Source organism: Elephas maximus, chromosome 1 (genome assembly GCF_024166365.1).
Source record: "Elephas maximus indicus isolate mEleMax1 chromosome 1, mEleMax1 primary haplotype, whole genome shotgun sequence".
NCBI lineage: Eukaryota > Metazoa > Chordata > Mammalia > Proboscidea > Elephantidae > Elephas > Elephas maximus.
In genome coordinates this window covers 150,255,530-150,327,618 of record NC_064819.1, presented here as the reverse complement: position 1 = coordinate 150,327,618, position 72,089 = coordinate 150,255,530, and the positions used below count along the sequence as shown (strand labels likewise).

The window sequence follows — 72,089 nt, the reverse complement described above, 5'->3', positions numbered from 1 at the left end:
GGGTTATTTGTTTCCTTTCCTGTATTTCTTTAGTCAGTCTAGCCAATGGTTTATCAATTTTGTTAATTTTTTCGAAGAACCAGCTTTTGGCTTTGTTAATTCTTTCAATTGTTTTTCTGTTCTCTAATTCATTTAGTTCAGCTCTAATTTTTATTATTTGTTTTCTTCTGGTGCCTGATGGGTTCTTTTGTTGCTCACTTTCTATTTGTTCAAGTTGTAGGGACAGTTCTCTGCTTTTGGCTCTTTCTTCTTTTTGTATGTGTGCATTTATCGATATAAATTGGCCTCTGAGCACTGCTTTTGCTGTGCCCCAGAGGTTTTGATAGGAAGTATTTTCATTCTCGTTGCATTCTATGAATTTCCTTACTCCCTCCTTGATGTCTTCTATAACCCAGTCTTTTTTCAGGAGGGTATTGTTCATTTTCCAAGTATTTGATTTCTTTTCCCTAGTTTTTCTGTTATTGATCTCTAGTTTTATCACCTTGTGGGCTGAGAAGATGCTTTGTAATATTTCGATGTTTTGGACTCTGCAAAGGTTTGTTTTATGACCTAATACGTGGTCTATTCTAGAGAATGTTCCATGTGCACTAGAAAAAAAAGTATACTTTGCAGCAGTTGGGTGGAGAGTTCTGTATAAGTCTATGAGGTCAAGTTGGTTGATTGTTGTAATTAGGTCTTCCGTGTCTCTATTGAGCTTCTTACTTGATGTCCTGTCCTTCTCCGAAAGTGGTGTGTTGAAGTCTCCTACTATAATTGTGGAGGTGTCTATCTCACTTTTCAATTCTGTTAAAATTTGATTTATGTATCTTGCAGCCCTGTCATTGGGTGCATAAATATTTAATATGGTTATGTCTTCCTGATCAATTGTCCCTTTTTTCATTATATAGTGTCCTTCTTTATCCTTTGTGGTGGATTTAAGTCTAAAGTCTATTTTGTCAGAAATTAATTTTTTTTTTTACTCCTCTTCTTTTTTGCTTGATGCATTTTTTTCCATCCTTTGAGTTTTAGTTTGTTTGAGTCTCTAAGTCTAAGGTGTGTCTCTTGTAGGCAGCATATAGATGGATCGTGTTTCTTTATCCAGTCCGTGACGCTCTATCTCTTTATTGGTGCATTTAGTCCATTTACATTCAGTGTAATTATAGATAAATAAGTTTTTAATGTTGTCATTTTGATGCCTTTTCATGTGTGTTGTTGGCAATTTCATTTTTCCACATCCTTTTTGTGCTGAGGTGTTTTTCTTAGTAAATTGTGAGATCCTCATTTTCATAGTGTTTGACTTTATGTTAGTTGAGTCTTTACGTTTTTCTTGAGTTATGGAGTTGTTATACCTTTTTGTGGTTACCTTATTATTTACCCCTATTTTTCTAAGTAAAAACCTAACTTATATCGTTCTATATCGCCTTGTATCACTCTCCATCTGGCAGTTCAATGCCTCCTGTATTTAGTCCCTCTTTTTGATTATTGTGATCTTTTACCTGTTGACTTCCATGATTCCCTGTTATGTGTATTGTTATTTTTTTTTTAATTAATCTTAATTTGTTTGTTTTTGTGATTTCCCTACTTGAGTTGATATCAGGATATTCTGTTTTGTGACATTGTATTGTGCTGGTATCTGGTATTATTGGTTTTCTGACCAAACAATATCCTTTAGTATTTCTTGTAGCTTTGGTTTGGTTTTTGCAAATTCTCTAAACTTGTGTTTATCTGTAAATATCTTAATTTCGCCTTCATATTTCAGAGAGAGTTTTGCTGGATATATGATCCTTGGCTGGCAGTTTTTCTCCTTCAGCGCTCTGTATATGTTGTCCCATTCCCTTCTTGCCTGCATGGTTTCTGCTGAGTAGTCTGAACTTATTCTTATTGATTCTCCCTTGAAGGAAACCTTTCTTTTCTCCCTGGCTGCTTTTAAAATTTTCTGTTTATCTTTGGTTTTGGCGAGTTTGATGATAGTATGTCTTGGTGTTTTTCTTTTTGGATCAGTCTTAAATGGGGTTCGATATGCATCTTGGATAGATATCCTTTCGTCTTTCATGATGTCAGGGAATTTTTCTGTCAGGAGTTCTTCAACTATTTTCTCTGTGTTTCTGTCCCCCCTCCCTGTTCTGGGACTCCAATCACCCGCAAGTTATCCTTCTTGATAGAGTCCCACATGATTCTTAGGGTTTCTTCATTTTTTAAAATTCTTTTATCTGGTTTTTTTTCAGCTATGTTGGTGTTGATTCCCTGGTCCTCCAGATGTCCCAGTCTGCATTCTAATTGCTCGAGTCTGCTCCTCTGACTTCCTATTGCATTATCTAATTCTGTAATTTTATTGTTAATCTTTTGGATTTCTACATGCTGTCTCTATGGATTCTTGCAACTTATTAATTTTTCCAGTATGTTTTTGAATAATCTTTTTGAGTTCTTCAACATTTTTATCAGTGTGTTCCTTGGCTTTTTCTGCAGTTTGCCTTATTTCGTTTGTGATGTCTTGAAGCATTCTGTAACTTAGTGTTTTATATTCTGTATCTGAGAATTCCAGGATTGTATCTTCATTTGGGAAAGATTTTGATTCTTTTGTTTGGGGGGTTGTAGAAGCTGTCATGGTCTGCTTCTTTATGTGGTTTGATATGGACTGCTGTCTCCGAGCCATCACTGGGAAACTAGTTTTTCCAGAAAATCTGCTAAAAAAAAAATGCAGTCAGATCCCTATCAGAGTTCTCCCTCTGGCTCAGGCTATTCGGATGTTAATGAAGCCGCCTGGGGAGGGTGGGGGAGGGATTAGAGAGATAGGAGAGTAGCACCTCAGAATATAGCCCGAGTTGCTTGTCTTGCTTGGAATGACTATTATATCTGAGATTTCCGTGGGGCGCGTTGCCTATGTGTGCTGGCTGTGTGGAGATTGCCCCCGGAGAGTCTGGCCCACTGGAGTCACGGTCAGATCCTCTGCTGCCAGCCTGGGACGGTGCACTCCCAACTCCAAAATCAGTTGCTGCCTCCCGGGGACTCCCCATCCCGCCTACCGTGTCACCTCGCCGCCGGCGCGAACCGGCTGGGCCCCCTCCCGGGGTTAGTTCAGGGGGTGGAGCAGCTCCCCGTGCCCGCGCCCTGCCAAAATCCCGGTGGGATGGCTCCCCGGCTGGGACGCTGCTCTCCCCGCTCCAAGACCAGTCACTGCCTCCTGGGGACTTCTCCCACCGACTGCGCCACCCCGCCGCCTGCGTGAACCGGCTGGGCCCCCTACCGGAATGAGTTCGGGGGCCAGGGCTAGGCCCCTTGTTTGTGCTGTCTGCCCCCCTGGGCTTTGCCCCAAATCGGGCGCTGAAGGTCACCTGACTGGTACTCTGGCTCCAGGCTCTGAAAACAATCGCTGCCTCCCCGTATTTGTTCGTTCTCCGTCTCTAAATCTGTGTTTGTTGTTCAGGTTTCGTAGATTGTTATGTATGTGATCGATTCACTTGTTTTTCCGAGTCTTTGTTGCAAGAGGGATCTGCGGTAGCATCCACCTAGTCCGCCATCTTGGGCCCGCCTCCTTCCCTCTTCTTTTGATGCTTCCTGTGTGGTTTAATATTTTGCCCATAGAATCCTTCAGTATTGCAACTCAGTATTGCTTGGATTTTTTCTTCAGTTCTTACAACTTGAGATATGCTCTACCCTTTTAGTTTTCTAACTCCAGGTCTTTGCACATTTCTTTGTAATATTTTACTTTGTCTTCTTGAGCTACCCTTTGAAATCTTTTGTTCAGCTCTTTTCCTTCATCCTTTCTTCCTTTCAGTTTAGCTACTCTATCTTCAAGAACAAATTTCAGAGTCTTCCGATGTCCATTTTGGCCTTTTCTTTCTTCCCTATCATTTTAATGACCTTTTGCTTTCTTCATGTATAATGCCCTTGATGTTATTCCACAACTCATGTGGTCATTTGTCATTAGTGTTCAGTGAGTCCAATCTATTCTTGAGATGGTCTCTAACTTCAGGTTGGATATACTCAGGGTTGTACTTTGGATCTCCTGGAGTTGTTTTGATTTTCTTCAGCTTCAACTTCAACTTGCATGACCACCATACCATAGCATCTATGAAAGTACGCTTAGTCACAGTGGTTTTTCTCTTGCCTGGTGTTTTAGGGAGAATCTAGGTTGAGAGATGTTTATTGCATGAGAGGAATGAATGTAGGTGTGAAATAAGTTCAATTATATTCTTAATTAGTATTACCCAAACCCAGTGCCATCGAGTTGATTCCGACTCATAGTGACCCTATAATATTAAGAACCAAAATTAATTCTTGATTTATCATCAGATAAATAATGCTAAGAAGCCCACTGTGTATGGATATTTACATAGAAAAGGATTTGCTTAAGAACACTGATCAAGCATAACATAAACAGTGATTGTAGGAATGTAAATGCTCAGTGAATTTCTTAGGCAAAAACAGAGCAAATAACTGCATTTTACCTTTCTTTAATAAGAAAAATCATTATTCCTCAATCAGATTTTTTTTCCACTTAATTATTAAGAGCTCCTGAGATGTTCCTTCATTCTGTTTTCCCAATGCAACCAAGTGTTCATTTCCATTTTCCTCTTTGAAGTCCTCTTTTTTTTTTTTTTTTAAGCTGGCTTTATGGTCTTTCTTTATCCTCCTGACAGTCCCTGGTATATTCAATTCAAGGGCATCAGTTCCTCTTCAGTCTTCCTATTCATTGTCCAGCTTTCCCATGCTATCTTATACTGGGTTCTCTAGGGAAGCAAAACCAGTAAAGCTTATAAATATCTAGATAAAGAGATTTATATCAAGGAAATTGCTCATGCTGTTGTAGAGGCTGAAACTTCCCAAATCCACAGGTCGGGCTGGAGGTTTCTTCTGATTCACGTAGCCGCAAGAGCTGGTGAACCCAAGATTGGCTGGTCAGACAGCAAGGCTCTTGCTCACAGGCTGTGAAGACCAACGAATCCCCAAGATCAGGAGGCAAGACTTCAGGTAAGCTGCTAGCTTGAGTCCCAAGAACTGGAGATCGGATGAACAGGAGCCCGCTGCAGGATTCAGAGGGAGCAAAAGCCTGCAAGCCTTGCTAGACAGCCCACTTATATTCAGTACAGGCCACACCCCAAGAAAACGCCCTTTCAACTGATTGGCTACTCACAGCAGATCCTATCATCGAGATGAGCACAATATATATCAAATCTCATCATGGTAGCGATCACATCATCATGCAACTGTGAAACTACATCATAACTGCCAAACATTGAGAATCATGTCCCAGCCAAGTTGACACACAACCTTAACAATCATACTTGCATATGAAAAAAAAAAAAAAAATGAAAATACCATGGTTTCAGTCAGCCACACCTTAATTTTCAAAATGATAGCACTTTAAAAATATGTTTTGCAGCAGATTTGACCAATGCAATAAGTTGTTTGATTTCTTGACTGCTGCTTCCATGGGTGTTGATTGCAGATCCAAGTAAAATGAACTCCTTGATAACTTCAATATTTTCTCCATTTATCATGATGTTGCTTATGGATCCAGTTGTGGCGGTTTTTGTTTATTTTGTGTTGATATAGCATACATCTCTTCCCCAGGTTGATACAATCTCTGATATTTTATCCTTCTCTCCTAGAAACTGCTGTAGTTTCTCACTTCCTTATTTCTGTCAAAATTGCTTTTGCTTCCCTGTTCTATTTATTTATTTTTTTACCATTGATTTTTTTTTTCAATTAGGGTTCTTCTGGTAACAATTTAAGAAAAACATTTTTTGAATATTTTATCTTTTTATTACTTTTTTCTTTTTTTATTTTACGTTAGATGAAGGTTTACAGAACAAACTAGTTTCTCATTAAACGGTACACATACTGTTTTATGACATTGGTTAACAACCCCAAGATATGTCAATGCTTTCCTTCTCAACCTTGGGCTCCCTATTACTAGTTTCCTGTCCCCTCCTGCCTTCTAGTCCTTGCCCCTGGGCTGGTGGGCCCCTTTAGTCTTGTTTTGTTTTATGAGGCCTGTCCAATCTTTGGCTGAAGGGTGAACCTCAGGAGTGGTTTATTACTGAGCTGAAAGAGTGCCCGGAAGGCATACTCTCAGGGTTTCTCCAGTCTCTGTCAGGCTAGCAAGTCTGGTCTTTCTTTTTGAGTTAGAATTTTGTTCTACATTTTCCTCAAGCTCTGTCCAGTACCCTCTACTGTGATCCCTGTCAGAGAAGTCAGGGGTGGTAGCCAGACACCATCTAGATTTACTGGACTCAGTCTGGTGGAGGCTGTGGTAGATGTGGTCCATTAGTCCTCTGGACTAACTTTTCCCTTGTATCTTTAGTTTTCTTCATTCTCCCTTGCTTCTGAAGGGGCGAGACCAGTGGAGTATCCTAGACGGGCCACTCACAGGCTTTTAAGACCCTAGATGCTACTCACCAAAGTAGAATGTGGGACATTTTCTTTAAAAACTGTATTATACCAATTGAGCTAGATGTTCCCCGAGACCATGGTCCTAACAGCCCTCAGCCTAGCAATTCAGTCCCTCAGGGAGTTTGGATGTCTCTATGGTGCTTCCATGACCTTGTCTTGTACAAGTTGTGCTGGCTTCACCAGTATTGTGTACTGTCTTACCCTTCACCAAAGTTTCCACTTATCTATTGTCTATTTAGTGTTTTTCCATCCCCAGCCCTCCCCTCCCTCTTAACCATCAAAGATTGTTTCTTTTTGTGTGTAAACATTTCCATGAGTTTTTATAGTAGTGATCTCGTACAATGTATGTCCTTTTGTGATTGACTTATTTCACTTAGCATAATGCCCACTAGATTCATCCATGTTATGAGATGCTTGACAGATTCATCATTGTTCTTTATCATTGCCTGATACTCCATTATGTGTATGTACCACAGTTGATCCATTCATCTGTTGGTGGGCATCTAGGTTGTTTATCTTTTCGTGGTTGTGAACAATGCTGCAATGAACATGGGTGTGCATATGTCTATTTGTGTGATGACATTTATTTCTCTAGGATATATTCCTAGGGGTGGGATTGCTGGATCATGGTATTTCTATCTCTAGCTTTCTAAGGAAGCACCATATTGTTTTCCAAAATAGTTGTATCCCATCTCCCCCCAGCCTCTCCAACATTTGTTAGTTCCTGTTTTTTAGATTCGTGCCAGTAATGCTGGGTAAGATGGTATCTCATTGTGGTTTTGATTTGCATTTCTCTAATAGCTAGTGATCGTGAGCACTTACTCATGTGTCTGTTGGAAGCTTGGATGTCTTCTTTGGTGAAGTGTCTGTTCATTTCCTTTGCCCATTTTTAATTGGATTATTTGTCTTTTTGTTGTAGAAGTGTTTGGTTTTCCTGTAGATTTTAGAGATTAGACCTCTCTCTGATTTGTAATAGCCAAATCTTTTTTCCCATTCTGTAGTTTCTCTTTTTACTCTTCTGGTTAAGTCTTTTTATGAGCATAAGTGTTTAATTTTTAGAAAATCCCAGTTATCTAGCTTCCCTTCTGGAGTTTGTGTGTTGTTGTTGATTGTAGTTTGTATCCTGTTAATGCCTTTTAGGGCCTCTAGTGTTGATCCTATTCTTTCTTTTATGAACTTCACAATTTTTGGCTTCATATTTGGATCTTTCATCCATTTTGAATTATTTTGTATATGGTGTGAGGTACGGGTCCTGTTCACTTTTTTTGCCGATGGACATCCAGTTTTGCCAGCACCGTTTGTTAAAAAGACTGTCTTTTCCCTATTTGGTGGACTTTGGGCCCTTGTCAAAGATCAGGTGACCAAAGGTGGATGGATTTACATTCAGGTTCTCAATTCTGTTCCATTGGTCAATGCATCTGTCATTGTACCAGTACCAGGCTGTTTTGGCTACCATAGCTGTATAGTAGGTTCAAAAGTCAGGTAGTGAGACACTTTCTACTTTCTTCTTCTTCTTCAGTAGTGCTTTACTTATCCAGAGCTCCTTTCCTTCCCATATAAAGTTAATGATAAGTTTTTCCATCTCTTTAAAGAATGTTGTTGGCATTTGGATCGAGATTGCATTGTATTTTTGAGTAGAATTGTCATTTTCACCCATGTTGAGCCTACCTATCCGTGAGCACGGTATGTTTTTCCATTTATGCAGCTCTGTTTTGGTTTCTTGCAGTAGTAGTGTTGTAGTTTTCTTTGTATAGGTCCTTTACATCCCTGGTTAGATTTATTCATAAGTATTTTATTTTTGTAGGGGCTATTATAAATGCTAATGTTTTCATGATTTCCTTTTCATGGTTCTCTTTATTGGTGTATAGGAATCCAGCTGATTTTTCTATGTTTAGCTTGTATTCTGCTAGTCTGCTGAATCTTCCTATTAGTTCCAGTAGTTTTCTAATGGAGTCTTTTGGGTTTTCTATGTATGGAATCATATCATCTGCAAATAAGGACCATTTAACTTCTTCATTACCAATTTGGATGCCGTTTATTTTGTTTTCTCTCCTTAGTGCTCTAGCCAGGACTTCCATCACAATGTTAAATAAGAGTGGTGATAAAGGTTGCCTCCCCATTTTAAATGACATCCTGTATCCATCCACTTTGATAAGTGTCCAGTCTCAAGTCCACAGTAATCAAGCATCCCATATCCTAGCCCTTCAAAGACCTCACAGGATATAACTGTATAAAATGAGACAAGCTTATATATATATATAATATATAACATATATATATATATGCCAGAAAACTACCCTGCATGATCTTTGTTCATGTAACAAATAACCTAGTATTTATTTGAAGGTAGTGATGTGTTTAAAAAATGGCTCTCCAAGGGTAGTGGGGGACAGGGCAGAGGCTAGGGGAAGCACTTACATGACCTGATAGTGGGTTCTTTCTACATTTTGTGCTCTAGATGCCTTGTTTGACTAACCCCCTCCAGGCCCTGATGAACATATTTGCATATATAAGCTTATTATAGATTTAATCCTGGTGGCATAGTGGTTAAATGCTACAGCTGCTAACCTAAAGGCTGGCAGTTCTAATTCACCAGATGCTCCTTGGAAATTCTATGGGGCAGTTCTACTCTGTCCTATGAGGTCGCTATGAGTCAGAATCAACTGTGTTTAGCACACAGTTTACAAACAATATATCACTTTTTTTAAATAAATTTTTTATAAATTCCAGATAGACAATTGATTCTCACATGATGTTTTTGCTGATTTTTTTAAATAAACATATTATATTAAACTCACAAGAAGTTGCAAAAGTAGTACAACAAGTTTCCATGCACTCTTCACCCAGCTTCCCCCAATGATCTTTTACTGCTTTTTGCCACTCTTATATTTATAACCAATCTATGGCTGGTATTGATAAATGGTATTTTTTGTTTATGTTAAGGAACAAGATAAAAGTGAAATAACAGATATATGTTGGAACATCACTAATTTGACAATGATTCGAATGACATCTTTGCTGAACTGAATAATAGTTTGTACTATTCCTAATGCAATGGCTACAAACATGACAGACTTTTAAGCTTAATGTCCACCATTAATATTTTCTCCATCACTTTCTTAAGTCTAGACAATCAACGAAACAACAAATCAAGACTTGATTTGTAGTGTTTGCCAATTTCCATTGTGTAAATTTTCAAGCTCACAAGGTTACATTAATGAATGTGGAGTTGGGAAGAGATGCTTAGTAGCACACCATTATAAAGTATTTCTACCATACAGATTCGATAGACATAAAAAAAAAAAACCTCAAGATCATAGATAATACCTCCAGATGTGATGCAATAATAAGTTCACAACAGCTGCTACAATTTTTTTTTTTTTTTTTTTTTACATTTTCTTCAACTCTTGGACAGCTCTGAATATTAGAGATTTGAATTCCCTATCAGGAAATTCTAGTGCCTTTTCTTCTACTGGAAAGTCCTCTGAACTTTTTTTTTTGGATGCCTGCTGGAACCATACTGTCCTGTTTTTTTTATATGTTTCGATATTGTCTGCTGTCTTTGGGACATTTAGTAGTTATTTTCTTCATTTATTAATTGTAGATCTGTTTGTTTGTCCTGTTTTATTTGGATATGTCTGAGCAGGTGGGCTGTGCGTTCTTTGTTGTTTACTTGTCTGTGGCCATGATACTTTTCACCTCTTTGTCCAATGGGCAGGGCCAGTCACTCAGCTATGGGGCAGCAGGGCAGGTCCAGCTGAAAGGAAGGGGCTAGGATGGGTTGTTTGTTGTACATACTATGGCTGACAGGGTGGGCCAGGAATCAGTGCTGGGCAGGTTCTAGTAGGCTGTGCCTGTGCTGCTCGGGGGTGTGATGTTTAGAGCAGGGTGTGGGTAGGCAGGAAGGAGGGTGAAGGTTGTGACGTGTGAAGCTAATATGTGTATGAGGAAGAGGTGAGAGAGCAGAGAGACACAGTAGCCAAAAACAAAGAAACAGCAACAACAACAAAAAAAAGAGTGCTAAGGGACCTTGCCACTGGAGTGGAGAGATAAGAAACCAAGAAAAGGGGAAAAACAAAATGGAAAAAACAAGGGCGGGGGGAACAACTAGATAAAAATTTGGAAGAAAGAAAGAAAAGAAAAGCCCCCAGGAGTCCCATCTGTGCGGCTGCAAATACCGGGTAAGTGGCTCCCAGGCTGTGCATTATAGCTGGCTAGAGGGGGTGTAGGTGTCACACAGCACCAGGTGCTCAGGAGATAGGAAAAGAAGGTAAGTATAGAGAGATGAGAATGGAGAAATGAAGAAAGACCGAAAGGGAAAAAAGAGAAATGCTCCCAGGGATTCCACCTACATGGCTGCACAGACTGGGGAAGAGGTTCCTAAGCTGTGCAATGCAGCTTGGCTAGAAGGGGCTCCCAAGTGGTAAAAAGAAACCTAACAAATAAACAAAACAAAGCAAAGCAAAACAAATAAAAAAAAAAGCCTTGGGGATCCTGTGAGCATGGTATCATGGACCAGGGGAGTGGTTCCCCAGGCGAGCATTGCTTCAAAGTCTTTCAAGAGGAAGCAGAGATGGTACACAGAGCCAGGTGTTCAAGAGAGAGGAGGCAAAGCAGGTGGGAGGCACGGAGGAAACCAAAAGAAATAGAAAAAAAGAAATGCTGGCAACAGACAAATGGCACTCAGTATGCGTGGGGTGAATCCAAGCGGCCCAGGGCCAAAGCAGTTGCCTTGTAGCCAAGAGACTGTGGCCAGTGGGAAGCAGAAGAGGCTGGGATGGGGGGAAGTTGGGGTTAGGAAAGTGTTTATCACTGGCTACTGGGTGCTCTTTCTCCCACTAGGAACTTCGTGAAGCTGCTTTCCCGTACTCCCTGTCTGCAGATCTCCAATGTGGATGGGGCGAATCCAAATGGCATGAACTGCACTTCCCAGCTGGCTGAGCCACTGCAGCCAGCAAGGAAACTTGGAGGTAGAGCAGCAGGGAGATGATGGGGGGGTGGGAAAGTGTGTATTGCTGGTTACTGAGTGCTCTGTCTCCTTCTGGGAGATCCATGAAGCTGCTTTCCTGTGCTCACTGTCTGCGGATCTCCGACAGGAGTCTAAGATGGTGACTCCGTGCTGTGTTAGCTGATAGGGGACCTCCGCACGTAGCTCTCCTCTCCCTGTTCTCTGTCAGTTTCTTATGCTTGGCTGAGTTCTTTATCTCTTCATTTGACACTTTGGGCTCCAGGACTGATGTTTGTCTCTGTTTTCCTTAGTTTTTCAGGTCTTTGCTATGGAGGGACAGCATGGTAATTCTGTTTATGGAGCATGTTGGACAGAATTCCTTTTTTGATGTTTTCTATGGGTTTTTTTTGCTATGAAGTTTTGATGACATAAAATATTTACCCTGAATCTAATCACAAAGAAACAATCAGCCAAATACAGAATATAGAACACTCTGCAGCAGAGACCAGATAATGAGCCAAACCCAGATGCCACCTGTTTTTATAATAAAGTATCATTTAGAACACAGCCGCACCCACTGGTTTACCTATTATCTATGACTGCTTTCACACTACATCGGCAATTGAGTATTGTGTCAGAGACATATGGCCTGCAAAGCCTAAAATATTTACTTTCTGGCCCTGCCTTTAATTTGATCCTCTGCAGCAAAACTAAGAAGTAATCTAACTTTCAGGTTTAAAGGTCTTCTTACTTTTACTATTTTTCTTAACCAGTGGCTGATGCAAAACAAATAATATTCCTTTTGTAAGCCTTCAAGGCTCCATGTTTTATAATCCTCCACTTTGCTATCAATTCTGCTTAGAAATCAGCCAATTCATTCCTGAGCTTGTGTCTTTCTTTTATTATCTTGATAAATGCAGCCAACAGTAAAACCATTACACCCTATTCAATTTAGATAATTACAGGAAAACTGCATATTTTTACAGGTCTTGTAACAGTGACAAATCAGTCAGATTCATTCAGTTTCAATGACTGAGGTTTCATAACAAGTAAATGGATTGGTAGCAAAAAGGATGGGAGTATATGGGGTGGGGTGAGTTCCTAGAAAAGATTTTCAACGGTCAGAGAAAACCTTATCATTTCAATCTGAGTTACCTGCAAGCTGATAACGCTGTGCAGGCAGAGGAGCTTTAGAGCATGGAGGAGCAGTCTTGAGGTCTGAGTTCTTAAAAGCCTGGATATTCCTTCCCCCATCAGTGCTAGGTGATGTGAGACTAAGTGATGCTCGTTGTCAGTGTGCCAAGATAGAGATGTGCACATTCAAATTAAGGTATAAACTCACATTAGAAACAATGTATGTATCTCTAATCACATTCAACTTATTTATGATTTTCAACAAAGGTCTTTGTAGGGAACATAATGAACTTAATGAACCCCCACTAAATCCTCCATTATTCCCCTACTTCTAGGGTGGCCATATAAGTTATTGTCCAAACTGAGGCAATTGAGCATGAAAGAAGGTGGAATAAATAATTATGCTGAATAAACAGGTGTCAACCAGGGAGCATGATCACCCTCTTTATAACTTATGAGCTTTTAAATATACTACTGCAACGAATAGACAATTTTGGTAATTTATATTTATCTAGAAAACTCTTCATGGAGCCCCTGAGTAGAATAGATGGTTAAGTGCTTAACTATTAACTGAAAGGTTGGAGGTTCGAACCCAGCCAGAGGCTCATTAGAAGAGGGGCCCAGCGATCTATTTCCAAAAGATCACAGTCACAGTCTTGAAAACCCTGGGGAGCAGTTCTACTCCACACACATGTGGTTCCTATGAGTCGGAATTGACTGGACGGCAACTAACAACAACAGAAAACTATTAATTTCAAATTTGTTTCCAAATGTACTGGCATAGAGTTATTCATAGGGTTTTTTTTTTTTAAATAATTTTTATTGAGCTTTAAGTGAATGTTTACAAATCAAGTCAGTCTGTCACATATAAGCTTATATACACCTTACTCCATACTCCCTCTTACTCTCCCTAATGAGGCAGCCAGCTCCTTCCTTCTAGTCCCTCCTTTCGTGATGGTTTTGCCAGTATCTAACCCTCTCTACCCTCCCATGTCCCCTCCAGACAGGAGTTGCCAACACAGTCTCAAGTGTCCACCTGATACAAGTAGCTCACTCTTTGTCAGCATCTCTCTCCAACCCATTGTCCAGTCCCTTCCATGTCTGATGAGTTGTCTTCAGGAATGGTTCCTGTCCTGGGCCAACAGAAGGTTTGGGGACCATGACCGCCGGGAGTCCTCTAGTCTCAGTCAGACCACTAAGTCTGGTCTTTTTATGAGAATTTGGGGTCTGCAGCCCACTGATGTCCTGCGCCCTCAGGGGTTCTCTGTTGTGCTCCCTGTCAGGGCAGTCATCGGTTGTGGCTGGGCACCATCGTTTTTAATATTATATATTTACACTGCATCTAAGTTTTGTCGCCTTTTAAAAATTCTAAAGACAGCCTGTGCCATCTCTTGTCTTTCTCTCCCAGTGTTGTCAAGGCTTTCTCTGTTTAAAAGCTTTTTCAAAGAAACATCTTTTGGCTTTGTTAAACCTGTCATATCTTTGTTTACTATTATATTAATCTATTTTCTTATTTTTATTATTTCTTTCCTCTTCTTTTTCGAATGTACTTTTTTGGGTTTTTATTTTTGTCCTATCTTTCTCAGTTGAACACTTAGCTCATAAAATTTTCAACCTTTCTTCTTTCCTAATATAAGCACTTAAGGCTATCTGTATATAATTCTCTAGGTGCATTTTCTAAACTAGAATTGTGTTTCTACTGTCATTTAGTTTAAATTTTTATAATTATTTTTCTGATTACTTTGTTCCATAAATTATTTGGAAGTGTCTTTTTAAATTTCCAAATACATGAGCCTAATATTTTGGTTACTTATTTATAGTGTTTTTGAGTTGCGGTGAGAGAACACTGTACAATAATAATTCTTTAATATTTGTCAGACTTGCTTAGTGACCAAGTATGAAACCAACTTTTGTAAATGTTCTATGTATTTGAAAATAATGTACATTCTCTAATTACTGGGTACCTCCTTTGTATAAATCCATTAAATAAATCTTAATAGTTGTATTATTCAAATTTATGTACTTATAAATGTTTTATCTGCTTAATCTACTTATGAGAAAGATATGTTAAACTCACACTGTAATTATGGGTTTGTCAGTTTTGCTTTGTAACTGTCATATTTTTATTTTGTTGAAATTAATATAGCTCAGCTTTCTTTGGGTTAGTGTTTCTCTGGTATATATTTTCCATCTCTTTTCTATCAACTTTCTGTGCCATTATGGTTTAGGTGAATCTAGAGCAGACGGTGTACAATTTTATTTTGTTTTTCTAACAATTTAAGAACTGCTGATTTTTAACTGACAAGTTTAATTGGTTCATATTTATTGTAAATTTATATGTTTTCTGGAGGTAAACTTTTTATTAAAGACACGTATGGAAACCTGTAGAAATCATGAGTGCACAGCTTGATTGTTTTTAGCAAAATGAACACACCTATCTAACTGCCACCAGGTCAAGATAGGGAATGTAATCAGCATCCTGGAACTGACCGTGTGCGCCCTCCTATTCGTTATGCAGCATCAAAAACAACCACTGTTTTGATTTATAATATCGTGGATTAGTTTTGCCTGCTTTAGGTCTTTAAATGGCTGTACATGTATGTATATTTTGTGTCTGGCTTCCCAAAATTTACCTGTGTAAAACTAATCCATGAGTTTTCTTTCATAATTCCATTACGTAACATATACAGAAGTCTCAGAGCTCCTCAAGACATCTGGTTGACCCCATGTGTCGGGTAAAGGAACAGAAAGAGCCTCAAAGATAAGAGCAGCTGATGGGGCCCATGTGGTTCCCAGGCCGGCCTCAGGACATACTGCCAAGACAGCATTGTTGGGCAGTCAAAGGCACTAGAGGAGAATTTAGAACATTTTGAAAAAAGAGCTCCAAAGATTGAAGACCCTGAGGTGCTTGCCTAAAGTCTGAGGGCAGAACTGATGCCAGGTTTCAGTCTTGTTTTACTCCTGACTGGCTGTGTCTTTGAACAAGTCCCTGAATACCTCTGGATCTCAGTCTTATCATTAGTAAGCTGAAGAGATTGATTCAATGATTAATCATGTAGTCCAAAGTCTCTATAATCCTACAGGTTTATGGTGAAGTAGGTGTGATAAAATTTAGGTAAAAGTAATGCATAAAGACATTTTCAAAAAGAAAATGCCAAATCAATTTTATAAGTTCTAGCCTTCTTGGCACTTAGTAAACAAACCGAGTCTTATTTCCAGTTACAGTCAAACCCAGAATAACTCCCATTCTGGGTATGACTGCATATGCATCTGACTACATATATGTCCTTGGCCCCTTAAAGATTTTTCTTTTTTTTAAGGGAAAGCAGATCTCTTTTTTTTTCTTTTTTAAATAATTTTTATTGTGCTTTAAGTGTAAGTCTACGAATCAAGTCAGTCTGTCACATATAAGCTTATATACTCCTTACTCCACACTCCCACTTACTCTCCCCCTAATGAGTCAGCCCGCTCCCTCCTTCCAGTCTCTCCTTTCATGATGATTTTGCCAGTTTCTAACCCTCCTATCTCCCCTCCAGACAGGAGATGCCAACACAGTCTCAAGTGTCCACCTGATACAAGTAGCTCATTCTTTGTCAGCATCTCTCTCCAACCCATTGTCCAGTCCCTTCCATGTCTGATGAGTTGTCTTCGGGAATGGTTCCTGTCCTGGGCCAACAGAAGGTTTGGGGACCATGACCGCCGGGATTCCTCTAGTCTCGGTCAGACCATTAAGTCTGGTCATTTTATGAGAATTTGGGGTCTGCATCCCACTGTTCTCCTGTTCCCTCAGGGGTTCTCTGTTGTGCTCCCTGTCAGGGCAGTCATCGGTTGTGCCTGGGCACCATCCAGTTCTTCTGGTCTCAGGATGATGTAAGTCTCTGCTTCATGTGGCCCTGTGTCGGGTTCATAGTTATCGTGTGACCTTGGTGATCTTCATTCTCCTTTGATCCAGGTGGGTTGAGACCAATTGATGCATCTTAGATGGCGGCTTGTAAGCATTTAAGACCCCAGACACCACACTTCAAAGTGGCATGCAGAATGTTTTCATAATAGAATTATTTTGCCAATTGACTTAGAAGTCCCCTTAAGCCGTAGTCCCCAAGCCCCCACCCTTGCTCTGCTGACCTTTGAAGCATTCACTTTATCCCGGAGACTTCTTTGCTTTTGGTCCAGTCCAGTTGAGCCGACCTTCCATGTATTGAGTATTGACCTTCCCTTCACCTAAAGTAGTTCTTATCTACTAACTAATCAGTAGAAAACCCTCTCCCACCCTCCCTCCCTCCCTGCCTCGTAACCACAAAAGTATGTGTTCTTCTCAGTTTATACTATTTCTCAAGATCTTATAATAGTGGTCTTATACAATATTTGTCCTTTTGCCTCTGACTAATTTCACTCAGCATAATGCCTTCCAGGTTCGTCCATGTTATGAAATGTTTCACAGATTCATCATTGTCTTTATCAATTCGTAGTATTCCATTGTGTGAATATACCATAATTTATTTAACCATTCATCCGTTGATGGACACCTTGGTTGCTTCCAGCTTTTTGCAATTGTAAACAGAGCTGCAATAAACATGGGAGTGCATATATCTGTTTGTGTGAAGGCTCTTATTTCTCTAGGGTATATTCCGAGGAGTGGGATTTCTGGGTTGTATGGTAGTTCTATTTCTAAGTTTTTAAGAAAACGCCAGATAGATTTCCAAAGTGGTTGTACCATTTTACATTCCCACCAGCAGTGTATAAGACTTCCATTCTCCCCGTAGCCTCTCCAGCCTTTATTTTTTTGTGTTTTTTGGATTAATGCCAGCCTTGTTGGAGTGAGATGGAATCTCATCGTACTTTTAATTTGCATTTCTCTAACAGCTAATGATCGAGAGCATTTTCTCATGTGTCTGTTAGCTGCCTGACTATCTTCTTTAGTTAAGTGCGTGTTCATATCTTTTGCCCACTTCTTGATTGGGTTGTTTGTTTTTCGTGGCTGAGTTTTGACAGAATCATATAGATTTTAGAGATCAGGTGCTGGTCGGAGATGTCATAGCAGAAAATTTTTTCCCAGTCTGTAGGTGGTCTTTTTACTCTTTTGGTGAAGTCTTTAGATGAGCACAGGTGTTTGATTTTTAGGAGCTCCCAGTTATCTGGTTTCTCTTCGTCATTTTTGGTAATGTTTTGTATTCTCTTTATGCCTTGTATTAGGGCTCCTAACGTTGTCCCTATTTTTTCTTCCATGATCTTTATGGTTTTAGTCTTTATGTTTAGGTCTTTGATCCACTTGGAGTTAGTTTTTGTGCATGCTGTGAGGTATGGGTCCTGTTTCATTCTTTTGCAAATGAATATCCAGTTATGCCAGCACCATTTGTTAAAAAGACTATCTTTTCCCCAATGAACTGACACTGGGCCTTTGTCAAATATCAGCTGCTCATGTGCAGATGGATTTATATCTGGGTTCTCAATTTTGTTCCATTGGTCTATGTGCCTATTGTTGTACCACTACCAGGCTGTTTTGACTACAGTGGCTGTATAATATGTTCTAAAATCAGGTAGAGTGAGGCCTCCCACTTTCTTCTTCTTTTTCAGTAATGCTTTACTTATCCGGGGCTTCTTTCCCTTCCATATGAAGTTTGTGATTTGTTTCTCCATCACATTAAAAAATGTCATTGGGGAGGCAGGGCCAAGATGGCTGACTAGAACCAGCTTTTGGCTTTGTTAATTCTTTCAATTGTTTTTCTGTTCTCTAATTCATTTAGTTCAGCTCTAATTTTTATTATTTGTTTTCTTCTGGTGCCTGATGGATTCTTTTGTTGCTCACTTTCTATTTGTTCAAGTTGTAGGGACAGTTCTCTGATTTTGGCTCTTTCTTCTTTATGTATGTGTGCATTTATCGATATAAATTGACCTCTGAGCAGTGCTTTTGCTGTGTCCCAGAGGTTTTGATAGGAAGTATTTTCATTCTCGTTGCATTCTATGAATTTCTTTATTCCCTCCTTAATGTCTTCTATAACCCAGTCTTTTTTGAGCAGGGTATTGTTCAGTTTCCAAGTATTTGATTTCTTTTCCCTAATTTTTCTGTTATTGATTTCCACTTTTATGGCCTTATAGTCTGAGAAGATGCTTTCTAATATTTTGATGTTTTGGATTCTGCAAAGGTTTGTTTTATGACCTAATATGTGGTCTATTCTAGAGAATGTTCCATGTGCGCTAGAAAAAAAAGTATACTTTGCAGCAGTTGGGTGGAGTGTTCTGTATAAGTCTATGAGGTCAAGTTGGTTGATTGTAGCAATCAGGTCTTCCGTGTCTCTATTGAGCTTCTTACTGGAAGTCTTGTCCTTCTCTGAAAGTGGTGTGTTGAAGTCTCCTACTGTAATTGTGGAGGTGTCTATCTCACTTTTCAATTCTGTTAAAGTTTGTTTTATGTATCTTGCAGCCCTGTCATTGGGTGCATAAATATTTAATATGGTTATATCTTCCTGGTCTATTGTCCCTTTAATCATTATGTAGTGTCCTTCTTTATCCTTTGTGGTGGATTTAACTTTAAAGTCTATTTTGTCAGAAATTAATATTGCTACTCCTGCCCTTTTTTGTTTGTTTGCTTGATATTTTTTTTTCCATCCTGTGAGTTTTAGTTTGTTTGTGTCTCTATGTCTAAGATGTGTCTCTTGTAGGCAGCATATAGACGGATCATGTTTCTTTATCCAGTCTGAGATTCTCTGTCTCTTTATTGGTGCATTTAGTCCATTTATATTCAGTGTGATTATAGATAAGTATGTGTTTAGTGCTGTCATTTTGATGGCTTTTTGTGTGTGTTGTTGACAATTTCATTTTTCCACTTACTTTTTTGTGCTGAGACGTTTTTCTTTGTAAATTGTGTGTTCCTCATTTTCATAGTAGTTGAATTTACGTTTGCTGAGTTTTTTTTTTTTTTTTTGAGTCTTTATGTTTTTCGTGGTTTTTATTTTGAGTTATGGAGTTGTTATACTTCTTTGTGGTTACCTTAATATTTACCCCTATTTTTCTAAGTAAAAACCTAACTAGTATTGTCCTATATTGCCTTGTTTTCCTCTCCATATGGCAGTTCTATGCCTCCTGTATTTAGCCCCTCTTTTTGATTATTGTGATCTTTTACATATTGACTTCAATGATTCCCTGTTTCGAGCATTTTTTTCTTTTTAAAATTAATTTTAATTTGTTTTTGTGATTTCCCTATTTGAGTTGATATCAGGATGTTCTGTTCTGTGACCTTGTGTTGTGCTGGTAGCTGATATTATTGATCATCTGACCAAACAATTTCCTTTAGTATTTCTTGTAGTTTTTATTTTGTTTTTGCAAATTCTCTAACCTTGTGTTTATCTGTAAATGTTTTAATTTCACCCACATATTTGAGAGAGAGTTTTGCTGGATATATGATCCTTGGCTGGCAGTTTTTCTCCTTCAGTGCTCTATATATGTCATCCCATTGCCTTCTTGACTGCATGGTTTCTGCTGCGTAGTCTGAACTTATTGATTCTCCTTTGTAGGAGACCTTTCTTTTATCCCTGGCTGCTTTAAAATTTTCTCTTTATCTTTGGTTTTGGCAAGTTTGATGATACTATGTCTTGGTGATTTTCTTTTTGGATCAATCTTATATGGGGTTCAATGAGCATCTTGGATAGATATCCTTTTGTCTTTCATGATGTCAGGGAAGTTTTCTGCCAACAGATCTTCAACTATTCTCCTTGTGTTTTCTGATATCCCTCCCTGTTCTGGGACTCCAATCACACGCAAGTTATTCTTCTTGATAGAGTCCCACATGATTCTTAAGGTTTCTTCATTTTTTTAAATTCTTTTATCTGATTTTTTTTCCAGCTATATTGGTGTCAATTCCCTGGTCCTCCAGGTCCCCCACTCTGCATTCCAATTGCTTGAGTCTGCTCCTCTGACTTCCTATTGCGTTGTCTAATTCTGTAATTTTATTGTTAATCTTTTGGATTTCTGAACACTGTCTCTCTATGGATTCTTGCAACTTATTAATTTTTCCACTATGTTCTTGAATAATCTTTTTGAGTTCTTCAACTGCTTTATCAATGTGTTCCTTGGCTTTTTCTGTAGATTGCCTTATTTCATTTCTGAGGTCATCCCTGATGTCTTGAAAAAAAAAAAAAAGATGTCTTGAAGCATTCTGTAAATTAGTTTTTTATATTCTGCATCTGGTAATTCCAGGATTGTATCTTCATTTGGGAAAGATTTTGATTCTTTAGTTTGGGGAGTTGTAGAAGCAATCATGGTCTGCTTCTTTATGTGGTTTGATATCGACTGCTCTCTCTGGTCATTTATAAGATATTGTAGTGATTTATTCTATATTTGTTTACCGAGTCCTATCTTGTTTTGTTTTCTTTCAATATACATAGATGGGCTACTAGATTGCGCTGTCTTGATTGTTGTAGCCCTTGAATCACTTATGTCCTATTACCAACTGGTCTGGGCTGTTACCAGATATATAAGCCTAAGAGTCCATTCACTATTCTTGAGTAGAATCTGATTTTGTGTCACCAAGTGCTTGGTGCAGACTGTCACCTATCCACCTTGAGAAGTAATGGTGAGAGTTGTGTGCACCAGATTCTAGTAGCAGCAGGGGTTCACACTTCATGGGGGGCAGGATGCTGCCAGGCTTCCCCCAAGTGCCAGTGAGGTAGGTGTGTCTCTATTCCTATAGTACTTTGGTGGGTGGGCTCTGCAGCTGTACCTTAGGCCCCCAGTGCAAGTACCTCTACAGATTGGTAGATGTCACCCTCCTTAGACCCCAAAGGCCGGAGACTAGGTGGTCTGGGGGGAGCGTCAGCCCTCAGTTCCTTGTTGTTTGTCAGTGAGGGCTCTGTTGAATATGCAGAGATATCAGACCTGAGAAACTTGTCTTTCCAGTAATCTGCTAAAACAATTGCAGTCAGATCCCTATCGGGAATGCCTTTGCTTTATACTAGCCACCTTGTTCCCTGTAGGGATGAAAGGTCAAGACTGTGGATCTCATATGCTTGGCTGGAGCTGGTTCTGTATTTTTAGTCCAATTAGGGAAGGATTTTTGGTCCCTGGGTTTTTTGTAGCTGCTTCTCTCAGGCCAGGAAAATGGGTTAGGAAAAGACCAAAAAAAAGCAAGGAAAGAGAAAAAAAAAAAAAAAAACGCAGCCCACTTCACTCTCTGGCTCAGGAAATTCCAATGTTAATGAAGCCACCTGGGAAGAGGAGGGGAGGGTTCAGATAAATAGGGGAGAGTAGCACCCCGGAATATAGACAAAGTTACTTATCTTGTTTGGTAATGACTGTTTTATCTGAGATTCCTGAGGGGTGTGTAGCCTATGTGCGTTGGCTGGGTGGAGATTGCCCCCGAGGGTCAGGCCCTGGTCCTGTGCTTGTGCTGTCTCAGAAGCCATGGTCAGTTCTTCCGCTCCCTGTCCAAAGCCCAGCGCCAAGGTTCCCCAGCTGGGCGCCACACTCCAGGCTCCAAAATGAGTCACTGCCTCCCCTTGACTTCTCCTCTTGTTAGCAGCGTCACTGCGCTGCCTGCGTGCACTGGCTGGGCTTCCCTTGAGGTCACTTCTGGGGGCTAGGGTTGCATCCCGTGTTTGCACCGTCTCAGGATGCCGTGCTCAGCTCCCCTGCACCCAGTCCAAAGCCCGGAGCCAAGGTTTTCTGACTGGGACGCTGGCTCCAGGCTCTGAAAGCAGTCGTTGCTTCCCCATGGTTGTTTGTTTTCATCTCTGTCACTCAGGTCAACTCTTTAGATCTGTGTTTGATGGTCAGAGTTCATAGATTGTCATGTATGTGATTGATTCACTTGTTTTTCTGAGTCTTTGTTACAAGAGCGATCTGAGGTAGCTTCTACCTAGTCAGCCCTCTTGGCCCCACCCTCAGCAGCTCTCTTTTTGTTAATTATTTTCTCCTAAAGAGTTTAAAGACCCCAAACCACCAGCGTGAAAGAGCAGCGGGGCACCAGGGAGCGCCCCAATCTCCATAGCGCCTACTCCTCCTCCTACCCCTTCTCCTGACTTTATTCATCCGCCCAGCCCAAGTAGCCACTCATTCTAGGAGCAGGGCAGCACTTGCCACTGCTCCTTGGCTCCTGAGGTGGATGCTTGTGGGGCCTCCGGCCCAGCTGGGGGCACTTGTGGGTTCCTGGCTCCGGGTGGTAGCCGCTGCACATGATCAGGGTAGTGGCTGCACGCACAGGGCATGGCAGCCAGGGCCGCCACCACCAGCTGCACTCCCACCACTTGCACAGCCACTCTTCACCCGGTCTCCTCAGCCACCTCTCCGCGCCTGGCCCTCGTGTGACCCCCACCCAGACATGTGCAAAGTCCTGGTCTGCTACTGGGGCAGCCCCCTCTCAGCCCGCAGCAGCACGTGCACCCCCGGCAAGGTCGGCCTCCTGTATCCAGTGAATACAGCTCTCAGGTTTTGTCTGGCATTCAGGTGGCAGTGGGCACTGAGGGTGCCTGGGCTGCTCCTGCTTCTCAGGTGGGTGGAACAGTGGGCGGGGCTGGGCAACCCAGGGATTGTCTGTGTGTACTGTAATATGGTGTTTACACAATGTTTGAATTACATACTGTCCTATTTCACAGAACGGTATTGTTTACGTTAAGCAATGCATGACTGTAGTGACTTACGGTCTTCAGCTCCTCTCCCCTGGGCTGCGTGGTGGTGAATGCATTGTTCTCATGAACCTGTGGAATGAGCACTCCAGCACTGGGTTGGGAAGATTCATTCCTGTTGTGTAGGATTTTAATCTTAGAAAATTACTAGAGAAATACTCAAACTTGTCATGCATAAACTTGTTTAGTTTACTGCAGGGTAGTCATGGCAAGACATACACGGAAGACCTCACAATATTCACTTAAAGCTGGAGAGTCAGAATTAACAATTACAAATTATTTTGATGATTAGAGTTCAAATCTTTAGACTTCAAGCTTTTACGTTTAAGGAGAGGTCTTGGGGACCTAGATAGGGTCCAAATTCACAAGCAACAGACAGAATCTCGGTTCAATCTCTGCCTTCTGTCAGTGAGTGAGCAGGAATTTAAGGTTTATATGTTAATTTGTCACCTTCATTCCACAGGACAAGGGTCAGTGTGATATCTAAGACTAGTATTTTTTTTCTGCAGGTTTAGAGAGTAGCCAAATGGCTCATCTTTTCTTCAAGGTCAGAAATTAGGGAGGTTGTTTAGATTTATGCTACATTTTCTTGTGTCACAGCATGCTGGGTCAAATTGAACTTAAAATTTGTTTACATTCTTTACGACTTCACATGCTTCTTTGTCTAAGTTCAGAAATTTTCTGAACAACTTTCTCATGACTTACAAGTTACTAATGACTTATAGTTAATGTTAGAGAGCCTCACAAAAGTACACATATTTCTAAGTCCATGTTATTAGTGCTTATACGTACGTATTTTGAAAGCATAATAGCGACTTATACCTTACGGGATTTGAGATCATTATAGAAACATACAGAGCACTTGCCTCGAAAATCAAGGTTGTATGGGAGCAGAACTTACTGTTCATAATACTACCTCTACCTTTGTGCTGGATTTAAAGTGAGAGAGAAGGACTGCAAATTACTTGACACGTGCCTCAAGTGGAGAATAAAGCCCTAAGGCTTAAATTACAAAGGAGGGTGAGTGGAGAGAGAAAGAGAATAAAATTTACATATTCTGGTTTCCTTAAGCAACACCATCCTTACTGTGAGATGGATAATTTACACCTTTTAGATGATGCCTGGAGTTCATCTAACCTCTCTTATTTGGCCTCCAAGTTCAGAAACAACTTTCTGGTTAGGATTTGTCTTCCTTTATAGATCTGCCCTCAGGGCAGTTCCTGTCACAGTGTACTTTTCACTGTAATTTAACAAATTGGCTTTCTGGTTCTATGCTTTGGACTCAGAAAACTTGGTTAATGTGTGGCGACCTGAGAGACAGTATTACACTAGGAAAGCTGTCAGATTCAGCTTAAAGCCTGCAAGCCTGAAGCTACAGGCCTGAATCATACTAAATTCATCATGATTATGGGTGCTGACCAGTGTGAACTCTCAGCACCAGAATGCCCATCCTACACAGAAAGCAGATACCCTCTCTGCATTGCCAGAGGGTTCAGCTATTTTATTCTAGTGCTAATTTCATGCTGGCCATCTGGATTTTGATGCTACTCACCTTAATCTCCAAATATGCAACCCTCCATGAGGACATTTCCAAGAGGTGTGTGAAATAGTAGATAATATACCTCAAATGTTTCTAACCTTTACAACACACATAAGCACTAACATTAAGAGTGGCATCACAGACCTCAGGCTGCTGAGGATCTGATCTTCGTTTTTTTCTGGGGAAAATGCATGGTCTATGAGCTGTGGCCTGTGAATCTTGAGACCTGGTTCCGAAGTTAACAACTGGTACAATCTTGGGGAAATCACTTACTCCCTAGGTTTCATTTTCTTCACCATAAGCAGATGGTCTTAAGGTCTTTATGCCTGTCAGTTTCTGTTAATCTCTATTAAACTTATTTTTTAGAAGGGGATGATAAAAGGAAGTATACATGTTGACGATCCTAGAGGATTATTACCAATATTGACTTGGTCCTGGATATGAAGAAACAGTTGTATCCGTATCTTTTTTGTTGTGTGCCGTCGTTCCGACTCACAGTGATCCCGTAGGACAGAGCAGAACTGCCCCAGAGGGTTTTCTTGGCTGTAATCTTTATGGGTTAGAACCAGCTGAGTGCTTAACCATTGTGCCATCAGGGCTCCTTTCCACAGCTTTAGAATTTGCTTTTCTAAAGTCTTCTAGCCTTATGAATATTTACCCTAGATTATATGGATGAGTTTCAGATGATCCCTGAGTTTCTTAATTTTGGATGTAAAATTCTGAGTGTATGGTGTACATGTTTTCTCTAGAGAGTGTTAGTAATTTTTATCAGTAATTTCTCAAAGGGACCTTCAGGCTTCAATAGCTTTATAACCTTTGCATGTCCAAAGCCTATTAAAAGCGTCCTAGGAACTGGTTCTCTGTATTAAATTCCATCAACTTGACATTCTCATAAATTTCTAAATCTTTAGACACCAATGATTCCAATTAGGAGGGAGCAGTTATATGCCTAACTGAATCATCTTCCCATCTAGGCATGAACAGTCTATATAAAAAAAAAAAAGCAGTCAAATAGAAACAGTCATTTCATGTAAGTTTATATTTGCTTTTGAATAGTGAGAAGTGAAAAGAACTTAGTGAGTTTTCTTTGGAACAATATTGTACTAAAAAAAATTATTTCTAAGTGTATGAATTCAAATTAGCTGAGATTTAAAGAACAAAGGAACATAAATCTAAAGAAAAGAAATGATTACACAAACAATTTGTGAACCACCTTTGCCTTAAGATAGTGTGCACACTGGGTGGAGAAAATGGTTGAATGCTTGACTACTAGCTGAAAGATTGGTGGTTGGAACCCACCCAGAGGCATCTCGGAAGACAGGCTCGGTGATCGTTTTGAAAGGTCACAGCCTTGAAAACTCTGTGAAGCAGTTCAACTCTGACACACTTGAGGTCTCCTTGAGTCAGAACTGACTCAACGGCAGCTAATAAAAACAACAACAAATGGTCCTTCAGGAGTGAATTAATGGAACATTGAAAGTAGTTTACTTTCAATAGCTTACTTGTTTCTAGCTTATGGAATTAAGGAAACTTTGTGTAAATGGAAAGGAGCCCTGGTGGTGCAGTGGTTAAGCACTCAGCTGCTAACCTAAAGGTAGGTGGTAAGAGTCCACCAGCCGCTCAGCAGGGGAAAGATGAGGCAGTCTTCTTCTGTAAAGATTTATGCCTTGGAAAACATTTGGGGCCATTCTCTATCCTTTAGGGTCACTATGAGTCAGAAACGACTTGATGATAATGGGTTTTTGGCTTTTCTGTAAATGGAAACTTGAAGATTCTGATTAAGAGTAGAAATAATCTCCAAGTGTATAAAAATAATTTATATTACATAATTTTTCCTTGCAGTTTTCTGTTATTAATTATCTTACACTATAAAAACATTTTGTGTCACTGAGATACACATTAAAAAACAAAACAACCTGTTACGAGCCACCCTAATCTATATGCAAAGCAAATATCCCAGTCTTCATTTTCTGCATCATTTTTATTCTCCGTGGTATCTCAGTCTCCACCATCCCCCAGCCTCCCACATCACCCTTGCCCCACTACCATTAACCCATTGTGGTCAGCTAATTCCCACTCACAGTGATCCTATAAGACAGGGTAGAACTGCCCCATAGGGTTTCCAAGGAGCAGCTGGCAGATTCAAACTGCTGACTTTTGGTTAGCAGCCAAGTTCTTAATTACTTTAAACGTATTTCTCCTGTTGGGGTTTGCTCAACTTCTTGAATCTATAGGTTTATGTCTTTTACCAAATTTGGGAAGTTTTCAGTCATTGTTTCTCCAGTTATTTCTCTAAAGATGTCACTTTAAGGACTAAGGTGAGCCTGATTCAAGCCATGGTATTTTTGATTGCCTCATATACATTCAAAAGCTGGAAAATGAATAAGGGAGGCCAAATATGAATTGACACCTTTGAACTATGGTGTTGATGAAGAATATTGAATATACCATGACTGCCAGAAGAACAAATAAATCCTTTGGAAGAAGTACAGCCAGAATGTCTCTTAGAAGTAAGGACTGTGAGACTTCGTCTTACATACTTTGGACATGCTATCAGGAGGAACTCTGGAGAAGGACATTGTGCTTGGTAAAGTAGAGGGTCAGCGAAGAAGAGGAAGACCCTCAATGAGATAAATTGACACAGTGGCTTTAGCAATGGGCCCAAGCACAACAACTGTGAGGGTGGTGTAGGACTGGGCAGTGTTTCATTCTGTTGTACGTATGGTCCCTATGAGTTGGAACCAACTCGAAGGCAGCTAACATTTCTCCAGTACTTTTTCAACCTTGCCCTCTTTCACTTCTCCTTCTGAGATTCCGATGACAGAAATGTTAGATCTTTTGTTATAATCCCACAGGTCCCAGATCCCTGAGACTCTGTTGGTTATTTTTTACCAGCCTATTTTCTCTCTGTTGTTCAGATTGGGTAACTTCTATTGTCCTGATTTCTACCTCACTGATTCTTTTTTCTGCTTCCTCCATTCTGCTGTTAAACTCATCTATTGAGTTTTATCATAGTTATAATTTTCTATTTTTTTTATAATTTTCAGTTCCAAAATTTCCATTTACTTCTTCTTAATATCTTCTGTTTTTTGGTAAGACTTTCTATTTTTTTTTTTTTTACTTAAAAGTGCCCATAATTGCTCATTTAAGTATTTTTACCATTAAAAAAATGTGTTGCGATCAAGTTGATTCTGACTCATAGCAACCCTATAGAACAGAGTAGGACTGCCCCATAGAGTTTCCAAGGAGTTCCTGGTGGATTCAAAACTGCTGACCTTTTGGTTAGCAGCTGTAGCTCTTAACCACTATGCCACCAGGGTTTCCTTTACTGCTTTACAATCTTTGTCAGATAGTTCTAACATCTCTGTTATTTTGGTGTTGGCATTTATTGATTGTCTTTTTAAATTTAATTTGAGATTTTCCTGGTTCTTGGTATAATGAGTCATTTTAGACTGAAGCCTGAACATTTTGGGCTTTATGTTAAGAGATGCTAGATCTTACTTAACCCTTCTGTTTTAGGTGGATCTCTCATACCCACTCTGGCAGGGAAAGGGTGCAGTGCCTTTCTTGTTATTCTCATGTAGGAATGGAAGTCCAGGTTCCCACCCAGTCTTAGTTGACACCAAAAGTATGGTGGAGGCTCCTCATCAGCTAGAAGGGCTAAGAATTCTAGATTCCCTGTAACCTCTACAGATACCAGGGTAGTGGGAGTGTGGCTGCCTTACTGCTGGGTGGTCGTAAAAGTGTTGATTTTCTACTAGGTCTCTTCTCCCAGCAGGGAAGCTCCCTATATCATCTCCACTGATACCATAGGGAGTGGGAGTCCTTGTTACCACCTAGTTCCATATACTGCCTATCTACCAGTCTCTGGCAGGGGATTTGGGGAATTTCATTGCAGCCTTGTGAGGGTGGGAGTATGGCCACAATTCTTTTTGTTTTTGGAGTAGAGTGGTTTTTGCCTAAAAGTTTTCTGTCTTGCTAGGCTGTTTCTTTCCTGATCCTCTAACTAAAGGCAGCAAAATTGTAATGGAGCTTTTTTTAGTCTGTGCCTGCTGGCATTTCCAAGTTGTTGGCTTCTTAATCTCCAGGTCTGGGATACATGAAGCAAAAGAAAACCCAGGGAACTGACCACTGTGTTGTTCCTTGGATTCTGAGATGCCTAGCCTGTCTGCCTACATATGACATCCACAGTTTTTAGTTGTACTTAGTCGGAGGAATAAGGAAATGTACATCTACTCCATCTTCCCAGAAGCAGAAGTCCTAGTCCGCACAATTTTAACCCTGCTGTTTTGTTTGCATATGACATTTCTTAACTTGTCTTTCACCTTTTTCTGAGTTACATCTCTTTTTTCCCTATCTTGTACAGGATTCTTTTACCAGTCTGTAAGAGCTGGTTCTCTAGAGAAGCAAAACCAATGAAGTGTATACATATAAATACATATAGGGAGATTTATCTCAAGGAAATGGCTCACATGGTTGTGGAGGCTGGCAAGTCCCAAATCCATGGGTCAGATGTCAGGCTGCAGGCTTCTCCTGATTCATGTGGTTGCAGAGGCTGATGAACCTATAATCGACAGGTTAGATGGTAAGAAGGTGGCTCACGGGACTGCAGAAGCTGGCAAATCCCAGAACTGACAGGTCAAACTATAGGCTTAAGACCCAAGAACTGGATGTCGGATGATGAGGGGCTGGATGCAGGATCTGGTGCAAGGGAGAGCCTTGCCAAAGCATCCACATATATATTGGATGCAGGTCACATACCCAAGGAAACTCTCCTATATCAGAGCAAGGGTGTAACTTCAGTCACACTTTCTTGTAAGGCTGTGACTCAAGGTACACCCCGCATTAATATTGCCTTATTAACATATAGAGGTTAGGAATTACAACATATAAAATGGAGGATAATTACATAATATCATAGAATGGAAGATAATTACATCAGGTCACAAAATGGAGGAGAGCCACACAATACTGGGAATCGTGGCTTAGCCAAGTTGACACACATTAACCACCACACAGCCTAAAGTATCACGGTGATATTCTCCTGGTTTGTATTATCTTGACCCAGTTTCAGTCAGGAGGTTTTTAATATTTCTCTAGGGGTATCTAAGATATAATTATTATTTTGAAATCGCATACAATTTGCAATGAACTCCTGAGAATTTGTTTAATGTCTTCTTTTAAGTCATGGATCAAAATGGAAAGTTGACTTCAGATATGGGTACTAATATCCTTATTTTTATAGGGGAACATAACAAGAAGATTTCAAAGTCCCAACGGCCTTTGGTTAAATATCCATTAATCTAAAATCAAAACATCTTGTCACGGATTGAATTATGTTCCCCCCAAAATTTGTGTATTGACTTGGTTAGGCCATGATTCCCAGTACTGTGTGGTTGTCCTCCATTTTGTGACTGTAATTTTATGTTGAGAAGATTAGGGTGGGATTGTAACACCACCCTTACTCAGGTCACCTCCCTGATTCAATGTAAAGGGAGTTTCCCTGGGGTGTGTCCTGTACCACCTTTTATCTCTCAAGAGATAAAAGGAAAGGGAAGCAAGCAGAGAGTTGGGGACCTCATACCACCAAGAAAACAGCACCAGGATCAGAGTACGTCCTTTGGACCTGGGGTCCCTGTGCCTGAGAAGCTCCTCGAACAGGGGAAGATTGAGGACAAAGACTTTCCTCCCAGAGCCGGCAGAGAGAGAAAGACTTCTCCTGGAGCCAAGGCCCTAGATTTGGACTTATGACCTACTAGACTGCGAGAAAATAAATTTCTCTTTATTAAAGCCATCTACTTGTGGTATTTCTATTATAGCAGCACTAGACGACTAAAACACATCTAAAAGCCAATTAAGAATGTTAATAAATGGGACTTAAATCAAGATAATATTCAATTAAATTATTAAGCTATTACTTTTAGAAAGTGTCAGGTATTTGATATTAAACTTTACCCAGAATGTTCTAGTGGAAACTGTTAGATAGATTCATATTTTCAGATTATCTGGCTTTCACTAAATCCAGTTAATAAAATACTCTAATTTTTATAATTGTTAACAAACTTTAATTGCAATGCTATTTTAGTCTGTGAGTCTCTTGATTTTGGATGCAAAATTTTGAGTGTATGTGCATGTTTTCTCTGGAGAGTATACCAAAAAAAAACCAAACCTGTTGCCATCGAGTTGATTCTGACTCATAGTGACCCTATAGTACAGAGTAGAACGCCCATAGGGTTTCCAAGGAGTGCTTGGTGGATTCCAACTGCTGACTTTTTAGTTAGCAGTCATAGCTCTGGACCACTATTCTGGAGAGTATAAGTAGATACAAATCACATTTAATAAATCTTTAGGATTTAGTATTAATGCAGAAATCCAAATCCAACTCTTTTGTTAAATTTAGATGTACCATGCCCCAAATTCTCAATTTTGCATCTTGTTGTAGCTGTAATTATTACCACAGGAAAAAACCAGCTAAATTATAGCTCTTTGGAATTAACGATAAATATGTTTCTTCTCATTATACAATATTCTCAAATTACATTTAAAATTTTAAAGGACATTTAATGTACAAATCTCCAAACTTAGAATAAATTTTGTAGAAAAAAAAGTGTAAAAATGGCATGGGGGAGGTATCTGATCCCTTCAACCCCACAAGGGGGAAGGAAAACTGAGATCAACAGCCCAAGGCTGATTCCTATAAGGTAGAGGTCAGACATGCCCCCTCTCTCCTTCATCTCTATCAATTCTGACACCAAGTATCCCTCCTGCAGCACTCTCTACTGGGTTCAATAATTCATTGCAATGGCCATACAGAACTCACAGATCGTACAATTATTAGGGAAGTTTTTAATACAGTTATAATTCAGACTCAGGAACACTCAGGATACAATTCCTCCATCAGGATAGCCTCTCTCCAGCTCTGCTTGCAGGTACGCTTCTCCCTGGCCCTCAGTCTCTGCCCAGAAGAATTCAGCTTTTTCTCTCCATAGGCCAGGAAGCCCATTGCACCATCTCCTGCTGATGGGTCTCTCCTGTTGGTCTCTCCTTCCTGGGTGGTGGTGGGCTCCTCCTCTCTGCCCTGGAATTGGCTCTCTTTTAAGGCAAAACTGACCAATCCCCTCCGTGGGTCACAATTATCTTATTTGCACAGCCCTGCACAATTATCTGTGTGGGAAAGGCCACACACAAAAGTAATTAATCTCACCGCAAAAAAGAGAAGTTTATATTAATTTTTCCAAAGGAGGGGGGGATGGTTGATTCTAATTCTTCTTCTTTGGTTGACTTATAACAAGAGCTTTGCTATTAGCATGATTTAAAAGGGACAGGTTTTTTGTTTGTTTATTGAGATTAAAATTCTGATGAAAAATAAAAAGATTGTTTAAAAAACATATTTAAATGTATGGCATTTTTACTATGCAAACGTGCTCATAAATTACCTAGTCTTTTTGGCCAAACATTTAAACAAGAGATTGAAGCAACTGTCCTTTACAGTCTTACCAATAATATCTTTAAATTTTTAATTAAGAATTTTAAATTATTTCTTCGTAGTTTATTTAATGAAAAAAAAAAAAAACTTCTTTATTCCAATCACCAATCTTTCAGTAGTTGGTTTGGTATATTTCCAAATATTCAATCATTTTTGAGACCCAGAAATATTTGAGCACCATTTTAAAACCTACTGATAATGTTGAATTTTACCCAAACTCTGTGTTACTAGAAAACAGTGATGGTTCCATAATTTGTGTTCTGGAAAATGGCTTACTGCAAATAACCACCCTTCCCATATAACTTAGATAAGTTATATGGATGCCCCCTTGTTTACCTATGACAAGTCCAGACCTACACCCTCCAAATTCTCATTCCTTGCCTCATAAACAGTAAACTGAATTATTTATCCCCACTGGTCAATAAGAAGAAAAATGTTTAAGCTTTATTAAACATGATCTACATGTGGGATTACAACTAAAATAGTATTGCAATTAAAGTATTATTAAATTTTGGTTAAGCTTCCTCTTTCCCTCAAGTCCCCGAACTTTGGCCCACCCTCATCCTGAGCCAACATACTACCCCCTCTTTAAGCGCCCCTCCCAGGTAATAAGCTGGCCTCAGTGCAAACATTCTGATTTACTATCTGATAATGTCACCTGCTCATTCTTCTTTACTTTCAGTCTCTATAAGAGAAAAAAATGCATTTTCCCTAACACTTTGAGATCCTGGTAGATCTTATGATTGAAGTGTTATGCCTATTGTAGAAGTTCCCCTCCCCCACTATTACAGTAGTACCTTTCACCTTTTTCTTTTTGGATAAAGCTTTTCCCTATCTAACTCTGAGTTTGTTTTTTATTTGACACTAGCCAAACCAACCTGTTGCTGTGGAGTCAATTCTGACTCATAGCCACCCTATAGGACAGAGTAGAACTGCCCCACAGGGTTTCCAAGGAGTTGCTGGTGGATTTGAACTGCCGACCTTTTGGTTAGCAGCTGAACTCTTAATCACGGCACTACCAGTGCTCCACAAATATATAATGTGTTTCTATGACTTATGGTGGTTTAGTACGGTTAAAGAAGTTCTTTATGTGAAAAACAAGATTATCTCACATGTTAAACAGAATTGTTTACAGGCATTCATTTTTTAGTTTCTCTCTAGTGCCTTTTCTTGATTAAACACTTGCCATCCAGTTGATTCTGACTCATGGCGACCCTAGGTGTGTAAGAGAACTGTGCTTCATAGAGTTTTCAATGGCTGATTTTTTGGAAGTAGGTTATCAGGCCTTTTTTCCAAAAAACCAAACCCGTTGCCCTGAGTTGATTCCAACTCATAGTGACCCTAGAGTGGACTAGAAGTTCCAACTTTTAGGTTAGTAGCTGAGCACATTAACTGTTTGCACCACCCAGGGACTCTTTATTTAGATTCCAAAACCAAAACCAAACCCAGTGCCCTCCTGTCGATTCCGACTCATAGCGATCCTGTAGGACAGAGTAGAACTGACTCTTAGAGTTTCCAAGGAGCCCCTGGCAGATTTGAACTGCCAACCCTTTGGTTAGCAGCCATAGCACTTAACCAGTAGGCCACCAGGGTTCCCTTATTTAGATTAGGCTTCTCTATTTCAAAGGAAGCCGCATGTCTCTGTCCTCTGGACTAGCAATTCTCTAGATTTAAACTAAAATCTTATTCCTTATAATTAAGTTTTAAACACTCAAATGCATTCTCTATTGTAAACCCATTGCTGTCGAGTCGATTCCGACTCATAGTGACCCTACAAGACAGAGTGGAACTGCCCCATAGAGTTTCCAAGGGGCGCCTGGCGGATTTGAACTGCCAACCCTTTGTTAGTAGCTGTAGCACTTAACCACTAAGCCAGGGTTTCCACTCTCTAGCGTAGATAAGTTAAATGTTATAATATCTGAAAAGTATACAGAAAAGTTTGCTTTTAAGGATTTAAAAGAAAATTTAATTTATTGAATTATAAATTACATCTCTAGTTCTTCATTACACTTTTAAGTTCAACTTAGAAATGTTTTGTTATTTTTCTAAGCCCAGTGATTTTTTAAAAAATTGCTTTAAGGAGCTTTTGATAAATGCTTGGTCTTTTTTACAAATATATTCAACTAAATATATGCAAACATTTCAAACTGCATTTACGAATTTCAAATATATTTGATTTCCTTCTAAAGTACTTTAATTGCCTGATGATAAGCACAACCTTTCTGAATATTGTCAAAGTGTAAAAATAACAAGAACCCGGTAAGCGGAGAAATGGTAGAGTTTTATCGAGGATGTATTATAGGCGAAGCTGGGGTAACACTTGGTAAAATACCTAGTGCTCCAAGGTCTGAAAGGAGAGAGAAATTTTTACAGAGGGGCTTTGGGGTTACACATGTGTCATGAGTAAACTGTCAGTTAATCACAGACTTTCTGGGGGCAAACTGGTAAGCAAATTTCTGAAAACAATCTTATATAAAAATCTTTTCGGGAGATGTTCTCATCATTCTCTTTCTGGAACATTCTTATTATTTGCTTAACCACAAACTATAACTTTGTCTACAAGCATCATTTCTGAGAACAAAATATTTTTGTCACAGCCTTAAGTAAGTATAACCACATACTTGCTCATTCAAAGGGGGGTGCATATATTTTGAAAGCAGAATAAAAGAGAATTTGATTCAGACCTGTGTCAGTTGCTTAGTGTCATGGATTGAATTGTGTCCACTACAAATATCTGTTAACTTGGCTAGGCCATGATTCCCAGTATTGTGTGGTTGTCCTCCATTTTGTGGAATTTCCTGTGGGTTATAAATCCTAATCTCTGCCTACGGTTAGTGAGGCAAGACTAAAAAGAGGCAAGACTAGATTATGTTAAAAAAAAAAAAAAAGGATTAGGATGGGATGTAATACCCTTATCCAGGTCACATCCCTGATCCAATCTAAAGGGAGTTTCCCTGGGGTGTGTTCCATACCACCTTTTATCTCTCAAGAGATAAAAGGAAAGGGAAGTGAGCAGAGAAAGGTGGACCTCATACCACCAAGAAAGCAGTTCCAGGACCTAAGCTTCTTGCGCTGAGATGCTCTTAGACCAAGGGAAGATTGACGACCAGGACCTTCCTCCAAAGCCGACAGAGAGACAAAGCCTTCCCCTGGAGGTGACACCCTGAATTTGGACTTTTAGCCTACTAGACTGTAAGAGAATAAATTTCTTTTTGTTAAAACCATTTATTTGTGGTATTTCTGTTATAGCAGCACTAGATAACTAAGACACAGTCATGCCGGTAGCCTCGGTTTCAAGATGCCCCTATACAATATGAATCACCACCAGCAAATCTCACTCAGTACCACTGTCGTTACATAATGAGGCCACAAATTTTCTTCTCCTGGCCTATATCTCTGGGATAAAAAGACATTCCCTTGTCTTAGTCACCTAGTGCTACTGTAACAGAAATACCACAAGTGGATGACTTTAACAAAGAGAAATTTATTCTCTCACAACTTAGGAGGCTAGAAGTCCAAATTCAGGGGCCAGGTCTAGTGAGAAAAGCTAGGAACAGAAGATGCCCTAAACAATAAGCTGTGTCAGTTAAAAATTTTGTAGAGAAAGAATAGTATCAACCGCAAAGCATTGTTTAACACCATTTAAAAAGAACATTTTATGATTAAAGTTTAAACTCAATGTTGTCTCTTCTTCCTAATCTTGCAGCTTACAGCTGTTTTTCAGATCAACCAGCTAGAACCAGAATCCTAGGCATGCACAGATGACTCCATCCCATAGTGAGTATTTCCTAAGAACTAAAAACTCATGCCAGAGAACCAAAATCACTGGATATAAGTCATCGAGGAGTGACCAAGCCCATTTCAGAAGAGGAAAGTTCGTCGGTCACATCTGTGCCAAATCCTAGCCTGACCCCTTTTGAATATACATATTATTTCCCAGAAAATTAATGAATATGTATGACTTCCCCTTTCCTGAGTAACACAAAAATTCCTCCAGCTTTTTGTTCAGAGAGGCAGTGCTTTGAGAGTAATCTCCCTGTATGCTTACTCACTTTGAGTAATAAACTATGCTTTACTTTTTTTTTTTTTACTTTAAATCCTCTTGACTCTTAGTTATCCTTAACGACAGTACAAGTGGTGAACCCACTGCATTTGGTAACACTAGGGAAAGGCTTTTCTCTCTCTGTCAATTCTGATGGAATGTCCTTGTCATCAATCTCCCCCTGGTCTAGGAGCTCCTCAGAGCAGGAACCCTGGGTCCAAAGAAAGAGCTCTGCTCCTGGTGCTGCTTTCTTGGTGGTATGAGGTCCCCTGTCTCTCTGCTAGCTTCTCTTTTTTATATCTAGAAAGAGATTGACTCAAAATATAACCTAATCTTGTAGATTGAGTCCTGCTGCATTAATATAACTGCCTCTAATCCTGCCTTATTAACATCACAGAGATAGGATTTACAACACATGGGAAAATCACATCAGATGACAAAATGGTGAACAATCACACAATACTGGGAATTATGGCCTAGCCAAATTGACACACATTTTGGGGGCACACAATTCAATCCATAACACTCCTCCTCCTACCGGAGCTGTGATAGGAGGTGTAAGTCAACTTGCTAAACACCAAGTCATTTGAGATGATTCTCCTTCCTTAATGAGGCCATTTAATCAAGTCAAACACTACCTCCCTTCTCTGTGCAAACTCTATATTGATTGACAGATTGCAACTTCAGGGTAAATGTATCAAACTTCTAACTCCTTCGTTCTGAAGTTTCATGCCCTCTGTCAAGCACCCCCTTCAAAGAAAAATGTTATCATAGAGTCCGTTCAGACTCATGGTGACCTGTGTGTTACAGAGTAAAACTGCTCCATAGGGTTTTCTTGGCTCTAATCTTTACAGAAGCGGATCACCTGACCTTTCTTCTGCACTGCTGCTGGCTGAGTTTGAACTGCCAACCTCTAGGTTAGTAATCAAGCACAAACCTTTTGCACCACCCAAGGACCTTGTCAAATACCCAGTGATTAATAATTTTTAATTGTCAGTGATCTGCTTTCTGTCTCAGCCGTCTTGGAAGTAGATCACCTGATTGGGGGTTAGAAGTAGACAGCTCACCTTCATTGGTTTATCACTGGGGCTCATTTCACCTCATAATTTTTATATTTTTCCAAATTTGTTTAGCGTCCTATCACCACCCATGGCAACATTTTTCTCAATTTCACTGCCTACTACGTTATACACAGTCAAATATTAAATAGAAGAGGGAATGTCTCTTCCCCCAAATCCAGACCAGCTTGCTGTGCCGGCCATTCTAATTTCTCACCAGTGGAGTATCGTGATCTGCTTTGAAATAGTCCCCAGAGTTCCTCCTGTCTATTCTTAAACATATATGCGTTTAGATGAACATGAGGACAAGTCTGTACTGCTTTTCCATTTTCAGATTTTGATGCCTGGCAAGATGTTTGTTTCTGCTTTTATTTTAAAATCTGTGTAAATTCCACATTGCTATATAGGCCAAATTTTGCAGTCAGTTTTGTTGTTTCCAATTACTTATGTTTTTTTGTTTTGTTTTGCTTGACTTTGTCTTTTTTTGGTATTAATAGCCTCTAATAGAAGTTGATGAAGGGTGTAGGGTTCTGCCTTACAACCTCTCCCTCATGTGACAGTGACATCAGACCTCAAACAGAATTTTGCCACATATGAAACATTTATTGCCAACTAGTACAAATATAGTCATACAATCTACTGTGAGCTCTCTTTCCTTTTAGGTGCTCCAGTCACACATTGCATGAAAGGTTTAATAAAAAATAATAATAACAAAAAAAACTTGGATGGTGCTTACTTTGAAGACAGCATCAAGTAAGCAGAATTCTTTGAATTGGGGATTGGATACAAAACCATTTTGGACTCAGTCCTCAAAGGGCATTCTGAAGGGTATTAGACTTCTAGGCTTGTCAGACTCTTATATTCCTTATACAAAAATGTAAGCAATTTCTTTAAAATAATTCTAGCCAGTTCATGTCTTCCACTAATGAAATTTTATTAATGAAACCCCATTGATAGCATCTATCAGGCTAATGAACAAAACCTCTGGTATTGGTCAGAAATAAAGAGTGCTGTGTTGTGGAGTGTAGACTTTTGATTAAATTCTAGGTAACCATCTGGAATTATGGAGTATGGTTTACCCATTTGGACAATAACTACTACTAGGATGTGGATTAAAATCACATCTCTCTGTCACACACATCTGCAGGACAAGGTATTTAATCAGTGTTGGAGGAGGTACAGCCAGAATGGTTGCCTTATAAGCAAGGATGGGCAGACTTCCTCTTGCTTACTTTGGGCATACCATCAAGAAAGACCAATCAGTAGAATAGGACATCATGTTTGGTAGAGGGTCAGCAAAAACAAGGGAAACCCTCCATGAGATGAGTTGACACAATAGTGGCAACAATGGTTTCAATACACCAATTGTGAACATACCTCAGAACCGGGCAACTAACAACAACAGGGTATTTAAAGTAAATGTTGAGATTTAAATAGGCGTAAGAAAAGGCAAAATATTAGTAAAGGTTCAGCAAAGCAAAAGCAATAATTATTAAAAATATTTGAGAGAGAGTAAGGACATGGAGTCTTCTGATTCAAGAGCTAACATGTTGGAGGGGTTAGGGTAGATTCAAACTGCTGACCTTTTGGTTAGCAGCCTAGCTCTTAACTACTTCATCACATAGTTATTCTAGTAGTGGTGTAGATACTTGAGTTCAAGTTTGAATCCAAATAACCGACCATAGTTCAAATAAATGTGAAGTGGTTATAACAAGGACAAAAAAAAGCCCAAGGTCAATTAATTTGTTTGAAAGTTTAAGATAAGATCCCACTAACAAGAATGACATGATTCAGCCCCACAGTCCTTTGACTTTAAGAACCAGTGGCTGAAACCAAACAGCAAATCTAAAGACTCAAAGATGACCCCTGACAAAGAACAGAGAAATATAATTCTGCACAGCTTTAGTAATAATCATCACATATGTGTTTGTCACTTTAGAACTTAAAAACCATTTTCGTATGCATTGTATTATTTAATCCTCACAATAATCCTAATATATGTGCATGTATATGTATATATATGAATATTTGTTTATACATAGATATATTTGTGTATATATATATATAGACGGAAACACTGGTGCCATAGTGGTTAAGAGCTACAGCAGCTAACCAAAAGGTCAGCATTTCAAATCCACCAGGTGCTCCTTGGAAACCCTAAGAGGCAGTTCTACTCTGTCCAGTAGGGTCGCTATGAGTCAGAATCAAATCGATGGCAATGGGTTTTTTTTTTTTTTTTTTGGTTTTATGTGTATATAGGGTCACTATGAGTCAGAGAAAACCCTGGTGGTGTAGTGTTTAAGAGCTACAGCTACTAACCAAAAGGTTAGCAGTTCAAATCCACTAGGCTCTTCTTGGAAACGCTGTGGGGCAGTTCTACTCTGTCTTATGGGGTCACTAGGAGTAGGAATCAACTCGAAGACAGCAATGGATTTTTTTATGAGTCAGGATTGAATTAACAGCAACAGGTTTTATATATGTGTACATATATACATATATATATTTAATTTTATAGATGTAGAAACTGAAGTTTAGAGAAATTGAGTCATGTAGCTATGAGGCCATATAGTTTGACCAGTCCATTGTCCTCATTTTAAGGCTGCTGAGTTTTCTACTCCAATGCAACAGTCGCCTAGTATGCATTAAGATGCTTCTAAACTTATATTTATTTCTCTATCTCAATCCAGTAAGTTAGGTCATATTGAGACTGTCTTGAATAATACAATCATCTGAATTTTGAATAGCTGCTGGGGAAAGAAACTCTAAAAGTTTACACTGAGTGCTTTAATGGTTATAGGTATCCTCTGAAATATTTTATTTACTTAATATTAAATTTTACTGCTTAGATAAGTCAGGAATTACTCCGCTTTTGTTAATTCAGATCATAGTTCCATAAATTATCATTTCAAAATATCTATAAAACCAAAAAGGCCATTCTCTTATTACTAGAGTTTCATTACATAACAATGTTCCATTTTCACATCTGAATATTTACATGTCAGAAGCTTGTTTCCTCGTCTCTCTTCCAATGGAACTTGAAAGCTACCCTCATCATATTCTTGCTAAACATTTTTTAAAAATATAAATTTGATAAGATCAATCTTAATAATTTTTAGCTCTTTAAAAGAGTGGTGTTTATTTGGACCGAGAAACATTTTTTCATAAAACAACCTTATATAACCTTTCATCTAGACTCAGTCTCTTACAAACAGAACTCATTAGTTGAATGTTAAACACAAAATCAAAAACAAAACAGATGTAACTAATGTGCCTGAAAATTGAGTTCAATAATACCTACTTTTTCTCTTCTTTTCCGTGGAAAGGCTATTCTGAGTGAAAAAAGAATCTGCAGTATAAAGTATTTTGAGAAATATTTGGTGCCCAAAACACAGTTAGCATTTAATAAATACTTACCACTGTGCTTAACGTTTTCGAACAACTGGTCAGCTCTAAGATTTCTAAGTAAGCAGCCTCCTTTAATACCTAGGTGAGAGCCCCTTGAAGTTGCCATCCTCTATTTAGATAGCAATGAATTCCACTAATGTTTTTGAAATGCTATTTTCTTAGCTAAAAAGTGACTAGGTTAAGAATAATGTCTTGCAATCTGTTTAAGCTTTAGCAAATTCACTCTTCATAGAATGTAATTAGCCCGGTTCAGGTTGAATTTTCAAAATCTAAATTAGTGCAGTGTGAGTATATAAAAATGAACATTTTATTCTTCTTTACTATTCAGTTTAAATAAGCATTTTTAAGGATGCATTTTGTGTTTACAGGGTATCTTGGAGAAAAAAAAATTCTGTGGTCAAACACAATTTGTGAAATTCTCAACTAAAGGCTATTAAACAGGTTTTCTTTTGTGTAGGACTTCACAGAGCCTTTGGTGATACGTTAATGCACGTTGTGAATCTCTAAAAGAGGGATATAATATGAAGCATTTTTCTAAGGTATTTGCCTGCAAGCCTTTCACGTGCATAATATTGCAGGAGTGGTGTGCTACTTTTGGGGCCTCACTGCTGTTACTGCAAAGGCTTTCTTTTAGCTCGGACTTGTCATTTTGCATTGTCCTTAGCCTTAATTCAACATTGAATTGATATTTTAATATATTTACTCTAAATTGGCACTTGGTAAGCGTCTTAGTTGGGACTCGTTAGAAGCTAGACTCTGAGGCAATGATGGAACGGCTGTGATTTATTTGGGAGGTGGTGGGACCATCAAGGGAATGAAGAGATGATTCAGAGAAGAGCAGACAGCCAGTAAGGGACATGCAATTAAGCCATTTCCACTGTGGGCAATCATAGGAAATTCTCAGAAGACAACTACCAGGCAGTTCTAAATATTCTCTGGTAATCTGTGTTGTACATGTCAATTTACACATGCCTCAGAATTTTTTTTTTTTTTTTTTTTTTCAGAATTATCTCAACTGAGGGCACGGAAGCTAGAGTATTTATACCCTCATATCCAGTGTTTTGGTTAAGGGCTGCCCCTGGGGGTGATGGTAATTTTTTAATTTGGAAGCAGTTCTGATCTTCCATGCTAGCAGGCAGAGTGGGTTCTGGCAGGCTGAGGGCAACCTTCCAACAGTAATGTAGATTTGAGCTTTAGAAGTCAAACGGGCATGCACAAAAATGCAAAAGGGACCTAAGGAGCAATAGGTGCAGCACAAACAGCATCTGTTAGAGTCAGGGAAGAGGTGGGAAACACAAAAGTCAAATGTTCAACCTCAACACACCTAGGAATCACCACGACAACATAATTCACACTAATAAAGCATCCTCCTTCATCCATTCCTCTGCCAACGTAGAACATATCCCTTTTATGATATATCGGTTTAGTTTGGTATAGGGAAAGTGTTGTTCTACATATAAAGCTGAACATAAAATCTTAAAGTGAACCATATTTCAAACCCCAAAAATGAAAATCTTAAAGTGAACCATATTTCAAACCCCAAAAATGATTTTGGGAAAAAAAAATTACTATGTAGATAGAAAGTACAAGCCCTGTATTATGTATATCAGAGTTTATTTCACCACAGTAATCATAGGAAATTCTCAGAAGACAACTACCAGGCAGTTCTAAATATTCTCTGGTAATCTGTGTTGTACATGTCAAAAATTGACATTGTATAAAGCAAACTTAAGACAAGACTCTTCTTGATGTAAAGCACAAAGAAATCACAGGGGAAGAAAAATGCAGTTCTAGAAAGAGGAAGCAGAAAAGACAAAAGAAAAACAAGAATTGCTGTGTCAGACAGTAATGGCTTTCTTACCTCTTCCCACCCAGGCATGGGTACACAAAAGCATTTCTTGCTCTGGCCCCACTCTGTGCAGTTCCTGTGAGGGACACTACATAATTTTCTCTTTTCCATCTGGCATGGGCACAAGCAACATTTGAGATGGTGGCTGCTCCGTCAGCATGGGTGCGTGAATGACAATGATGAGCAGAGCTTCCCAGTTAACCTGTGATGGACACGAAGCGCAAGAAAGCAGTAAACCTTTGTTGTTTTAAGTCACTGGCATTTTATGTTTTGAGGTGTTATTGTTGCTGAGCATTACCTATCCTATCCTGATACACCTGAACTGTTTGAAACTAAGCTTTTTTTTCTAATGTTGCTAAATCTATAATTAAAATGTTTTTCTTTTTTGCACCAGCGTTGCGCAAATGGATTTTGCTAGACTACTAACCTAAAGGTTGGCAGTTTGAGCCCACCCAGCAGCTCTGCAGAAGAAAGACCTGGTGATCTGCTTCTGTAAAGATTATGGCCAAGAAAACCCTATAGAGCAGCTCTACGCTGTGACACATGTGGTCACCATGAGTTGGAACTGACATGATGGAAATGGGTTTGGTTCTTGGGTTTTGGTGAACAAGTATAGGAAATAATCTTCCATACTGTCAAAGAGTAAAAACTAACCAGAACTGTGGGAAGAGAAATGATAGAGTTTTATTGTGAATTTGTTACAGCTGAAGCTGGGCAAACATTTGGTAAAGTACCAAATGCTGCAAAGACTGAAAGGAGAGAGTGATTTTTGTATAGAAGGGCTGGGGGTTTGTCTTAGTTATCTAGTGCTGCTATAACAGGAACACCACAAGTGGATGCCTTTAAAAAACAGAAATTTATTTGGTCACAATCTAGGAGGTTAGAAGTCTGAATTCAGGGCTCCAGCTCCAGGGAAAGGCCTTCTGTCTCTGTTGGCTGTGTGAGAATGTCCTTGTCATCAATATTCCCCTGGTCTAGGAGCTTCTCAGTGCAGAGACTCAGGATTCAAAGAATATGCTCCACTCCTGGCTCTTTTTCCTTGGTGGTAATGAGGTCCCTCTCCTCTCTGCTTGCTTCTCTCTTTTATATCTCAAATGAGATTGACTCAAGATACAACCTAATCCTGTAGATTTTGTCCTGCCTCATTAACATAACAGGCTCTAATCCTGCCTCATTAACATCATAGAGGTTAGAATTTACAACACATAGGATAATCACATCAGATCACAAAATAGTGGACAACTATACAATACTGGGAATCATGGCCTGGCCAAATTGACACATATTTTTGGTGGACAGGATTCAATTCATGACAGGGTTATACATGATTCACAAGTAAACCTTTCAGAATGTTAGTTAATTGCAGACTTCCTGGGGACAAGCTTCATAAGAAATTTCCTGAGAAAAACTTTATATAAGCATGTTTTTGGGTAACATTTTGTCATTTTTTTTCTGAATTGTTCTTATTTAACTGTAAACTATAACTTTGTCTATAAGCATCCTTTCTGAGAGTAGAATATTTTTATCAAAGTTTTAAGGGTTGCTACATACTTGATCATTCAAGGGGGAGGGGGGTATGCACATATTTTGAAAGTAGAAATGGATCTAGGGCAAAAGGGAGATTGATTCAGACTTATGTCAGTCACTTAGTCATGCCAGGTGCCTCAATTTTAAGATGTCCTTACACACTAGTGGCACAGTGGTTAAGAACTTGGCTGCTAATCAAAAGGTTGGCAGTTTGAGGCCACCAGCTACTCCTTGGAAATCCTATCAGACAGTTCTACTCTGTCCTATGAAGTCACTGTCATGGATTGAGTTGTGTTCCCCAAAAATATCTGTCAACTTGACTATGCCGTTATTCCCAGTATTGTGTGATTGTTCACCATTTTGTCATCTGATGTGATTTTCCTATATGTTGTAAATCCTATCTCTATGATGTTGATGAGATGGGATTAGTGGCAGTTATGTTGATGAGGCAGGATTCAATCTACAAGATTGGATTTTGCCTTGAGCCAATCTCTTTTAAGATATAAAAGAAAGAAGCAAGTAGAGAGACATGAGGACCTCATACCACCAAGAAAGCAGCACAAGGATCAGCATGTGTCATTTGGCCCCGGGGTTCCTGTGCTGAAAATCTTCTAGACCGAAGGAAGATTGATGAAAAGGACCTTCCTCCAGAGCTGACAGAGAAAGACTTCACCCGAAGCTGACTCCCTGAATTCGGACTTCTAGCCTACCTGACTGTGAGAGAATAAACTTCTGTTTGTTGAAACCATCCATTTGTGATATTTCCATTATAGCAGCACTGGATGAGTCAGAATTGACTAGAAAGCAATGGGTTTTACACACTACAGATAGATCACTTTTGTTCTTTTGCCCTTGACATGAAAGAAAATTTTTCAAGCAAAACAAGTGTTTGATTTCAGAGATGAAACATTTGTGTTTTAGTGCTTACAATTTTCTTCTGCCTAAGTAATGTGACCATGGTTATTTTAGATAATTCATTATCTCAGAATAAGACTAGAATATGATAATTTTCTATTGAAATGATTATTTTACTTCTCACAATTTCTTTAAATTTTTCTATTCTTTTTTCAATTATTGTCATAATATACAATAATACGTGGAATTTAAGCATGCTTATGTGGGTAATTTACTCTGTAGATGAATCAAAATGCAAAAAGACTGACTTTATAGAAATTCTTGTAATTTGTCAATGAAAGGAAGAATCATTTTTAGTCCAATGAGTGCTTGACTAGTAATGACTACCAGACTGGATAATTAAGAATAAGGGCTTTAGAGTCAGAGAACTGGTTTCCAATCCTGATTCCAACACTGTCTGTGGGTCCTTGAACAAGTTACATAAACTCTTTAAATCATAGTTTCCACAGTTAATATGTAAAATGGGCATAAAAATAATTAAATCAGAGGTTTGTTGTGACGATTCAGTCAACTGAGGTATATAGAGCACCTAGCGTAATATCTGGCACAAAGGAAGCTGGCACAAAGTACCGGGTGGTTTTATTTTCATCAGATTTAGTCTCAAAATCTATCTTTTTCATCATTTTCTACAGGCTCCTTCTATATAGAAACTGCTTTAGGTACTTAAGGTATCTTCCTTAGAAAACAAACGCACTGTGTAGGATCCAGAGCATTGCAGAAAATAGTAAAGGTCATTGCCCCATTATCTAGGAGTGGAGTGAAGAAACTGGCCCAGTGTGATGGCTGAAAATGCAACTTCCACATGCTGTCAGGTGAGTGGTAGTCCAAAGCAGCACTCGGGACCTACCCTATTAAACAAATCTCCTACACAAGCTTCCTGAAGCACCAGATATTTCACTATTTGCCTTACTCCCACAGAAGCCCTCTGGAAACATGAATACTTTACTTGGTCTTGAGCATTTTATTTTCTCAAGACTAGCTGGTTTTATATTTTAACAGAATTAACCAATCTATAATTATCTATTTGAGCAAAGAGTTCTAATAGATTCAGATACAGGATGGGAAGTAGAAAGCAGGGAACGGCTGGGAGTTTTAGTCAAGTGTGATGCAGGCCTATCAGGGTATTGGCCATCCCTGGAGAGCAGCAGAGAGGAAGAGGAAATTTAGGTATTGAGATGAGGTATAGAGAGGCAAAAAGCTGTTGTGTTGTTAGTTGCCATTAAGTTGATTCTGATTCATTGCTTCCTGTCCCCCCGAACTTATGCTCTGTAGGTCTTAGTTCCAAAGGGAGGAATGCTCCCACCTGGAGACACATCAATAATTCCATTGAACTGGAAGCTAAGAATGCCACCTGGCCACTTTGGGCTCCTTATGCCTCTGAATCAACAGGCAAAGAAGGGAGTTACCATACTGGCTGGTGTGACTGATCCTGATAACCAAGAGGAAATCAGACTGATATATATAAAGAAAAAAGAAGAGTATGTCTGGATTGCTGGAGATCTCTTAGGGTGTCTCTTACTACTGCCATGCCCTGTAATTAAAGTCAATGGAAAACTACAGCAACCCAATTCTAACATGAGTAGTAATGACCCAGATCCTTCAGGAATGAAGGTTTGAGTCACCCAACCAGGCAAAGAACCATGACCAGCTGAGGTGCCTGTTGAGGGCAAAGGGAATACGGAATGGGTGGTAGAAGAAGGTAGTTCTAAATACCAGTTACGGCCACATGACCAGTTGCAGAAACAAGGACTGTAGTTGTTATGAGTATTTCTGCTTTGTATGTGTGCATCAAATATTTTTGTTTTCTTCATTTGTAAGATGTAAATGGGGCTAGTGCATTTTTGGTTGTATGTGTGTTAGTTGTATCATGTTAGGCACAACTATGACTTTATAATTGTCTTTATTCAGAGATTATGTGTGGTTTACAGAGATGTGTACATTTGTCAAGTTGACAGGGGGTGGACTGTGATGGTTAAGATTGTGAGTCAACTTGGCTGGGCCATGATTCTCAGTGTTTATATGTAATCACTTCCATGATAGGATCTGCTGTGAGTAGCCAATCAGTCTAAAAGAAGTTTCCTTGGGGGCATAGCCTACATCCAAATATAAGCAGACATTCTGGCTTTTTGCTTGCTCTGGATCCTGTGGCTTCCTCTTGTTTGTCTGACTTCTTGTTTTTGGGATTTGAGCTATCAGCTTATCTACCTATTTTGGGATTCATTGATCTTCACAGCCTGAGAACGGGAGCCACACTCTCCTACCTGCCAATCTTGGGTTCGCCAGCCCCCACAGCTAAGTGAATCAGGAGAACCCTTGCGGCCTTGCCTGCCAATCTTCGGATTTGTCTATATTCACAGCCTGTGAGCAAAAGCTCTGCTCTCCTACCTACCAATCTTGGGTTCACCAGCCCCTGGGGCTACATGAATTAGGAGAAGCTTCTATCCTAATCCATAGACTTGGGACTTTCCAGCTTCTACAATCACGTGAGATATTTCTTTGATATATGCTTTATTAGTTTTGCTTCTGTAGAGAACCCAGTCTAAGACATTTGGTACCAGGAGTAAGGTACTGCTTCATAGGGTTTTCTTGGCAGCAATCCTAATGGAAGTAGGTCACCAGGCTTTTTTTCTATAGTACCTACCACTGGGTGGGTTTGAACTGCCAACCTTTAGGTTAGCAGTTGAACACAAATAGTTCACACCACCTAGGGACCTTGATGCAGGAAGTACTGAAGCCAAACTTAGCCTGGGAGACAAATCTAGCCAAAATGAACTCTAGCTGCAACTCTTTGCCTGCCTGTTTAAGCATTGTCAATACAGAGCTATGACCCAGGTGAAGGACTATGTCCATGGCTGGCTTTCTCCAAAGTATCAGGATTAGGGCTGTGAAAACCATGAGTGATCCTAAAATAACATGCTACCTCCCACTCACCATTAGGGTACATTAACCAGTTGCCATCAAGTCATTTCCAACTCATGGTGTCTCCATGTATGTCAGAGTAGAGATGTGCTCCATAAGGTTTGCAGTGGCTAGTATTTCAGAAGTAGATCACCAGGCCTTTCTTCCAAGATGCCTCTGGGTGAACTCAAACCTCCAACCTTTTGGTTAGCAGCCAAGTGCATTAAATGTTCACACTACTGTTGTGTAGCAAATTGCTTTTTTATGGCCTTCCTAACCATGGCCTTTTAACTCCTACAAAATGATTGGCTGGGCCACAGTCTTGTAAGGGATTGGTTGATCATTATACTAATTGAGTGACTTGTAGTACACCGGGGGGATTGGTCAGTTCCTAGTCCTGCCGAGTGGGCTATGCCTTGAAACTGACAAGGAGTTTTCTTATATTAGGGCCAGTCCCACAGATATCCAAAGGGGGCCTCACTATCTTCAAGAAGAGTCTGGAGTGCAGCACGTCCTTTGGACCCAGGGTCCCCTCATTGAGAACCTCCTAGACCTAGAAGAAAGAGTTGTAACACTGAAGGCAACACAGATGGCGAGGCAGAATGGTGGCAAACACAACAGAGCTGAGCAGCAGAGAAATGGTGGTGGCTGTGGTTTGCTTGCTGGCACACACGGACAGAGCAGGAGGTTTGCTGGCAGAATGGGGATGCCTTCAAGCACTTATCAGCAGAGCTAAAAGAGTTGTAACACTTCGCTGCACAGGCCAGGGGCCTGAATGTGTGCCAAGCACCTCTTCCACTGGCGATGTGACAGGATCCATGTGGGTCCTTGGGCAGTACAGGCCCAGTTAGCATGGCAGGCCTGGGTAGCATGGTGGTGGAAGCTCTGATGCAAGGGCCTTCCCACGGTGAGGCAAGGCCCAGTGAAGCTCAGCAGCAGAGCCGAAGCCCTGGGCAGTACGGTGGTAGCCAGAGGCAGTGGTGACATGAATGTAGCATTTGACCTGAACCACAGCTTGCCTGTCCAGTGACTTCAAATGGGCATAGGTAATTTGGGAGAAGGGTAAGTTGTTCTTCTTTGTGAATCTGTTGTTACTGTTTGCTTTCTATAAGTAATAATAATGGCTTTCACTTTGGCAACGCTGTGTAAGTGTCTCCTGTGTCTGGCTTGATCACAAATGAATGTAGCACACATGGAAAGGTTGAGGTTGATATCAGTGGGTGTAATGCCACATTCCTAGCCGTCTTGTGGCTGCCTAGAAGTTTGAGGCACAGCCTGTCTGCCTGTGCAATGCAGATAGAAAGAGCATACAACCAACCCAGGGAAGAATATATTAAGTGTATATAATTTGCTTCGTGTTTGCTCACAAAACTCTCTACACCACTCTTATTTTCCCAGGCAAATCTCTGAATTTGTTTGTTTTTTATAGACTTTTCTTAATGTACTGCTGTTCAAAAATTCTTTCTCAGAAAATGAACAACAAAAACAAAAGCAAAAATAACCACATTAGTTTTCCTAATCTGAAGGGCATAATGTTCTTCCATTTAGATATCTTTTGTTCTAATAACCTTGCTTTCTACAAAGAATTCAGAGGTCTGTACATAAAAAAAAATGAGGAAGGAAAATGTTACAGCCTTATTCAAACTTCAGTGAGCTTTTACTTTACACTAGAAGCTAAGTGGTGGATTTTATTCTGATTGAAATTATTTACTTTTTATTAGAATAAAGATTGTCTCCTTACAAAGAACAAATCCTTTCTCCCATTTAGTTTTAAATTTTTGCAGATCTCATAGAACAACCCCAGTTATTTCTTACCTCTTCTCTTACAAGCTGCCCATCTTTCTCTAGATATACTTCTAAGTTCTTTGCTTCACCCCAACCTCCCGGCTTGGTTCCAGTTTACTAATTGGTCTTGAAACAATTAATATGGTGTGGCTGTCACAACAGGGGCCACAGGGCACTGTGATTGCCACCACTGGTTCTTGCAAACTCACACTGTTCTATTTCACAGTTCAGTCCTCTTTTTACATTGCACACTTCAGAGGAAAATGCCTACTTATACTTGCTGTGTAGTAATTTTTTTTTTTTGGTCATAGAAGGCAGGGGATAATACCTACAATATTTTGAATGATCAAAGGCACTGAGGAATTTTTATTTCCAATCCTCAGGATGATCCTCTTTACTGAGCCCCAGTGGTGAGCTCCTGCCACATTTTTCCAGGTCTGGCAAGGTTACCTGAAGAGGACTTGGAATGAGTGATATCTTTGCTGATGCCAGATGGATCTTGGCTGAAAGCTGAGAATACCACAAAGATGTTTACATGTGTTTTATTGACTATGCAAAGACATTCGACTGTGTGGATAATAACAAATTATGGATAACATTCAAAGGAATGGGAATTCTACAACACTTAATTGTGCTCATGAGAAACATGTACATAGACCAAGTGGGAGTCATTTGAACAGAAAAAGGGAATATACTGTGTGGTCTAAAATCAGGAAAGATATGTGTCTGGGTTGTATCTTTTCACCATACTTATTTAATCTGTAGGCTGAGCAAATAATTCAAGAAACTGGACTATACTAAGGAGAAAATGGCATCAGAGTTGGAGGAAGACTCATTACCAACCTGTGATACGCAGATGACGCAGTCTTGGTTGCTGGAAGAAGACTCGAAGCACTTACTGATAAGTATCAAAGACTACAGGCTTCAGCATGGATTTACACCTTAACATAAAAAAGGACAAAGATCCTCACAACTGGTCCAATAAGAAACATCATGATAAACAGAGAAAACATTGAAGTTGTCAAGGATTTCATTTTACTTTCCAATACCTGTGGAAGCAGCAGTCAAGAAATTAAATGATGTATTGCATTAGGGAAATCTGCTGGAAAAGACCTCTTTAAAGTGTTGAAAAGCAAAGACGTCACCTTGAGGACTAAGGGGTGCCTGACTCAAGCCTTGGTATTTCTAATTACCTCATATGCATGCAAAAACTGGGCAATGAATAAGGAAGACAAAAGAAGAATTGATGCCTTTGAAATACAGTGTTGGCAAAGAATATTGAATATACCATGGACTGCTAGAAGAAGGAACAAATCTTTCTTGGAAGAAGTATAGCTAGAATTCTTCTTTGAAATAAGGATGGTGAGACATCGTCTTATGTATTTTGGACATGTTATCAGAAGGGACCAGTCCCTGGAGTAGAACATCATGTTCAATAAAATCTAGGGTCATCAGAAAACGGAGAAGACCCTCGAAGAGATGGATTGACAGAGTGGCTGTAACAATGGGCTCAAACATACCAACTACTGTGTGCATGGTATGTGATTTGGCAGTGTTTTGTTCTGTTGTGCACAGGGTCGCTATGAGTTGGAACCACCTTGATGGTACCTAATAATAACAACATTGTACTATAGTTGAGCAAGATGTTACCCCTGGGGGAAACTGGGTAATGATGGGCGGGATCTGTCTGTATTATTTCTTACTGGTGCATGTGAATCTGTAATTATGTCAAAGTAAAAAATTTAATTAAACAATGATATTTCATAAGATGTGAAAAAAATTTAAAAAGCTGGTAACAATCTACTTTAGAAATATATACTGGCAGGATACTCTTTGTTTTATAGCCATCCACACACACACACACCACATTCACATGAAAATATTATTCTGGTTCTGTAGGGGTGGATTTTAATTCCTACTTGAGATTTTTCTGGAAACCCTGGTGGCATAGTGGTTAAGGGCTACGGCTGCTGACCAAAAGGTTGGCAGTTCGAATCCACCAGGCATTCCTTGGAAATCGTATGGGGTAGTTCTACTCTGTCCTATAGGGTTGCTATGAGTTGGAATTGACCCGACAGCAATTTTTTTTTTTTTTTTTTGAGGTTTTCTGTGAATCTGTGAGAAACTTGCATTTGGCATTCTGCATTTGTTGATGTAGACAAAATAAAAGCAAACTGGTTGTCTGCCTTTATATCCAAAGTGTCTTCTCTCCTTGGTAATAATTCCTGAACTCTCTTGGTTAAAGGTAAGTGAAGACTGGAAAAAGGATAATCTATTTTTAGAGACAAATCTAAACTCTTTGCACTCAGGTAGAGAAAATGAGAGAGCTGTGCTACTATTTGCGCTTCCAGCCAGTCTCAGCATCCAGCCCAAAATACTGATTTGTACCCATGTGACAACTTTCCAGCCTGGTGGGAGAGAAGCATTCTTAAACACACTATAAACCGCATCCCATCAGAGTGGGCCAATGTACCCAACACTCCTGTTGATTCCCAGATGCCTGTGGATATGTTGCAGACTCTGCCTCTCACCCTGGACCATTTGCCCACAGTTGTCCAGCTGTCAGAAGAGGCTGATTGCAGCAGATGAGATCTGAGGTTATTTCCAACCCTGAATGTTGAAAATTTGGTGAGAGTAGCTGCCATGGTTTCTTTCCTTTTCTTTAATTGCTCTGCTGTGCTGATAAACCGGTAGCTGAAATTTTGACTTCTCAGAAATGACCTTGATTTGTCCTGTTTTATGACAGGAGGTAGCTTGACCTAGGTTCCATTCCTGGCATTGCCAGGTGCTCACTGTACTATGTGACTTGAGCAAAGCACATAATATCTTCAGGCTCCACATTATCCCTATGTAAGCTGGTGATACAATAATAACATCAGTGCCTACTCTGTTGATCTCATAGCTTAGTGGTAAAATCATATCAGATAATGTATGTGTAAACATTTTTTACACAGCAAAGCTCAGGCAGATATTAGCTGTAATATAATATCAGGTCTAACACTTATAACTGAGCCACCCCTAGATCATGGCAAATTGGAGAGGATGACCCCAAGTCCTGCCCCGTGGGAGCCAAACATGCCATATTTAATTAAGCATCATATAAAGTGGAGAGAGATACCAACACTAATTCTGAGTTACATTAACTTCTTTTAATTGCCTGGAAATCTCCTTTTTTGCTAGCTCCCTGGGATATTTCTACTTCCTCTCAGCTGGTCCTATGTTAATGTCCAGGCTGCCAGATGTAGGAAAACAAGCACGGACTGTGGAGTCTGATGTCTAAACCACAGATGAATCGCGGCTGTGTCAGTCACAGGCTGAATTACTTTAGACAATCCATTTAGCCTTACTGAACCTTAGCTTACTCTTCTGTGGAGTGGATATTATAATGCCTTTCTCAATTTTTGTTTTGACAATTAAATGCAATGAGCATACAATATATATCTGTCTCAATAACTGGCACAAATAAGGACTTTATATAAATATATTTCATGCTGATAAAAAATGAGTAAGCAAAGAGATTATACTCATTGAGGCTTTTATTTTCAGGGCTAGAAAATGGGTAGGAAAGCAGGTATCTTACCCGGGAGAGAAGAGAGTTTGAGGCTTCCCTGCCTTTGCACGTGCTGCTGCCTACCCTGTTCCCATTGCCTAGAACCCACCCACTCCGTCTCTACCGGGTTAGCTACGAACACCTGTACAATACTCCAGTGAACATGTTCTCCTCCAAAAAGCCTTCCCTAACCCCTCTGAAAAGGGTTATATATGGCTACTATGTGCTTCTGCTCCCACTGGCCCCTCTATTTCTATCATCATATTTCATTGAAACTGTCCTTTCACCTGGCAGTCGGTGGTATATAGCAGGCACGCAGTAAATGGACATTGTCAGAAGTAACCACTAAAATTGTAAAGTAAAAAGAGATTCTTGGCCTTTGCAATTTCCCCAGCTAGCCCCTAACTTGAGGGTTATTTTTGTTATTTGTAGAGGAATGTCAAACTTGAGGGTAGTGTGTTTCCAAAGAGTGAGAGTATAGTCTTGTTTCTGAATTTTAGTGTAATCTGCTAGATAGACACAGCCATATCATTAAGGAGAGGCTGAGGGTTTGAGGGGATTAAAGGGAGCTTGGATAGAGCAAGAAGGATAAACCAGAAACAAAGGGAAGGAAAACAAACACTCTAGGAGACAGTGTTTCTTCCCAAGTCGTCAATGATGGTCAGTCAGGGGAGGTTTACTGATGGCCACTGTGGAGAAAGCACATCTTTCAGTACTACGAAGTCCAGCCAAGAAGGAATGGACATTTATAGCCAAATATATCTTATTGTCATCTTGGCCTTGGGTTGTGTAAATGGTTAAGCTCTTGCCTAAGTTGTATCTAACTAAAAAAAAAAAAAAGAAGCACTAAATTCTGGAGGTTGAGTGAGTCATTTATTTACAGTGAGCCCTAATTTAGACCCTTACTATTACTGGTTTATCTCTTTAGTTATTTTTTAATTAGGGTCTACTGCTCAGTTGTGCAGTGGTTAAGCGCTCCGTTGCCAACCCAAAGGTCAGCAGTTTGAACCCATCAGCCCACTCTGTGGGAGAAGGATGTGTCAGTCTGCTTCTGTAAAGATTTACAGCCTTGGAAACCCTATGGGACAGTTCTACTCTGTCCTATAGAGTCACTATAAGCAACAATTTGACCACAGTGGATTTTTTGTTTGTTTGTTTGTTTAATGCTCAGTTACAACTGCCATAAGCAAATGTTGTTAACGTATTTTTATTACATAAGCCCAATATTAACCATAGAGACTGAACGTTCAAGCAGAATTGGGGTGAGTTTAGAATCTGCTTGCCTTCCTCTTTCTCTGTGTACTAACCAGGACTCAGGCATTCTTGCCCCAAGCTCCAAAGTTTGATATTTAAATCATGGTTTGTCTATGTTTTTCTGGTATTTTTCATTTTTCTTGTTGACAATATTTTGTAGCCCCTTGATGGAAAACTAATTTCCCCCCTCTCTAATTTAGAACATCTATGTAATTTAAATAATTTAAGATTTTTGAAGAGCGGATGCTGAAAATTACAGAAATACATTGAAATAAATACATATGATGACATATTGGGATATCTGGACTATTAGGACATTAGTGATTTCATTCTCTTAATTAATTGTTGTATGAAAAAAGATGATAAGACTCTGGAAGCAGCAAACATAGGTGGTATCCCCTATGCCTCTATGATTAATGACTCTTGTTGTTTCTGATGGGATTGTTGTTGTTGTTGTTCTGGTAATGGAAAGTGATGGCTTTGTATTAGGGAGGCTGAACTATGCTTATAAGCGTGGTCTGATTAAAACACTATTGATGTACTTGTATCATTTTAAAATGGGATGAGAAGGGTATTGAATCTATGCACATAAAGAATACTTAATGTTATAAATAATTGCAAACCTATTTTATTGAGTCAAATGTTATATAATAAATTGGAAGAAAAATTATATTCAGAATAGAAATAAATTCAGGTAAATTTAGCATCATGGGCACCAGTTGTTTTTACCTGCCCAGAATTCTTACCTCGTTCATTTGACAACCAGTACCAGTTGCCATCAAGCAATTCCAACTCAGGGTGACCCCCTGTGCATCAGGGTAGAACTGTGCTCCATAGGGTTTTCAATGGCTGATTTTTTGGAAGTAGATCGCCAGGCCTTTTTTCTTTGGAGGACCATCCTCCCTCTGGTCCTGGATTGCTACTATCATAGTGTCCATCTTTACCCATAAGAAAAGGAGTGGTCACCCGACCCAGGCTGGCAATCAGAATTTCATGCCCCTACTTAAAGTGGCCCAAACTCGTAAAACAGTGTTTTTCATAATACTTAAAGTGGCCCAAACTCGTAAAACAGTGTTTTTCATAATATCTGCTAGGAAAAGTGAGAGCCTTCTTTCCTTAGGATATTGTGCCATAAAAATAATAAAAACCACAAACGTGTTCAACCTTCTTTCTGAGCCACATAGAGGAAGACATCTGCAGAAGGAAAGGTGAGATCAACACACAAAGAAAAGCAGAGCTGAGGAAAAATAGAAAGGAGAGAGGGCACAGGTGATACTGATCCCCTGAATCTAGTAGGGCCAGAAGTCATGCACACCTAAGACATGTTGAGTTTTCTGCATCAGGATTTTTGTATAAATAATCACATCCTAAAAATTGTGGGAATTTTGGCTTATCTATGGCAAATTTTGCTTTGCAATGATTAACAAACACCACCTCCACTGTTCAGTATCTTATTTTTGATGCCCCAGACTGTTCATTTACTCTACTCTGTTTTCAATCCATCTGGAATGCCCTCTGAAATGCCAACACTCCATTTTGCCAGTTGGAACTTTGTAATTACTCATAGTTGATGCTCCCTATTTTGAGCATTCAGTCAGTTAGTAGGAAGAATTTATCAAGAATTTTGGCCTTCATGATATATCCTCATTCTCTGCTGAGAAGATTTACCATGTTAGATATATTAATATTAAATATATGTGTACAAACAAACTTCCAAATTAAATATACTGTCTCTAAGAAAAGACAAAATCAAACATAGTGGTGCATTGTGGGTTACTATAAACAATAATCAGAACTAAACACAATGTAGTAGGGTCAATTGTCAAGAGAAAACGTGTACTGCATGGCTGAGGAACATTCATTATTTACCTGGACCCACCGTCACTGGGCTGGATGAAGAGCCAGAGGCACCTGAGAAATGCAGCGATCTTGTGCAGAGACTGTCCTGCGAATAATAGTGAAGGAGGAGTGATGCGAGCCTGGAATGGTGAGCAGAGAAGGAACAACCAGAAAGGTTTGATGAGCTTTTTGATTTTACCATCATTCCAGCCACTAAAGACTACTTCCTGGACCCACCCTGAGGTGCATTATGAAATGACAAGGAGGTGGAAGAAGGCAGTGATGGCCCTGGAAGAAGAGAAGAGCAATAACGGAAAGTCATATGGCAGAACTGAGTGAATGGGCTTGAAAGGTCTTTCCTATATTAAGAAACATGTAATGGTCAAAGACATCTAAAGTAATTTTAGTTTTTTATGATGTACCCATTGCCATTAAGTCAATTCCAACTCAAAATGACCCTATAGGACAGAGAAGAACTGACCCATATAGTTTCCAAGGAGCCGCTGGTGGATTCAAACTACTGACCTTTCAGTTAGCAACTGAGCTCTTAACCACTCTGACACCAGGGCTCTTTTCATGACATACTATCTTAAGTTATCCATTCATGCTTTTCAAATAATAGAAGGCTGATTGTAAAATTCAAGAAAGGGATTGTTTTTTAAATTTAAATTCTTTGGATAGTAATAAATGTGGTTTCTTGTATTGCAAGACATAACTTAATAGACAACGTGTTTATTATTTAAAATGTGTAACTGAGTAGATGATACATGAGAAGTTTTTTCATTATTTAAATTAAATTAAGATACTAGAATAGTTTTTTTTTCTTTTTAAACTCTCCCTGCAATGTAATCTTGCCTTCTAGAAGATCTTGCAAAGCATCAGACTGCTTACATCACATACATACACATATACTCGTTGCCATCAAGTCGATTCCAACTCACAGTGACCCTACGGGGTAGAGCTGAACTGCCTCATAGAGTTTCCGAGGAGCACCTAGTGGATTCCAACTGCCGACCTTTTGGTTAGCAGCCATAGTACTTAACCAGCGTGCCACCAGGGTTTCCACTTACCTCACAGTGTCTTGGAAAAGGAAGACACATAAAATGCTCAGAATGAGGGACGTTTAAGACAGTCTATTAGAGCAAAGACAGAGTGTTGCATCTCTGAAATGCTGCTCACAACTGTGTTCACAGGCAAGAATTAAGGTGACGTGGAAGAAAATGGCCTTAGGTCAGTCACACATTTAAAAGTCCTATTGAGATACCCTATTAAAAAGGAAAAGTTTATTTTTTAACACTTAAATTGTCTTATTTCCTATTTCTTTTCATTGAAGGCTTTAGAAGCTAGTGACAAGTATATTTTTCAATATCTATGACAAATGAAATGTAACAATTTCCCCTGAAGAAGTAAATTTAAGCCAGACTTACAAGTATTTTTCACACCTAAGTATCCAGGACATAGGGTTGCTATGAGTTGGAATCAACTCAACAACAATGTGAGAGAGAGGAGAGGTACCTGGGATGCAGAAATTGATTTTAAAAAATAATAACTATCTTTTATTGTGGTGGTACCAACTCTTGTATCTAGATCCCAAGTAGTGACAAGCCAATTCTTTTTATAACTATAAATTGAACCTTCTTCTCTACCACCAAAAAAGTAAAATAATAATAATGACAAATAATATCTTGGAATTAGTTTTCTTAAATACCTTTTAAGCAGAAATGTTATGGAAAAATCCTAAGGCAAAATCATCTCTTTTTCCAGTTAGTCAGCTTTCCTTCCCCCCCCACCCCCCCGAAATAGAACTTCAGACACTAGGGCAATAAAGTACTAAAAACAAAAAACAAACAAAGAAAAACTTCCTAGACAAGTCATTGTCCTTAAAAGGTGAAAGAAATCTTAGATATCGTCTTGCCCAATGTTTTTGTTTTTATAAGATAAAACAAATGTTCAGAAACAGTCATAACACTATCTCCTTCTCTGTGCTTCTAGGCAAGCATTTCTTCCATTGTATTATGTCTGCCATGGAATTATTACTCAATTGTTTTCTGAATTATCCCACCCACTGAATTATAGCTTTTTGAACTGTAGCACTTTTATTACAATATGGCTAAGTGGATTATGGGAAGAGTGAATCTTGCTTCCCATCTGGTCCATCTTCATAGAAGTGATCTTTGAAATTATTGTGATTGTTCAGAGACAGAAAGTAGGTCAAGAAAAGGAACTTTGGATAGATCCTAGGGGAATACTTACATAAGGGAGCAGAAGAGAAAAACACGTGAAAGAGGCAGGGAAGGTGTCTTCAGAGTTTAGGGAGATAATCAGTGACATAGAGGGCGGTGAGAGATTACATGGTGGGGACCATCTCAGAAGGAGAAGTCAGAGCAGGAAGTATAAAGAATTTTGGAGAGAAGAAGGAGAAAGGAAGAAGTGGGGGAAAATCAAGAGTAGATAAAGGAACAGTGGTAAAAAAAAAAAGTCTACAAATACAAGAGACTATACATTTATCGGAAACCCTGGTGGTGTAGTGTTTAAGTGCTATGGCTGCTAACCAAAGGGTCAGCAGTTCGAATCCACCAGGTGCTCCTTGGAAACCCTAAGGGGCAGTTCCACTCTGTCCTATAGGATTGCTATGAGTCGGAATCAACTCGACAGCGCTGGATATACACTTATGTATGTATGAAAAACAGATTGCAAATGTAAAGTTACAAGAGAGGAACGGGATTATTGATGAAATGTGGTCCTATAGGCGAAATTGTTGCTAGCTGCTGTAGGGTCAGCCCCTGGCTCATAGTGACCCCATACACAACAAAACAAAACACTGCTGAGTCCTACACCATTCCCATGATGGGTAGGGGATCTGAACTTTGTGATCCATAGAGTTTTCATGGGTTGATTTTTGGTAGTAGACTGCCAAGTGTTTTCTCCTATCCTGTCTTAGTCTGGTAGCTCCACTGAAACATGTTCAGCATCATAGCAACACACAAGCCACCATTGACAGATGGGTGGTAACTGCACAAGAAGTGCACTGGCCTGGAATCAAATTGAGGTTTCCTGCATGGAAGGCAAGAATTCTACCATTGAACCACCACTGCCCTCTTATCAGAGGACGGAGCAAATGAAATCGACACCCTGGCAGAGGGATCATTGTTTCCCTAGGTCAGAAGAGAAGGAGGACAGGCAGGATGAAGAAGATATCACATGGAGAAGATGAAATGTGAAAATACTGTCACCAAAGAGCCTGGGTCTTAATAGATTCCCAGATAAGGACATCTGCTAAGTGTGAGAAACTATTAGAGAAGAATGGTAAACATTTGAAATAATCGTCACTGGGTCTTTAAAAGTGTTTGCTTTTACCCAACCTAGACAGTTTTGAGTTAGGATTCATACATATTTGACTTGAAGGAGAGAAGGAAAGGGACCAAGGAGATCAGGCATCTACACAAATAAAGCCAAGGATCTGAGAAGCAGATTGCACCCCCGGCATCTTATAAACAAATTTATTGGAATCAGGGGGTCAAGAAAGTGACTTCAACAAAATTATGATGGTCTCGGAATCCCTAAGAAAACCGTTCCCCCTTACTACACCTTGTGCATATCCACAGAAGTGCAGAAAGGAAGTGAATGCCAGAGAGGGAGAAAGGTGAGGAGAGGCCTCTAACCCAGACCCCATGTTTCTCCTACCTTGCTCTTTTCTTACCATGTCAATGGAAACAGGCTTTTCTCAACCACAGCATCTCTGTGAAGATAGAGGGATGTCGTATGAAGATCAGAGTGGGTGTGAATTAGGAACTACAAAGCTAATAAATATTTTCCAGAACTGTGTGTGATAGGGTTTTCAATCGCTGATTTTCCAGAAGTGCATTGCCAGGCCTTTCTTCCAAGGAGCCTATGAATGGACTCAGACCTCTAAACATTTTGGTTTGTAGCTGTCTTAGGCTGTGTTCTCTAGAGAAGCAAAACCAGTAAAGCATATAAATGTATATAGAGGGATTTATATCAAGGAAACAGCCCACAGGATTGTAGAGGCTGGAATGTCTCAAGTCCGTGGATCAGAATAGAGGTTTCTCCTGATTCACTTAGCTGCAGAGGCTGGCAAACTCAAGATCGGCAGGTCGGAGAGCAGGGCCCTTGCTCACAGGCTGTGAAGATGAATGGATTCCGAGATCCGCAGGTAAGCTGCTAGCTCAAGTCCTACGAACCAGAGGTCAGATGAACAGGAGCCAGCTGCAGGACTCAGAGCAGGTAAAAGCCAGAATGTCCACTTACATTCAGATGCAGGCCACAAGCCCTAGGAAACTCCCTTTCAAATGATTGGCTACTCACAGCAGATCCCATCATGGGGATGATCACATAATGTTGATACTTAGAACCGGATGTTGAGGCAACATGATCTCAGAAGCACCTGAGCAAGTTGAGACAGGAATCCAACCAAGAGCTGGGGGTGATATTGCTGCCCAGTATTTGCCACCCAAATCCACTGCTCCCCTCTCCACAATTTCTCAATGCTTTCCCATGTTGTTGTTAGGTGCCATCGAATCAATTTTGACTCATAGTGACCCCATGTGACAGAGTAGAACTGCCCCACACAGTTTTCTAGGTACAGGGAGCATATCACCAGGTCTTTCTCTTGTGGAGCCACTGGACGGGTTAGAACCACCGACCTTTGATTTAGCAGCCAGGCATTTAACCACTGAACCCAAGGGCTACAGTCTCCCCTGTTGCCCCTGGGTAATAAGACTGGACTTCTGCTTATTTCCCGAAATTTCCTTTCCCTGTTCTCTTCTGGTTTGTCTCTTGATTTAAAAAGACAAAAGACTTAGATTGATAAGTCCTTTCTGCATTTTCACAGTTGTTTCAAATCTGTCATCCCATAACCTTCAACTTTTTTCTTTATTCCTTCTACTTTGTGCTGTGCTGTGTTCTGTCTGCCCTTGGCATTGCAGCTTCACTGTCATTGTCATTTGATGTGATGTGATGTTTTTCTCCCGCATCACTATGATATAGCAAAAAAGAAAAAAAAAAATGTTAACCATTTAGAATCATCTCCATTCCTTCTCATAAAGGAAAATACTGACTCTGAAACTTTCTGCTCTTCAATTTATAAGGTTCTTGGTGGAAAAAAAGACAATTAAAATTGCCAGGAGAACTGGGTTTTATAACAAGAAGAGAGGAGAGGAAAAGTCCAGATGAAGGATAAGCAAGTAACAAAAGCAATCAGGACGCTACAACCACTTGTATTCTCACAATGTGCCTGACACTTTGCATTCATACTCTTTCATTCATTCATTCCACAAACATAACTGAGTCCTAACTATATTCCAGGCACTATGATCACCCATCTTCATCGTTAGCCCCTTTTCTCACACACACAAGAAGTTGCTGTGGGGTCAATTCTGACTCATAGCAACGCTATAGGACAGAGTAGAACTGCCCCATAGAGTTTCTGTGATCTTTATGGAAGCAGGCTGCCACATCTTTTCCTTGTGGAGAGGCTGGTGAGTTCAAACTACTAACCTTCTGGTTAGCAACCGAGCATTTAACCACTGCATCACCAGGGCTCCAATTTACACTGACCTTAGCCAAATAAGCAGTTCTAGGAATTAGTCTGGTAAAGTAGAGGGTCAGCGGCTACAACAATGGGCTCAAGCATAACAACGATTGTCAGGATGGTGCAGGACCTGGCAGTGTTTCATTCTGTTGTACACAGTGTTGCTATGAATCAGAATGGACTTGGTGGAACCTAACAACAACAACAGGAAGCCCTTAGGAAAGTCAAGTTCCATTTGTTTGGAACAACAAAAGAGAAAGAAATCTGTTTGCAAATAACCTTCAGATATGGACAGTTGCCCTGGCTTCACTGGGGAATGCACACCCGACTACCTTGCAGTATCTGAGCAGCTAGAGCAATGAGTAAGGCTGGCCACCCGGTTGTCAGAAGTCAGTGATGTGATTACATTCAAGGACACATTTAGCAGCACCATAGGATTGGAGGGACAGTGAATGTACTCTCTGTTTACAAAGTGACCATGAAGACTAGATTTTTATCATAACCTTTCTGGCTTCATCACGTTTGTACAGTTTGAGAGAAAAGACAGGCAAAAAAAAAAAAAAAAAGGTCCAAAAAATCAGCAATTTTCCCTCCTTAGTGGGAGGAGCAGATGGTGTAGACTAAAGAGAGAATCAATAGAACTTAAGTTTTAAAACATTATCCCATTTTCCTTTTGTTTAGACATAGGCTTTACAAATGATATGTTTAAAAGAACATCCTGGGCTCTCCTGTGCTTCCTTAGCTCCTGTTCTCTCACCAGGTCACAGAGTCACACGTTCTGTGGCAGGACCCCAGCATGAATTTGGAGGTCGGCATATGAATAATTGCCTTAAAAATAAATTACAACTAGCTTCTCTAATATGTTGCCAAAGAGCCAGGCTGATAAAGTGGTTAAGTGCTTGGCTGCTAACTTAAAGGTCGGTGATTCCAACCCACAGGAGCCACTCCACAGGAGAAGGAAGATGTGGCAGTCTGTTTCCATAAAGATTACAGCCTTGGAAACAAACACTTTGGGGCAGTTCTACACTGTCACATAGGGCCCCTGTGAGTCAGAATTTACTCAACCTCAATGAGTTAATATGTTCCCTGACACTTCACTTTGCATTTAAATGTCTTACCTCCCTGTCCTTGCCCTCTCTCCAGTATCATTGACATTGTTGGCCACTTCATCCTTTCTCCTACATCCTACCTCCTACATTGTGTCTCCCCAGTCTCTTGTGAAGGCTGCTTTTCCTCTACCCTTCCCTCAAATATTGCTGCTTTCTAGATTTCTGCCCTTATTTCTTCCTCACTCTCCTTGAAGGATCTAATATACTTCCATCATTACAGCTTTGGGGTCCCTGGGTAGTGAAAGTAGTTAATGTGCTCAGTTGCTAACCAAAAGATTGAAAGGTCTAGTCCACCTAGATGTGTCTCAGAAGAAAGGCCTGGCAATCCATTTCTGAAGAAATCAGCCATTGAAAACCCTATGGAGCACGGGTCTACTCTGACACACATGGCACTACCATGAGTTGGAAGACTTGGCAGCAACTGGTTTACTGGTTATTGTAGTTTTATTTTTTATGCTGATCATTCTAAACCCATAGTTCAACATCAGGCCTTTCTCTTGAGCTCCAGACACTTTTATCTAATTTCCCATTTGCAGAGTCCCATGGGCCCATCAAACTCAATATATCTAAAATTGGATGTGCCATCTCTGACTCCTTATTTCCAGACCTGTCTTCCTGTAGTGTTTCACTCAATAAATAAGGGTCCCAGACACAGCGGGAGAAAAATGTAGAACGAAATTTAAACTCACAAAAAAAAAATCAGACTTACTGGACTGACAGAGACTGGAAAAACCCTGAGAGTATGACCCTTGGACACTCTTTTAACTCAGTTCTGAAATCACTCCTGAAGTTCACCCTTCAGCTGAAAATTAGACAAGACTATAAAACAAACAATAACACATGTAGTTCAACTATGTATATGAGATTAAATGGGCACACCAGCTCAGGGGCAAGAACGAGAAGGCAGGAAAGGTGGAAGAATGGAAATGGGGAACCCAAGGTGGAAAAGGGGAGAGTGTTGACACATCGCGGGGTTGTCAACCATTGTCACAAACAAATAATTGCTTAATGAGAAACTTATTTGCTCTGTAAACTTTCACCTAAAGCACAATAGAAAGAAAAGAAATAGCACCACATCCTCACGAATGTCCAAGCAAACACCAGGGCAACACTCTTAAATCTTCCCTGCCTCTTATCTCCCAGATTCAGTCAATCACCCTGGTCCCTCATTCTACCTCCTTATGAAGGAACTACTCTCCAAAACTTCTCCACTCCCTCTGCTACAGCCTTTGTCCAGGTGTCTCCCTTTCTAGCCTGCATTTCTGTAGCAGCCTAACTGGTCTCTCTGCCTCCACTTTTGCCACACCATAGTCTGCTCTGCACCCGGCATTTCCCGTAGCACAAATCTATCCTAATCTAATCGCGTCAGTCCCCTTTGGTGCCCCACACACCCTCACATACAGACACACACAGACAAACACACAAACACCCCACCACCACCACCCCCACCCCCAAAAAAACTTCAGTTGGGGCATGAGCCAGGCAGCAATGGAATAATTTAAAGCAGGAGAATGGCCTGATCGTACCTGCTCTTTTTTGCCTTAGAAATAAAGTTAGGCTTCCATGGGTTGGAATCGACTTGGCGGCAACAAGTTTCTGCTAATACTTCCAATCTCATCTATTTATCATTCCCTCTTCCCACTATAAATTCTGTACTTTTCCCCAAAAGTGCTTTGCTCTGTCTTGCCTGTGGGACTTTGCACATACTGTTGTTCCATTTGCCTGAATCCTTTTCATCCTTCTTTTACCTGGTTAATACCAGAGCTTCCTTTCAGACTCAGCTCAGACATCCTCTCCCCGAATAGTGTCCCCTCCCCCGAGGGCCATAGCGGGAACCCTCCATGTGCTCCTCTAGCACATCATGAACTGCAGTGGTCTGTGACTTGTCTGTCTGCTCAACTTGACCGAAACCTCCTTGAAGGCAGGGACTGAGCCCTAACTCTCTCTGAATCTCCAGGATTTGGCCCAGGCTGTAGCAGGCACCCTACAAATGTTTGTAGAATCTGTAAATAGACAGTTGTGGTGGATTAGGGGCAATGCCCTTCCAATTAAAACTAAAGACATCACAGCAGAGAGCTGCCTTCTTTCTGAAGCCTTAATGAAATCACAGGAAGATGTGGGCGTCCTCTCTCACGTGTCTCTCCTGCTAGCATCTCCATTGGAGCAATAATCACACAACTCTACTCATGGTCTCTTCATCATTTTATCTTTGAGAAACCTTAAACTCTTGGAAAGTTGGAGTCTCACTGTTTTAACTTTGAATTTCCAATAGAGCCGGACACAGTAAAAACTCAATATATATTTCATTTTAAATTGAAAATTGAATAAGCTATGGATACTATTCCAAAGACTATATTAAAATATTCAGAAGAGAGATAAAAAGGCCAGACTTAACAGTCTGATAAAGACTAGAACGGCCCCAGAGGTCATTGTCCCCAGACCTTCTGTTAGCCAAGACAGGAACCATTCCCAAAGCCAACTCTTCAGACAGGGATTGGCCTGGTCTGTGGGATAGAAAATGACACTTGTGAGGGGTGAGCTTCTTGGATCATGTAGACACGTGAGACTATGTGGGCAGCTCCTGTCTGGATGGGAGATGAGAGGGCAGAGGGGGTCAGAAGCTGGCCGAATGGACACGAAAATATAGAGTGGAGGGAAGGAGTGTGCTGCCTCAGGGGGAAAGCAACTAGGAGTATATAGAAGGTGTATATAAATTTTTGTATGAGAGACTGACTTGATTTGTAAACCTTAAATCTGAATAACAAAATTGCTTTAGAACTATGTACTTTAGAACTTTGCCTCTGTCTGAGCTTAAATATTTATGTAGGTCCTGATGATTTGAAAAAACTATAAAAGAAGAATGAAATAGATTTAAAAACTAAGCCAGCAATACAGATCACATTTCTACTTAAGTAATGAGAAGTCCTTGGTGGGAGATTTACAACCTGAGCAATGTTTTGCAATGAATAAATGATAGGGATTCTATTAAACATACTGCATGCATAATGCTGTCCTTAATTTTAATGCACCAGGACCTTAACTTGATTTGTGTTTTCAAATGAATACAATTGAGTGAATTGAACTTTTTATGATGAATTTAGATTAATTCAAGAGCTATAATATTAGAAAAAACTCATTTCATGCATTTTTTTGCAGTACCCATATTATGACTAGATTATTTACCAAAAACACACCTGTAAGTCTGTTTCTGGAAATATAGAACACATTTTCCAACGAAAATGATTCTATACATGCTGATTGGTTGCCCCATGTCGGCTCATAAAAAGCTACCTGGTCCAGGATACATGTGACTTGTAATATTATGAAAACATGTATAACAATATTTCTATGAGAAAATTTCATTAGAGCTCTAACTTGGGATTCCACTACCACATTTTCCTTCTCATCCATCCGCTCACCCATTCCTCTCTAGGAGTGAGAGTAAAGATTTTCTTAGCTCTAGATATTTAGAATCTGTGATTAGTTTACAGGCAACAAGGCACTAAAGACGAAGGACAGAAGCATTGTGAGGAGGCCTGGGCAAGGTGCTGGTAGGATTTGGGAACCCATGTAAACAAAAACAAAAAAAAAAAACAAGTTCTTGAAAGCTTAACAATTGGTGTGGACTGGTTGGGTCGTAAATGGCTGCTAAACTGCATGAAGGGTTGACAAGAGGATTTTTGCTAGGGGTTGATGATGAGGTTGTCCAGACAAAATGCACATCAAGCTGAAACACGCTGGCATTGGAGAGTTTGTCCTTAGAGAGCAAGGTCAAGAAGTCAAGAAGGAAGGTGGCTATCAGATTGAGAATCAGTGTCCTGGAATCTAAACCAGATTTTTCTAGATGTTTTTTTTTTCCTTCCTCTGAGGAGTCTAGTTAGGATGGCTCAAGGGAGCAAAGCAGGTTAGTCAGGGGCAGTTAATCCTACATGACAATGTGTATGTAAGCAGAGAGAGTCCACAGGCAGCGAACTGTCAGCATAACCAATGCCTGTGCAAATACTTGAGAATATAAAATGCAGAAACTTGGCACAAAAGATATTGCTCACTCACAGTCTGTTCACATTTCCTCCTTTTCTCCAAGCAGGGGACTTTATAAAAAGCACATTATCAAAAAGCATCCATCTAAAATTGAACTCACCCTCTGGAAAAAAAACTTCAAGTCATAGGACCGACATCATACTATTTGAATGTGCTATATTTCGGTGGCACATAAATTAGTTTTGTCTCATGGGAAGAATTCAAGCATTATTCTATCACATATTTTCTCATGATTTCTGACATCTTCCAGCACCAGCTCCTCTGCTGCTTCACTCTTGCTGTCTATTCAGTTCTGTCGACCTCAGTTGGTTTCGGTCACACAAACATGTATATTAGAATTTTTGTCTCTTTATCTAATTGTTGAATTTGTTGAGATAAAGTTTTCAGAGTATTCTCTTATTATGTATTTAGTGGCTGCGAGATGTGGGGTGATAATCTCTTTTTATTCCTGATATTGGTGATGAGTTGTCTCTTCTTAATCAGTGTAGCTAAGGGTTTTTCAGTTTTTTAAGTCTTTTCAGTGAACTACCTTTAGAGATTATCTTGGCCATACTAATTTTTGCTGTTGTCTGTCTTTCACTTCGTTAATTTATTTACTTTATTATTTCCTTTCTTATTATTCCAGGATTACTTTGTTCCTCTTTTTCTACCTTCTTAAGGTAGAAACTTGGGTCATTGATTTTGGATTATTTTTCTTTTCAAATATAAGCACTTAAAGATCTAAATTTCCCTCCAAGTACAGCTTTGGCTATATCTTAGTTTTTTTTGGGGGGGGGGGAATATACACAGCAAAAGATACACCATTTTATCAGTTTCTGTATGTACAATTCATGACACTGAATTATATTTTTCAAGTTGTGCAACTGTTACAGTCTGGGACCCATGGATCCCAAAAAATTAAGTCTTGCCTTGCCCGCGAGAAAAAAATTACTCGGGGAGGCTTGGCTGACCTTTAAAAGGAAAGCCTTTATTAGAAAATGAAAGCACTGCCCAGTGGGGTAGCAACGGACTGCACTCTCGCAGGCTACTCCCGCACAAGTCTTTGTCTCGAGCTTTTATTGCTGGCTAAGATATTTTAAGATATGGAAGTGAGGTAATAGCGTATCAGCTGCTGGGATTTCAGATAATTCCTTTTTTTGATATAAGCAGTCCGCCATGGCTCTTTAGTTTCTTATCTGCGCATGCACTCCGTCCCTCCTGTGGTGAGGGTTCGATTGCTTGTCTCAGGTACTTGGATCACGCAGAGTACTTATATCAGGCAGAAGTCATCCCTCGGTCACCTTGCAGATGTCTGTGCATGCTCCAGGGACCAGGTCCGGCCAGTCCTTTTGAAAAACATCTCACAAGGGAATACATTGTTTGTTCTTTCTTTATTACACATTCCAGGATGGGGGTTTTATGTCATTAGCTGAACACGTAGTATTGTAAGTAAGTTGCAAGCTGCAGGTGTTGCAGGGCTCTTTGCGTAGGGGTTCAGACTCTGTTTCTTTCCTATTTCACAACCATTCTTGCTATCCTTTTCCAAATTATTCCACCATTATTAACATAAACTTACTACCCCCTAAGCTTCTCATCTAACTTTTAGAGTTGCTGTTGTCAATTTGATCTCACATAGATAATTCTTTTAAAAAGCACAGCGCTCAAGACAGATATACTTTACTAATTAAGCTAAACTATTATTTGGTTCAAAGAAGACTTCAGGGGATAGTTTTGGTGTAAGGTTTAAGGTTTAAGATCATTTGAGGGCAGTAGTTTCCAGGGTTCATCCAGCCTCACTAGTTCTAAAAAGTCTGGGTTCCATTGAGAATTTGAAATTCTGTTCCAAATTTTTCAACCTTTTGATCAGGATTTTTCTATAGAATTTTTGATCAAAACATATCCCACAAATTTTGATAGGTTGTATTTTTTTGTCATTAGGTTCAAAGTATTTTCCAAATTATTTTGTGATTTTTGTCTTTGTCATACAAATTATTTAGAAGTGTGTTGTTTAATTTCCAGATATATGAAATTTTCCTAGATATTGTATTGCTTTATCAGTTTGATGTTCCCTACTATTTCTAATTTGACAGTTTTTTTTAATTGAAATAAAATACAGACTGTGTTCTTTGACCACAAAATAATTAAATCTTTTAAACTTTATCGGCACTTGTTTTATAGTTCAAAATATAAAAGGCCTAGCTTGGTGATTATACCATTTGTACTTGAAAAAGATGCTCACTCTGTAGTCGTTGAAAGTAGCATTCTATGAATGCCAATTAGACCAAGGTAGCTGATAATGATGTTTAGATCTATGTCTTTTCTAATTTTTATTTTTGATCTGGTTGTTCTATCAACTGCAAAAAGAGGTATTTAAATTTTCTACTATGGTTTTGGAATTGTCTGTTTCTCCCTTTAATATTTCAATTTTTTTTCTTCATGTTTTTTGAGACTTTCATGAGGTGCATACACATTTAAGTTTTACCATTTCCTGTTATCATTATGGAATGTCCGTCTGTATAAATGGTAATAAGACAGGGAGCAATGGCCCTGAGATCGGAGGGTGTCTGTTTGAGAAATAGCGAAGAGACTGGTGTGGTTAGAGGAGAAGCAAGTAAAAGAGAAATAGGCTATACTATAAGGGAGGTAATAGGGGGTTGACTGTGGAACCTAGAAAATAAGATAGAGAACAGAGGGACCTCCAAATTTGCAAACAAAGTAACAAGAAATGGGGGCAAGATATCTAAAAATAGCCCACAAACTTATTTAAAGTTGCCTTTCAGAAGCAGCTGGAGAAAACCAGGTCCAGGGACATGCATAGAACTTCCACCTGTGACCGCTGTGTGACTTTCCACTAGGGGCAGTGAGGGGCTGTAGTCCCAGCTGGGGAATCAAACCTGGGGAGCGAGAGGCTGCACAGGTGCAACACCCCATAATAAGTCATGCTATGAATCCCAGAGGCCTCTGGGACAGGAGCCATCTTGGAAAGCTGTTGCGCGTGCACCTTAGTTAACAGATCCCCGCCTGTGCCTATGAATAAACATGAATCTTTTCCCGCCCAAGAACTTTTAAAAACTTGGGCACGTCTTTTGTTCTGTGAGATGAGGGTATGCATTGCTCTAGGCCTTCCTAGTCTCTGCTTACAAGCCTCTTCAATAAAGTTTTGCTCATGTGGAAAACTACGTGCCTTACCTGCTCATTCTCGACCAGCGAGAGGCAAGAACCTTATTCCGGTAACAGTAAGGCTCTTTCTCTTGTAGTCTATGTTGTGGATTGAATTGGGTTCCCCCAAAATATGTGTTGGACTCCTAACCCCTATACCTATAGACGTAATCTTGTTTGGGAATAGGGTTTTCTTTGTAATGTCAATGAAGCCATATCAGTGCAGGGTGTATCCTAAACCTAAAAAGAGCAGAGCAGACAGAGAAGAAAGTTCAAAGGCAGAAAGGGGAGTAAATGCCACATGAAGCTTTCCAAGAAACTGAGGAATGCCAGTGCTACGGAAGCTGAAAGAGACAAGGATCTTCCCCCAGAGCAGACAGAAAGAACATTTCCCTATAGCGGGTACCCTGAATTCAAATTTCTAGCCTCCTGAACTGTGAGAAAATAAGTTTCTGCTCTTCCAAGCCATGCATCTATGGTATTTCTGTTACAGCAGCACTAGAAAACTAAGACAGTATATTTTATCCTTTTAACTTTTGCCAAATTTGACAGATGTCATTGAATGACACTAAAATAATGTCTGTCAGCCTCATCAGGACACAGGGAAATTTGATACACAGGGCCCCATAGATGATCCACCTAGGCTTCTTGAAAGCCAGGGTATTAAGGTCTTTTTGTTCATACTGCACCTGGTGCAAGTCCCAGCACATAATATGGTTCTCAAGGTGTGGACCCTGGACCCCATCACCTGGGAACTTGTTAGAAAGGCATATTTCTGTGTTCAACCCAACACCCACTGAAGAAGACACTCTGGTGTGGGACCTCACAATCTGTGTTTTAAAAAGTATTCCAGATGATTCTGATACACCTTCAAGAGTCTGAGAACTACAGCTATAAAGGAATATTCTTACCTGGTTCCAGGTAAGAAGTTCTAGAGAAACTGGGAGGTCTTTTTGCCCTTTCTTTCCTCAGACTCATTTCACCTGAGTGGATGTCTCGCTCTACTTCTCTGACTTCTTGTTAGCCTTTCGGCTCCCGGCAATCTTCTTCTTCTTCTTCTTCTTTTTTTTTTAAATTTACGCTTTCTGTGCCTTTTTTCCCCATCTCCAAAGACACTTCATTTCATCCTATTCTCAGACTTCTTAACATGTCTATCATTAAAGAAAAAAATTTTTATTTCACCTCCACCTGCCCTGCTGTAAATTGAAAAAAAAAAAAAAATTATTGGCAAGGTCCTCAGGTGCACACTATCTTGAAGAAATGTGAAATGTGGCTGAGTTTGTTTGGCATTTATGGGAGCCTAGCTCTGATATCAGACAAGAGATACCTGCTATTTTAGATATTTCAACTGTCTTTGTCAGAGACAAAAAGAGTCTTACCAAGTGAAGGATGAGCCGCTGAATAACTGCTTAGATGTGTCTTCAGAGACTAGTACTTTGGAGTTTGCTTTGGAATAGAAATGTAGTCTCTTTAACGCTACAAATGAGTATGTGTGAATTGGGACCGCGAAATAGGATTGGGGGGGCGGAGGGGAAGGAAGGGGCTGGAGGAAGCAACACCACCTAATAAACCAACTGTCTTAGTCTGAGTTCTCTATGGAGCTTTGAGCCAGCTCATTCCGGTTTGAACCCCTGCTGAGGATTTACATTTACCCAGCTAAACAGAATCAGAATCTGGGGTGGAAATGCAAATTCTCAGCAGGAGTTTGAACCAGAATGAACTGGTTTGAAGCCCTGGTTTTCTAGAGGAGCAAAACCAGTGAAACATACATACTAGTATATAGAGAGAGATTTACTTCTAGCAAATGGCTCGCCCAATTGTGGGAGATGGTAAATCCCAAATCCGCGGGTCAGGCAGCAGGGTGGAGACCTCTGCTAGCTCACAGAGTTGCAAGTACTGGTGAATCCAAAATCTGTGGGTCGTTTGGCAGACTGGAGACTTCTGCAGGCTTACGTCCCAAGAACCACAGGTTGGTCGACAAGAAGAGTGCAGGGTTGAGAGAGAGAGACAGCCATCTGTGCCAGACATC

The 72,089-nt window shown here is 39.8% G+C and overlaps 2 long non-coding RNA genes across 2 annotated transcripts in view; both read right to left on the bottom strand.

The window, feature by feature from the left end:
- Positions 1-23,097: 23,097 nt before the first annotated feature.
- On the bottom strand, positions 23,098-50,508 carry LOC126083261 (uncharacterized). The gene is made up of 4 exons (XR_007518765.1): positions 50,422-50,508; positions 42,466-42,655; positions 29,086-29,177; positions 23,098-23,188 (listed from the first exon to the last, which is right to left on the bottom strand). It is a non-coding gene; the product is annotated as an uncharacterized LOC126083261 (long non-coding RNA).
- A 5,747-nt stretch (positions 50,509-56,255) lies between these two features.
- LOC126083265 (uncharacterized) overlaps positions 56,256-72,089 on the bottom strand; it is a 20,704-nt gene continuing 4,870 nt past the window's right edge. Inside the window, exons 2-3 of the long non-coding RNA XR_007518767.1 lie at positions 59,922-61,217; positions 56,256-56,361 (exon numbers count right to left, since the gene is read on the bottom strand). This is a non-coding gene — a long non-coding RNA (uncharacterized LOC126083265). The remainder of the gene's footprint in view (positions 56,362-59,921; positions 61,218-72,089) is intronic.